The 72,089-nt window shown below is 43.9% G+C and overlaps 1 protein-coding gene across 1 annotated transcript; it reads right to left on the reverse strand.

Annotated features, from left to right (window-relative positions):
• Window positions 1-35,305: 35,305 nt before the first annotated feature.
• MSRB2 (methionine sulfoxide reductase B2) lies at window positions 35,306-56,788 on the reverse strand. Its single transcript, XM_047754743.1, has 5 exons — window positions 56,592-56,788; window positions 49,011-49,111; window positions 43,050-43,126; window positions 36,917-37,064; window positions 35,306-36,054 (listed from the first exon to the last, which is right to left on the reverse strand). Exons 1-5 carry the CDS (start codon window positions 56,707-56,709, stop codon window positions 35,950-35,952), a joined length of 549 nt encoding a protein of 182 aa, XP_047610699.1. The 5' UTR covers window positions 56,710-56,788; the 3' UTR covers window positions 35,306-35,949.
• Window positions 56,789-72,089: the final 15,301 nt, after the last annotated feature.

Consider the following 72,089-nt stretch of genomic DNA (forward strand, 5'->3'; position numbering starts at 1 on the left):
GAAGCCTCCTCTGACATGCGAGCAGTGGCAATGACCGCCACGAGGATTTCCACTTTTTTGCATTTGTTTTTCCTAGTAGTGAGTTAGGGCTGTGAGCTCTGTCTTTGTGGACTCTATTTTCCCGAGTGCCCCACACCTTAAAGCAGGTAACAGCCCCTGGAAGTTCCCCTGGGAGAGGACAGCCTTCAGTTCAGCACATTTAACTGTTCTGGCAGCTGCATCGTGCTGTTTGCTCATATTGAGCTTCTGAAATACTGCAGCCCTGACCCCCTTTCCCTGGGGTCACTGTCAACACCTGTCTCCCCATCCCATATTTGTGCAGAGGGTTTTCAGAGTCTATGAGCTGGATGTTACATGGGGCTACAGTACATTTCATCTTGTTGGTGGGAGCCCATTGTGCTAGCTGCTTATGATTTTTTAACAGCTTAATCGAGGAATAATGAACATACCATACAAGCCACCCATTTCAAGTGTACAACTCAATGGCTTTTAGTATTTTAATATAGTCGCTATATACCATATCCATCACCACAAGTTTGAACAGTTTCATTATCCCCCCAACGTGACCCCACACCCCGTAACTGTCACACCTCTCCCCAGCCTCTCCATCCCCCAGCCCTAGGCGACCACTAGTCTGCTTTCTGTCCTTATCAGTGTTCCTGTTCTGGACACGCCGTGCCATTGGAGTCAGGAGATATGTGGTCTGTGTGACTGGCCTCTTCCTCCTGCCTTAATGTTTGCAAGGTTCATCCATATCGTGGGTATATCGGTTCTTTGTTCCTTTTTTTTTTTAATTCAGAAGTACATTATATAATTATTTTAATTTTTTAAAAATTGACTTGGAGTTCCCAACGTGGTGCAGTGGGTTAAGAATCCAAGCACAGTGGCTCAGGTAGCTTCAGAGGCTTGAGTTTAATGCCTGGCCCAGTACAGTGGGTTCAAGAATCCAACATTGCAGCAGCTGTGGCATAGATTATAGCTGTGGCTTAGATTCAATCCCTAACCTGGGAACTTCCATATGCTGCAGATGTGGTCCTAAAAGAAATTGACTTGTAGTTGACGTACAATATTTTATTAGATTCAGGTGTACAACATAGTGATTTGATATTTTTTGTAATCAACATAGTGATTTGACAATTTTCTATAGTTATGATTAGAAAAATATTTTTTTCAAATAATGCTCCATTATACAAATGCATCACATCAGTTGGTGGATATTTAGGTTGTTTTCACATTCTGACTATTATGACTAGTACTGCTGTGAACATTTATGGGCAAATTTTTTGCGTGAATATTATGTTTTTATTTTTCTTGGGCATACACCTAGGAGCAGAATATGGTGACTTTATGTTTAAACATTGGAGGAACTGCCAGACTGTTTTCCAAAGTAGCTGCACCATTTTCCATTCTTATCAGCAGTGAAGGCAATTTCCAATCACACTGCACCCTCGCCAACACTTGTTATTATCCGTTGTTTTGATTATAGTCATGCTAGTGGGTGTGGCATGCTGCCTGGTGGGTTTGCTTTTCATTTCCCTACTGGCTAATGGTGTTGATCACTTTTCACGTGCTTAACTGGACATTTGTATATCTTTGGAGACATAGCTCTTCGGCTGGTTTGCCAATTTAAAAAACTGGGTTGTCTTTTTATAATCAAGCTCTAGTAGTTCTTTATATCTTCTAGACAAAAGTCCCTTATCAGATATATAATTTGCAAAGATTTCCTCCTCTTCTGTGGTTTTTGTTTCACTTTTTTTGGGGGGGGGGCGGTCTTTTCTAGGTCCACACTCGCGGCACATGGAGGATCCCAGGCTAGGGGTCGAATCAGAGCAGTAGCCGATGGCCTACACCAGAGCCACAGCAACTCAGGATCTGGGATCTGAGTAGCGTCTGCGACCTACAGCACAGCTCACGGCAACGCCAGATCCTTAACCCACTGAGCAAGGCCAGGGATCGAACCCATAACCTCATGGTTCCTAGTTCGATTCACTAACCACTCAGCCATGACAGGAACTCCTCGTTTCACTTTTTTGATGGAGTCCTTGGAAACACAAAAGTTTTAAATTTTGATGTTTTCTTTTGTTTCTTGTGCTCTCAGTGTCATAGCTAAGAAACCATTTCCTAAGGTTATGAATTGTTTAAAAATCCTTCGCTATTATCTGATATATATTTTTTCTCTTTTCTGTACTGGTGTCATCCTCTAACTTAATGAGCAGATAAAGTCTATCCTTATGAAAGTCATAAAATGTTAACTGGCACAGGCGTGGGTCCTGAGTGTGGTGGAGAAAGCTAATTTCCTATTAAGTTTGCTTTCTTCCCATGGTAACAAACTTGCCACCATGTGTATGGCTGCCCTGTGGGACCTCATTGCCCAGCACTTACATGTGTCTTGGTGACTAAATTCTCTCCAAAGACAGGGCCAGTCCCAGCCACACAGAGGACCACAAAGCCCTTGGGAAGGGCAGGGCTCAGGATGGAAGAGTCTGGACTCCTGAAGGACCACATGGAGTTAGCTGCCTGCTGACCCAGAACACTCACCCCAGGCTATTATGGAAGTTGAAAATAAATATTTCTGTCCTTAAGCCATCCTCTTATTACAGCCCCTTAGACCTACCTAAGACATGAGGTAAATTGCAAATTACTCACTCCAGGCTTTCTTTAATTGTGAATTAATTAGCACCCTTAACGTGGAGTCAGTAAGCAGGCACACATCTGAAAGACTGCCCTCCCTCCAATTCCTGGGCACAGTTCTTTCTTTGTTTAAAAATTATTATTATTATTTTTTTAGGGCCGCACCTGTGGCATGTGGACGTTCCCAGGCTAGGGTCGAATCGGAGCTATAGCCACTAACCTACACCACAGCCACAGCAACTCGGGATCTGAGCCATGTCTGCGCCCTACACCACAGCTCATGGTTACGTTGGAGCCTTAACCCACTGAGCGGGACCAGGGATCAAACCTACATCCTCATGGACACTAGTCGGGTTTGTTACCACTGAGCCACGACAGGAACTCCACTTTTTTTTTTAATTATTGTTGATTTATAGTGTTCTGTCAATTTCTGCTATACAGCAAAGTGTCCCAGTTATACGTATATGTACATTCTTTTTCTCATGTTATCCTCCATCATGTTCTATCACAAGTGTTTGGATATAGTGCCCTGTGTTGTACAGCAGGACCTCCTTGCTTATCCATTCTAAATGTAAAAGTTTGCATCTGCTAACTCCAGACTCCCAGTCCACCCCACTCCCTCGCCCTCCCCACTGGCAACCTCAGGTTTGCTGTCCATGCCTGCGAGTCTGTTTCTGTTCTGTAGGTAGGCTCATCTGCACAGTTCTTTACGGTAATGTGGTTGGGGGTCCAGGCTTTGGCATGACTGTCCCAGGGTTCAAACCCCAGTCTCGGCTTAGACCACTCACGACCTTCGGCAAGTTACTTAATCCGTCTCGTCAATCTGAGGTCAGTTTTCTCAACCTTAAAATACAGGTAATGGTAGTACCTGTTATCTATTTCATAGGGCATTTCTGAGGATAAAATGAGTGAACACATATCCAGTCCTTAGAGAGAGCTGGCACAGAGAAGGTACTTGCTTGAGCCTAGCTTTTATTATTTTATGCCTTGTTCATGAGGATATTATTTATTCCATAAAAAATTGATTGACTCCCAGTGTGTACCTTGCACTCTGCTGGGTTCTGGGGATAAATTTTTCTGGAGAAGATTCAGACAAAACTCTTTCCTCAAGAAGTTGACAATTTAATAAGGAAGTCAGATTTAAAATGACTATATGATGGAATTGGAGCTATAATCTGTAACAAAGTGTGTGGGGTCTCAGAAGGACCCGCTCGCCCCTGGCTGTGGGTTGAAAAGGTTTCAGGGTGGGTATCACGAAGGAGGGAGGGTATTTTAAGAGCTTGGCTGAAATTCAGATGCACCATTTCCCCAGATGTTCCTGGCTACGGAATGCCCAGTCACAGCCAATGTCAAGGGGAGGATGCTGTTGACCTTAGGGGACTGTCTTCTTGGGCTCAAGTAGCACAGAAGCAGGAAGGATGTATTTGTCTAGGTGGCTCCTAATGCAGAGCCAATCCTTATCACAGTGTAAGAGGAAAAATCACTGTCTAGTCTCCTTTAAAACAATGCTTGGAGTTCCCTGGTGTCTCGGTGGGTTAAGGATCTGGCGCTGTCATTGCAGCGGCTCAGGTTGTTGCTGTGGCATAGTCCCTGGCCAGGGTACTTCCACATGCTACAGGCACAGCCAACAACCCCCTCCCAACAGATGCTTAAAACATTGCCAGTTGAAAATACATAAAAAGTGATCAACTCAATCGAGTAAATCATTTATACTCATAAACTATTCTCCCATCCTCCAACCCACCAATATACTGGACTGGATTTATGCCTCACTGAGCATCCACCTATTAATTTACCTTTTAAGGCAGAATTTCTGTAATTATTCTACTCTGTGTTAAGAGGGCAGAGAACCCTCACATTGCTAAATACTTCACCACGGTGGTATTATTTGTTTAAAGTCTGTGGGTTGTTAAGTAAGAAAATACAGAAGATACATTTCCAGTGGCATGATTACTTCTGATTTTTAAAAAATGTCATGGGAAAGGGGAGAGACAGGAAAAAAGATGGCTCAAAAGATGTTAGCAAGCTGCTTCCCCAAAGAGGAATCCCAAACCAACCAGGGATAGTTCTAAAGCAGTCATCTGGCTCCCTCTGGTGGACTTTTTCAGAATTACTCATTCCCCCACACAACAAACAGGCTTGTTGGGAAAATGGAAAGATGCAGTGAAACGGTCTACCAGCCCAGACTGTCTGCTGTATGCCAAGGGTGGAGGGAACTGGCTAACGTCCTCAGGTCAGTCTCACCAGAGCAAGAGGTTAATGGAAAAGATAAAACTGTATTCAACTCTGGAGTTCCCCTGTAGTGCAGTGGGTTAAGATCTAGCATTATGGAGAAGGCTGAAGCTTCAGCTCAGATTCAGTCCCTGGAAACTTTCATATGCCATGTGGGTACAGTCAAAAGACAAACACAAAACCGCAACACACTCACACAAACCACACACACACACACACACTGATTCAACTCTACTCCATGCAAAAGGAATATGGCAATTGAGCAATATTTGTACTCAGTTTTCTAGATACTAAACGATCCACATATTCCTGCCTTAGTCTGCAGCAAAAAGCCCATTTAGATTCAATACCTTCTCAGAGTCTTCCCACCCTTCCCCCCCAAAAGTACTCTAGGGACTTGTAAAGATGAATGACGCCCTCTATTGGCGCTAAGTCCTATCTGTGATTTTTTTTTTTCTTCATTTGGAATATCAGAATCTACACCTACACTTAACTGTTTCTGAGCCTTTTCGAGTTCCAGGACCCATGCTCCCTCCTCCTACAATATGAGTTGCACATTTCTAATTGGTTGATAAAAGACATTAAATGTTAAAAATGATCATAATTTGCATTCTGTTTATCATGTGCAGGTCTGTTTATCATGTCCAGTTTGTGAACTGCAGCTGGTCTGTGGGATCCATCACAGGGTGCCAAGGCTCTTGGGGTCCAGGGAGGCTGCCCCCTGGAGCACAAAAGGAGGTTGGGGAAGACTGGGCCCACCCTCTGGGTATTACCTTGTACCAGTGGGGCGCACTGAGCTCCCTCCTCAGCCCCCAGGGCCAGGGGCCGTTTCCTGCCTGCCTTTCTGTGATACTGTATTATTACATGGGACCATTGTGCCTGGAGCTCGTGATGGCCCAGTCATGGGACACTGGGGAGAGGGCTTTGCTCTGGGATGCGTCCAGCTGTCCTCAGATCTTCGCTTCAGTCCACTGACTCATGGCAAACAAGAGGCTAGTTGCTCATGCACACTCATCTTCTCAGCCCCAAGTGTATCGCCTCTAATCTGACTGCAGAGGGAGGAGGGTTCGCATCAGCTCCAGGCGCCCTCATGGGTGACCTCGCCAACCTAGCTCTCAGCCACTCGGTTTTTTAGAAATGGGTTCGATGTAGCTACCATGCACAAGGGCTGGATGCTGTGGGCATGGAAAAGTCAGTAGGACACAGTCCCTGCCCTCAAGGAGTTTCATTCTAGCAGGGGTGCAGAGGACAGGTGGTGCCTTCAAGGCGAAATCTAGTGACCAACACAAGGAGCATGGCACTCGCCATCCTATTATGTTGAAATCATTTGTTTCCACGTCTCTTTCTTTCTTCCTCCCTCCCTTTCTCCCCCTTCCTCCTTCCTCCCTCTTTCTCCTTTTTTTTTTTTTTTTTTTTTTGGCTATGCCTGCATGTGGAAGTTCCTGGGCGGGGGATCAAACCCACGCCACTGCAGTGGCCGGGTCCTTAACCACTTGTACCACAGAGAACTCCCACATGCCTGTTTCTTAAAGAGCCCCAGGGCTTCCTTTCTCCTTCCCTCCCTCCCGTCTTCCCTCCTCCTCCTCCTCTGCTCTCTCTCTTCTCTTCTGTCTGATCAGGCACAGTGCTGCAAACACTGTAATGATCAAACACACACAAGCAAAGTGGGCTGGGTTCGGGGAGACCAGCTCGTATATGCTAGTGGGGGTGGGGGCAGGCGCGAGGTGATGCCTCCTCTTCCAGTGGGTGTTTAGCTGTGATAATGGGTGTCATACTCAGTATTACACAACTATCTCACTTGAGCCCCCTCCCCCCAACCAGGTCACAGACAGCCAACCCAGGCTGCTCTGCTGCCATCCTTGTCCCTGGTTCTTTCTGGTCCCATCCAGCCTAATCTAGGCGATGGGTGGTACTCATCTTGCCTTTTTTTGTTTGGGTTGTTTCCAGTTTGTGACTGCTGTGACTATGGTGCTGCCATGACCTCTTTTTATAGTCTTTTGGTGCAAATAGAGGCTTAGTTGGCAAATTACCCAGGAGTCCGCCTGGTAGGTCATAGAGGTGGGTGTGGGATGCTGCTTGTCTGGTGACCCAGCTGCTGAGTCAGTGACCCCCAAATTCAGAGCTTTGAAACCACCACCAGTTTATTGTATCTGTTTTGTGGGCCGAGAATTCAGGCAGGCTTGGCAGGGTGGTAGGGTCGGCACCACATGGTATGGGCTCTGGGATGGCTTTAGCCACGTGTCCAGTGCACATTGAGTGCTGGGAGGTAGGGACCCTTGGGATCTCAGAGAGGACCCTCTGGCATGGCCACCTCAGGGCGTGGAATGTTTAGGGGCAGTGGTTCCCTACCCCCAACCCCCCTGGGTTGAGTGTTCAAGACCCAGGCAGAACTCCACCAGCTGCTTCCAGGGGGGCCTCAGAAGTCTCATGGCATCACACCTGCCACTGTCACACAAGTCCCCAAGGCTCAGAGTCCCTGGAAGAGGAGTGAGCCTCCACCCCATCTGGAAGAAGGTACAGAAGGCTTGTAGCCCACATGCCTGACTGCACTGAATGATACTTTGGGGAGATTTTTAATACCAATTTTGCCGTAATGAACGAAGACTGTTCACATGTGTCTGGAAGCTTCTTCTCTCCATCTCCAGCTTCCAGACAGAGCTACTTTCACTGCTTCCCCAGATCCTGCCCCAGTCTCTACAGGGAGAAAGAACCTCAGTCAAGTGCATGATCTGTCTCAGCTTCCTCCCCCTCCACAGACATTGGCTGGCCCTTGGCCTCTCCTCCTCCCTCCCACCGCTGCCTCCCACCGGGCGCTGCAGCCTTAAAAAAAAAAAAAGAGGGACCAGAGTGTGTAAAAGGAGTGGGAGAAAGGCCCCGTGGAGAGGGAAGACCTCCAGCCCTGGTTCTCCACCCAACTGCTGGCATCACCCCAGGTGGGAGCCACTGGTCTGCACCTGCGGGGGGCATGGCCAGGATTGAGCAGGCAACAGGTCAGGTGTGCCCCAGCTTCCTCCGGGGGAGATGATACATCGTCTGAGCAGCAGCAAGATGTTCAGGGTCATGCAGGTTCATTGCTGCCTGGCAACTTGCACATCTTAACCATGCCCACCCTCTACCCCAGGAGGACTCTCTGACAGACAATTAGAGCTTCTGATTAATCAGTCAACGGTCTCAGTCACGGATCAGGCTGTTTCTCAGCAGTGAGCAGAAGACACGACCTTTGTACCTCCACCATCTAGGCTTGGCGACAAAGTGCATGAAACCTCAGGTTCACGCCCACCTTGTTGCACCTGGAACAAATCTGCATTCAGAGTGACTGGTGAGCCAGCAAATGCTCTGGACCATCCATGGAAAAGAACTGATGTTTGGACTCCATGGAATGAAGTGCGCTAAAAGGACAGGACTTCTGGTTTATAAATTCTGGACATTCCAGATGTCCAGTCCCCACGCAGCTTGAGGCACCAGAGGACGCTCACCTGTGGCCACCTGCAGATGGTTTCCACAAATCCAACTGACAGCACTTGACTGCCAGCACAGGCCAGGCACTAATCACTCTGAGCCGCATTTTCCCCATCTCGGCAACTCGAACTTGACTGTGCAGATCCATTTTGGTACCAAATTCTATTCAACCGACTTCAATGGTAGGCATCTAATGAATGCTAGATATTCTCGTGTGCCAGACTGTCCTAAAATCATCTGTCACATTGCATCCTCCTTCCAACAACCTTCTGAGGTGGGTCCTATTATTATTATTACACCCAGTTTTACAACCGAGGAAACTGTGGCACAGAGAAGTTAAAGGGCTTTCCTAAGGCTGCACAGCTAGTGAGTGGCACAACCAGGATTCGAATAGTAGCTGGCTTTGGAGGCTGGACTTGAGCCACTTGCTGTACCATGAAATCCTGGAAGGTCACCTTCGGGGCTGGAGCTTCACAGCTGGCAAGTGGGTCCCAGAGGAAAGCTAGGTTTTGTCTGAATCTAAGAAAGCTCATCCCTTCACCACTCTGCTGTGCTAGCTCCCACGTGATGCTTATAAGAGCAAACTCTAGTAAACATCAACATGCAAGGGCAGGGCATTTGTTAAATAGACAGTGGCATGGCTGTGCAAACTAGTACACCTTAAAATTACGTGGGAGAATATTTACTTATGTGGGGAGGTGTTTTTGATATATTAAGTGGAGAAAGCTGTTACAAAACAGTGTGTGGCTTAAATGCACATGCAGTCCTGGAAAGGAGAGGGAAATACAATCCCTAGCTTATTTGTTTGGCAAACATGTCGCCAGGCTGACGGTACTGATGCTGTTGACGGTGTGCGGAAGTGGGAACGCAGATACATGGCTGGAGGGAGTGCATATTGGCAAAACCACTTTGGAAATCAACTGAGCAGTCTCGAAATATTTATATCCTTCAACCCAGCAATTCCAGTTCTAAATACTCCTCTTAAGAAACCCTTGAAGACGTTCACGAGGAAATTTGTACACGGAGTTTCCTGCAGCATTGGTTGTAATAGTAACATGTTGGGAACAACCTAAATTTTAACAGTAGAGGGGTACACAACATGGTATGTTCATGCAAAAGAGTACTACACAGCTGCTTAAACAAATATCAGGGCCACAGATATCAACATGGGGAGATTTAAGACCTGGAGAATGGCAGTAACAGGTTTTAGCTCAGTATACACAGAAATTACCATTTGTGTAAATAACATAAACATATGCACTAGACACACACACATATGTACATTCATCTGTACATCCATCCATCCCTGGAGAAAACATATCAATTGATTTTACTAAAAAGGGGATGTCACATTTATCAGAAACATCTCATTCATAGACACAGACACAGACTCAGACACACAGATACACACCTCCCCCACATACTATTTCCAGATGTTCACATTCATCAATGCTGCTGATGAACAGGACGGGTGTATTTGATAGATTTTTTTTTAATTACCCAATGAATGTATTACATTTGTAGTTCAATGATCATCACAATCCAATTTTATAGGATTTCCATCCCACACCCCCAGAGCATCCCCCACCCTGCAAACTGTCTCCTTTGGAAACCATAAGTTTTTCAAAGTCTGTGAGTCAGTATCTGTTCTGCAAGGAAGTTCATTGTGTCCTTTTTTTAGATTCCACATGTCAGTGATAGAATTTGATGTTGGTGTCTCATTGTCTGACTGACTTCACTTAGCATGATAATTTCTAAGTCCATCCATGTTGCTAAAAATGCCAGTATTTCGTTCCTTTTAATGGCCGAGTAATATTCCATTGTGTATATGTACCACATCTTCTGGATCCACTCCTCTGTTGATGGACATTTAGGTTGTTTCCATGTCTTAGCTATTGCATTGGAGTACGTGTGTCTTTTCGTGTCATGATTTTCTCTGGATAGATGCCCAGGAGGGGGATTCCTGGATCAAATGGGAGTTCTATTTTTAGTTTTCTGAAGAATCTCCATACTGTTTTCCAAAGTGGTTGCACCAATTTACACTCCTACCAACAGGATAACAGGGTTCCTTTTTCTCCACACCCTCTCCAGCACTTATTGTTTGTAGACTTTTTGATGATGGCCACTCTGGCTGGTGTAAGGTAGTACCTCATAGTGGTTTTGATTTGCATTTCTCTAATAATGAGTGATGTTGAATGTCTTTTCATGTGTTTTTTGGCCATCTGTATGTCTTCTTTGGAGAATTGTCTGTGTAGATCTTCTGCCCATTTTTTGATGGGGTTGTTTGCTTTTTTGGTATTGAGCGGTAGGAGGTATTTATAAATTTTGGAGAGTAATCCCTTGTCAGTCGATTCATTTGCAAAGATTTTCTCCCATTTTGTGGGTTGTCTTTTCGTTTTGTTTAGGGCTTCCTTTGCTGTGCAGAAACTTTTAAGTTTAATTAAGTCCCATTTGTTTATTTTTGTTTTTATTGTCATTACTCTAGGAGGTGGATCTGAGAAGATATTGCTGTTGTTTATGTCAGAGAGTGTTTGGCCTGTTTTCCTCCAAGGGTTTTATAGTGTTTGGTCTTATATCTAGGTCTTTAATCCATTTTGAGTTTATTTTTGTGTATGGAGTTAGGGAGTGTTCTAATTTCATTCTTTTCCATGTGGCTGTCCATTTTTCCCAGCACCACTTATTGTACAGGCTGTCATTTCTCCATTGTATGTTCTTGCCTCCTTTGTCATAGATGAGTTGCCTGTAGGTGTGTGGGTTTAATTCTGGGCTTTCTATCCTGTTCCACTGATCTATATTTCTGTCTTTGTGCCAGTACCATACAGTTTTGATGATTGTTGCTTTGTAGTAGTCTGAAGTCAGGGAGCCTGATTCTTCCAGCTCCATTTTTCTTTTTCTTTTTGGCAATTCTGGGTCTTTTGTGCTTCCAAACCAACTTTAAAATATTTTGTTCGAGTTCTGTGAAAAATGTCCTTGGTAATTTGATAGGGATTGTATTGAATCTTTAGATTGCCTTGGGTAGTATAGTCATTTTGTAATATTAACTCTTCCAATCCACCAGCATGGTATGTCTTTCCATCTATTCGTGTCACCTTTGATTTCTTTCATCAGGGTCTTAACAGTTTTCAGTGTCTTTTGTCTCTTTAGGTAGGTTTACTCCTAGGTATTTTATTCTTTTGGATGCAATGGTGAATGGGATTTCTTCCTTAATTTCTCTTTCTGCTCTCTCATTGTTAGTATATAGAAATGCAGCCAATTTCTGTGTATTAATTTTGTATCCTGTGACTTTGCCAAATTCATGGATGAGCTCTAACAGTTTTCTGGTAGAGTCTTTAGGATTCTCTAGATATAGTATCATGTCATCTGCAAATAGGGATAGTTTTACTTCTTCCTTTCCCATATGGATTCCTTTTATTTCTTTTTCTTCTCTGATTGCTGTGGCTAGGACTTCCAAAACTATGTTGAAGAGTAGTGGCGAGAGGGGACATCCTTGTCTTGTTCCTGATCTCAGTGGGAATTCTTTCAGCTTTTTACTATTGAGAATGATGTTAGCTGTGGGTTTGTCATATATGGCTTTTATTATGTTGAGGTAGGTTCCCTCTATGCCCACTTTCTGAAGGGTTTTTATCAGAAATGGGTGTTGGATTTTGTCAAAGGCTTTTTCTGCATCTATTGAGAGGATCATTTGGTTTTTATTCTTCAGTTTGTTAATGTGGTGTATCACACTGATGGATTTTGTGGATATTGAATGATTGATTATTTTATACTTTCTGCATTACATGTTTTTCAACTGCTGTCCTGCCATTTTTATAAAATAAAAATATGTGTTTTCATGGGCGAAGAATGGTCTCAGAACATTAGGGTAGCTGTCTCTGGGTGTTGAGATCATGGTGACCTAGATGTCTTTTTTATATATATATGTATTTTCGGAATTTTCCAAATTTAATGTGTTATTACTTTAAAGGAAATAAAGGCAGTCTATGAATAAATTCTCACCAAATCTAGAAGCAATGTGAGAAAGAAGTTTGGAGCCCCGAGTGAAGTGTTTTCACCCCTATCCTCCATGGAGGCCAGTGTGTCCACCCAGGACTGGGGTGTGAGCTGTTGGAAAGAAAGCGTTCCACCAGCAAGGGAGCAGGGGACAAGCTCCCCACTGCTGACCCTGGGGAGAGGACAACCCTGCTCCAGTGCCTCGCGTCCTGCAGCCAGGCCCCGTGGGTGGTGGGCCAGCAGCTGTGTTCTGTTAGGGCCCCTTTGCGTGTTTTTATGAACTGACGGGTTTTCATGTCTCCAGCTCCCTCTTGCTGCTTCCTGGGTTAGGTTTTATCTTTCAAGTGGCCCTGGAATCCTGTATCTGGATGGATCACAGGGATAGGGCCCAGCTGGGCTGATCACTGCCGCAGGGCAGATTTGGTGCTGATGAAAACAGGCTTCTTGCTTTTGTCGGGTTGGTTCTGCTGTTTCTTCTGGGGAAGTAGTTTCACTGCAGGATCTTCAGTGGAAGATCACTCTGGGACATTTGATCTAGGACATAGATCCAGGAGCGTCCAAGTCCCTCTAGTTCTCCCCTAAATTTTTTTTTATTATTTATCTCTTTAAGGCCTTATCCAAGTAACATCCCTACACATTGCAGTTGGGCGATGTTTCCTGAATCTCTTTAATCTCTCTCTCTGTTTTTCCTTTTCTCTCTCCTCCTTGTGGATTACGTATTGAAGAAATCGTGTTGTTTGTCCTGTGGAGTCCTCCGCAGCCTGGATGTTGTTGATTGAATCCCCTGTGATATTATTTAACATGTGTCTCTATTACCCTGAGTTTCTTTCTTTTTTTTTGCTATTTTAGGGCCGCACCCATGGCATATGGAGGGTCCCAGGCTAGGGGTCGAATTGGAGCTGTAGCTGCCGGCCTACACCACAGCCACAGCAACGAGGGATCTGAGCCACGTTTGCAACCCACACCATAGCTCACGGCAACACTGGATCCTTAACTACCGGGTGAGGCCAGGGATCGAATTTGCATCCTCATGGATCCTAGTCGGGTTTTGTTAACCACTGAGCCATGAAGGGAACTCCCTATTCCCCTGTGTTTCAGTGTTGAATTTCATCAGATCGGGTTGGAAATTTTTGAAACATTACTTCAAATGTCTGCTTTTTGATGGTCCTTACCTAGATCCGTTGGTTTATGAGGGGCTGCAAAATCACGATACAAAGTGATATCTTTCTATTTATTGTCTGGATTCCTTATATATAGAGAAACCTCCCCAAAATTAACGATTTGACTCTCCTAAAGTACAGCTCCTCTAGGAGAGGCAGGATCCAACTTGAGACCCTCCCTCTGTTTCTCAGAACCTTAGTCAGTTAGGGCTGCAGTAACTGACAGGCAGAGATGGGGTGGTTTGTAAACAATGGAAATTGAGTTCTCACAGTTCTGGAGGCTGGGAGATCCAAGGTCAAGGCACCGGCCCTCTTCTCACTGTGTCCTCACATGGTGCAAGGCCAAGGGGGCTCTCTGGGGTCTCTTTGCTAAGGGCACTAATCCCATTCATGAGGGCTCCACCTGCAGGACCTAATCACCTCCCAAGGGCCCTGCCTCCTAATACATCACCTTGGGGATTAGATGTCAAAAGATGAATTTTAGGTTTCAAACATGCAGTGTTTCAATCGGTTTTCAAAGTGATTATTTGGTTACCTAATACCCTCAAAAGTGGACCAATGGACATTTTATTTTTATCGTTTATCACTCATGGTTCCTAGTTGGATTCGTTAGCCACTGAGCCACGACAGGAACTCCCAAGGATTTAAAGGCATTTGAAGTATTGCACTCTATTTTAGATACCATTCTTACTGGTCCTCAGATTGCCCCACCTTTGGTCATGTGAGCCCTTTCAGGCAGGATGCTGAGTGCTTTTGGCATGATCCTAGTTGAGTGGCTGACAGCCTCCTTGCTCTCTGGTTATGACAAGATGCTCCAAGCTCATCTTAACATTTCCTGTCCCAGACCTGGAATCATCCATTCCTTCAAGGATCCCTGGTTCCTTTGAGTGGGAAATAGAGACCACAGATTGCCACCTATCACTGGAATGATCCTTGTTTTCAGGCCTTTTCCTGGATGAAGTTAGGAAATTATTTTTTTTTAAGATAAAATGAGTTTTATATAATTACCTACTTGTCTTTCCAACTCAAACAAAAAACTATAGACTTTTTATGTCACCATATCTATCATCCCCTAGGTTTCTCCTTTCTCCCACACTGAAAATCCCAGTTCCTAATGGGATTCTATCTACCTAATTGCTCATAAGCCAACACTATGATGCTGAAAACGGTTTAATAGTTTTTGTTTGTTTGTTTGTTTGTTTGTCTTTTTGTCTTTTTGTTGTTGTTGTTGTTGCTATTTCTTGGGCCGCTCCCATGGCATATGGAGGTTCCCAGGCTAGGGGTCCAATCGGAGCCATAGCCGCCGGCCTATGCCAGAACCACAGCAACGCGGGATCTGAGCCTCGTCTGCAACCTACACCACAGCTCAGGGCAACGCCGGATCGTTAACCCACTGAGCAAGGGCAGGGACCGAACCCGAAACCTCATGGTTCCTAGTCGGATTCGTTAACCACTGCACCACGACGGGAACTCCTTTTTTTTTTTTTTTTTTTTTTTGTCTTTTGTCTTTTCTAGGGCCGCTGCCACAGCATATGGAGGTTCCCAGGCTAGGGGTCCAATCGGAGCTGTAGCCACTGGCCTGCGCCAGAGCCACAGAGACGCGGGATCCGAGCCTCATCTGCGACCTACACACCACAGCCCACGGCAACACCAGATCCTTAACTCACTGAGCAAGGCCAGGGATCGAACCTGCAACCTCATGGTTCCTAGTCGGATTCGTTTCTGCTAAGCCACGACGGGAACTCCTGTAAATAACTATACTTCAATTAAAAAAAAGAAAAGAAAAAGAAATATTTTGTCTAGATAATATCCTCTTTAGCATTAAAATCACCACAGGTACATGGGCTACATCCTGGCTCTATTAGCCTGTGGCTACAATATTAAGTCTCATTACATTTTTATTTATTTACTTATTTTTTGGTCTTGCCTATGGCATGTCGAAGTTCCCAGGCCAAGGACTGAACCCGTGCCACAGCAGTGACAATGTTAAATTCTTAACTGCTAGACCACTGGGGAACTCCAAGTCTCATTAACTTTTAATGCCAAAATTATAGTAGTTTGAGGTTTCCTAAACATAGCTGAAAGGGGGCATAGCTATCTTTCTGTCTCCCAGTCCCTGTGGGGAGCCTCCAAAGGGGACCTGGAAGGCAGCCACCAGCAGGCGTATCAGCTGCAGTCATCAAGCTGGCTGCTGCCCCAGCCTCTCCCCTGCGATCATGCATCAGTGGTGGCGGCTACGAGGACACTGACCACCCCCTCAACCAGCGACCTGGGAGGTAAGGAGTCAGTGCTAGGAGACCTGAAGAGACTGGCAGAGTGGCTGCCCCCACACTGCGCTAGACTGTCTCCTGACCCCTCCCCTCATCTGTACCCTTCTCCTAAAGTAGCTCCAGAAGACTTCAGTCTGCTTTTGGCCTCTAATCCTTGTCTAGAATCTTATGAAGATTTTCATAAATGGGGTTCCTTCCTTGTGCTGTTCAAACCCCATCCCAAGAGGCCTTCCTCTACTCTACAAGGCAGAGGCTCTCATGCGTAAGGATGAACACCAACAGCACAGGAATGTGGGTTAAAGCATCGTCTACACTGACAGCATCTTGTCAGCCCTGAATGTCTGGTTCCATGGGCACCTCCGTGTGTCTCACAAGCACACAGCAGAATACACAACTAGCTGGCTCTGATTTATAACAGCAAAGCAGGAACAACTTACTGAAGACCAACTTACACCAGTTTAAAAGACAAAATGGGGAGTTCTCGTTGTGGCTCGGCAGAAATGAATCTGACTAGTATCCATGAGAATGCAGGTTTGATCCCTGGCCTTGCTCAGTGGGTTAAGGATCTGGTGTTGCTGTGAGCTGTAGTGTAGGCCTCAGGTGCAACTCGGATCCTGCGTTGCTGTGGCTGTGGCTGTGGTGTAGGCCAGCAGCTGCAGCTCCAATTTGACCCCTGGCCCAGGAACTTTCATATGCTGCAAGTGTGGCCCCCCTGCCCCCCCAAAAAAATCAAAAAGTAAATAAATAAATAAAAGCAAAATAACTGGGAAAGCAGACAAAATTATTGGAAAATAGATTTAAATATAAATCATCCTGGAGTGCATAAAACCTAACAATAAAAAATATTAGTGATTTGAAAGACTCATTTGGATCGGTATTCTTTTGGAGATTTACTTAGAACCCCAAAGAGAAAAATTTAAATTCATGGAAAATATCATCAAGCAGGCAAGAGTAATAAACACAGTGATTTTAAAAAATTAGGAAAAATATGCCGCAATTTGGAAACAGTTTTCTTTAAAAATGCATAAAATTCACAGGACTCAAATGTCATCTCATCCAAACACGCCTACATTTCAAAAAAAAAAAAAAATCATGGTAAGTGAAAAAAAATGCTCAAAATCTCATAATAATGTTGCCAGAATTTGTTTTTACTATTTATTGCTTTTTATTTTACTGCTTTTTTGCAACAACTGGTTGTTCTATGCATAAACTGTCACATATTTGTTTTTGAATGAATCTGAGCCACTTTTATTAAGTGCAAACTGTGGGGGACAGCGGGGGTGTTCGGGGGGTGGTCCTGGGCTCCTGGCAGCTTCCTGTCTATGGCAAAACAACAGGACACTTTGCTCAGACATTCTGGAAACGTTGCTTAACAGACGGAAATCATGGTCTAGTTTTCATCGAAGCCACTGAGGCCACTTTGGAGGAAGTGTGGTCACCGTCTGAATGATCAGGCCACTCAGGGATGGCTGGTCTCCTGCTCTCTGTCCATCCCCAGCCCGACCCGTGCCTGCCTCACCTGGACCCTGTGCCCTTGACCGACCTTCCCACAGACTTGGCCCCTGGCCCAGCTGGAGATTGTTCTTACCAAAGGGGCGGTGAGGGCCGTGCCCCTCCCTGGTTTCCCTGGTAACCACTGAGCCCACCTGACCCGAGTTCCCCCATAACTGGCAATAGCCCCTCCCCCTCCGGAGCCAAGCCTGCGGCCTTGTTCTGCCCGCCCTCTGCCATCCACCACGTACCGTGGGGTGTCGCTCCAGGAGCTGGCTGCGGACCAGACGTGTAAGCTCCCCCATCCACTAAGCCACTGATGTCTCTGTGGCTGACTCCGGGCCTTCTTCGGTCTTAAAGCTGGACAAGCACAGGCCTCATAAGGCCTGCAGGCAGCAGCCCAAGACATCTCTCCTTGGTGACAGGGGGCCCTCAGGCTGTTCTTGCTTGTCCTACCTGCTGTGCCTTGCAGAGGGTCTCTGGCCCCGGGGAGGATCCCCAAGGGAGGAGACCCCAGGGAGGAGCTCTGCCCGTGGCCCTTGTTCCCATCCTGGAGCCGTAGTTGAGCCTAGGGTCCCGGGATGATGCAGGCCGTGGGCTCAGTGGAAATGGTCACCTCAGGGCCTCTCAAAGGGGCGCCTTTTCCATTCCTGACTCAGACCCCAGGCCCAGGCAAGGGTCCACTCCTACTGGGGACGGTTCTTCTCTGTTGCACCTCATCTGGGTGACCTTTCTCGGGGTCCATGCACTGTGCAGGACGTCCCCCCCATTCGTACATCCTCTGGGGGTATCCACAGGGCCAAGGGTGAGGCGAAATTTCAGCATCAGCCGCCTCTCGGGGTCTGAGGGTGAGAGTCTGCTGACCAGTGGGGGCCTCTCCCACCTCATGCATCCTGGCCCTGCTGGTCCCACCCCCAGGCCTCAGTGTTCAGGCTCCAGGAGGGCAGGTGGGGATGAGGGTGCAGACTGGCCACCCGCTTACATGTAACACCACCAAATAGGGAGCATCGCCAGGTTGTCTGCGGGTCTCAGAGACTCCCGGTCTTGGCCACGGCCTTGAGAAGCCTTCAGGTCCTCTCTGCCTGAAGTCGGGATTGTATCTGACCTGTTGTGCGAAGTGAACATCCTGCTTTTCCAAGTGAAAAACCACCCAACCCACTTTCCACCCATGAAGACCGCGGGGCGGGGGATGCTGGTGTGAGGACTTGGGAGCCTTGGGCGTTGCACTAGGATTCAGTCTGTTTAATTGTAAAACGGTAGGAGTTGGACCCAGTGCCTTTTCATCTCCTCTCCGTGGTATTTCATGTGTTAGGAGTCTGTTACTCTGGGAATAGTCCTGAAAGCAGCTCTCTCTCTTTTTTTCCCATAATATCCCATTTTATTGTATTTTTAGTATTTGTGGGGTATGGTATAGTGTTCCTGTTCTTATTAGTAGTACTGGTTATATGTGATTTCTTCTTTTGCCCCTTTCTTGTTTGCCTGTTTCTGTGTCCCTCGAAACATCAAAGAACCTAATGATAGCAATGAGATCACTAGGCAATTTAACTCCTGCCTTGGGCTGTCCTGAATGCACACCATGCCTTGCCTAACCTGTTGATTCTTTTTTTTTTTTTTTCTTTTCTCTGCCACACTTGTGGCCTGTAGATGTTCCCTGGCCTGGGACTGAATCCAAGCAGCAGCTGACACAGCTGTGGCAACGCTTGATCCTTAACAGGATGGCCACAGTAGGAACTCCTGCTTCTTTTCCTAGATTAAAAGACTGAAGAATTAAGCAGTTAAAGAATGACTAGCTCTCTATGCTCGGCAGCCCCCTTAGTAATCCTGTAGGCAGATCACACGGGCAACATATGTGAAGCGTCAGCTAGTCTGCACTCAGTGGAGAATGATGCAGAACCCAACCCCCTGCCTCCATGACTGACTGATTCCCCTTTAAAAATGATCATGACTTCAGAGTTCCCATTGTGGCTCAGTGGGTTAAGCACCCAGTGTTGTCTCTATGAGGATGTGGGTTCAACCCCTGGCCTCAAATAATGGGTCCAGCATTGCCACAAGCTTCAGTGTAGGTTACAGATGCGGCTTGGATCTGGTGTTGCTGTGGCATAAGCCAGCAGCTGCAGCTCTGATTCGACCCCTAGCCTAGGAACCTCCATATGCTGCAGCTGTGGGAAAAAAAAAAAGATCATGGCTGAACAGAATCTTCAGGTTGGTCTCAGGATATGAGTCTGCCTTCTCCCCAGATTGCTGTCTTGTCTGATTACAGCATCTCTCCTTTTTACTGACATTTGCTTCTCGATTATTGGCTTTTGAGCAGCAAGCCGCTGAACCTGAGTTTGGTAAGAACCCTGATGATAGGGCAGGATCTGCAGGCAAAGTGCACTACAGGCTGTGGCTGGGACCAGGGAGGACACAGGGGGCCTGGCCTTCCGCCAGCACTTGCCCTGGCCAAGCTGGGTTCTTATTAGGACGTGAGTTCCCAGCAACAGAGACTGGAGCCGAGTGCCGGTGACGCCCTGGAGCCTGTTGGGAAAAGGTGTCAGGTTCGGGTCTCAAGTTAATGACATGCTAAGAGATTTACAAACACCAAGAGCTTCCTCCCTAGAGTCCAAGAGCTGGGGCGCTGGCGAGAAGGAGGATCCCAGCGACACAGTGCCTGAGACTGAAATCAATCCAAACAACGTGTAGAAAACAGATGCTCGGAATTGCTAATCGTTCTTGCGACCCCTACCAAGATTTTTTTTTTTACGTGTGGCCTAAATGTTCTCCTCACAGGCGCAGTGAAGGAATTATCGTTTATTCAGAGGCTGACATGCTGCTGATTGAAGTACAGAGAAGAGCAATCAAGGTTGGTTTTTTTTTTTTTTCATACAGCTTTTGACATGTACAAAGAAAATTATTTCAAGGGGTACACACTAGAAAGAAACAAACTGTAAATAGTTGCCAGTCAGCTACTCGGATTACTCGGAGTAATTACTCAAACACTCGGATTACTACAAGTATTTTGCCCACTCTCACTCTTACCACCCCTCCCCCATAATCAGCATCTAAAGGCAACAGGAATTATTCTTTTGTTCACGACTGCGGGGGTGGGGGTGTAAAGGGTCAGACTTCATGGCATCTCGTGTTCAGGGACCCTAGGACCTGGGCTTAGATAACCTGACAGCCCCAGACTCCCTCCCTGACACAGGCAGGGAAGGCAGCCTCACAGGAAATGAGCAGAAGCCTTCATCTCTCCTCCCTGCTCCCCAGAACTAGACTCGGGGGCCCTTCAATAGTGAGCTTTAATATGGGAGGTCAGAGAGCAAGGGGACAGGAACTGGGACAGACGTGGACAGCAACCTGCAGGCTGCTCCCTCGCTGAAGCATTCCTCTTTTGCTAGTGTGTTGAGAAAATGGCCTTTTCCTGGAGCCTTGAAGCCCGGGTGGGGTCTCCCAGGACACCTTACAATGTCACTGTTCAGTGTGCTCAGGGAAGAACACTCAAGGCCAAGTCAGTAAAGCAGGAGAGATTTACGAAGCCATCGGAAGCAGATGGGCTGAGCTCAAGATGGTGCAGCTGGAGTTCCCGTTGTGGCGCAGCGGAAACGAACCCGAGTAGGAACCATGAGGTTGCGAGTTCGATCCCTGGCCTCACTCCAATGTATTAAGGATCCAGCATTGCCCTGAGCTCTGGTGGAGGCAGGCAGCTATAGCTCAGATTAGACCCCTAGCCTGGGAACCTTCATATGCCGCAAGTGCGGCCCTGAAAAAGCAACCAAAAAAAACAAACCTGTGAGGAGCTGCCAGGCTTATACAGAATTCAGGGAGTGAATCTACAGTGGGAGTTTATGGCGGGAACTTGTGGCAGGAACAATAAACAGAAGGAGGGGAAGGTTACACAGCGCAGGGGAGGACAGGTAACCTTGGTAGGTGGTTGATCTATGCAGGCAGTTGTCTTCTGCAGGCCATTGTTTCTCACTGATCAACTCCAACAGCCACATTGGTCAGGGGTGGTGGGGGAGAAGTGTGGGGTTCTGTCACCATCCCCCTGGTGACGTATCAGCCAGTGATGACAGACCTGGGAATCTCAAGATCGCTGGTCATATAATGTGTTCAGATCGCCCTGGCGTCCCAGGGGGTGGATGATGCTGATGGTCTATGCGAGGGCAAAGCCCAGCCCTGGTGACCCCTGAGAGACATCCGTGGCCTGTTCCTAAGGACAGGCTTTCCTAACCTCCCCCCGCCCTGACTCCGAGTAACAGTGCGTTCCTACATATATGAAGAATCCCTTCAGATCCATCAACCAGTCTTCAGGCTGAGGTCCACACTTTTTTGAAGCATGAGTGTCTACTGGGTCACACTTTAAACTCAATTTTTGGGCCAAGCCTAAGATTCAGATCGAAGATTCTGGGCAAGATGGACACCCACGTGGCAAGATGTATACACGTGTGGCGATGTGGCCTGTGTCTGCTCCATCCTTTCCTATGTCCAATACGAGCCAACTGACCTATTCAGATCCTTCAGTTGCTCCAGAGGACACTGTAGTTCAGAGGAATACACACAAACCAAAAAGAAAGAACAGCAAGAAGGAGCTCTTTCTCTTAAAAAAAAAAAAAAAAAAAAAAAAAGCAGCTCTGCATCCTTGGCCTCGTAACGTTTTTTATTCTAATCATTTGTTTGCAAGTTTAATCTCTGCCCTTTCCCTGGATGTAGTATTGTTCTGGCTTATCATCTTGGTTGGGGGCGGGCACAGCTTCAGGGCCTTCCACCTGAACCTCCTTAGCACAGCTGTCCTTACTCCACAGCTGGGGCCCTGCCAGCTGGGGTGAGTGTACACCCTGGTGAGGGGTGCGCAGAGCCGGGCAAATGCCACAGACTGGGCCCGCGACTCAGCAATCCCCTGCTGAGTGAAGCCCGGCCAGGCCCATGGGCTCTGTGTACCCCCACTGTGACCAGCGGTGCTTTCGGGTTCCCTAGAATCAGCAACTGCTCAGATCCCAAATCCAAGAGACCCCCAAAGTTGGAAGACCCCCCTCTCTAGTGTACAGTGACTACAGCAAATGGCTCTATGTCCCTTTAGGAAAGATTAGGGAACTTAGTACCACCCCCAGAGACTCCCCAGTTCCTCTCCATTTAAGGCATCACATTGGAAAGAGCAGGCGGCCACTGTACCCTCAGCCCCAGTGTCATCTCCCGACTCCTCTGCAGCCGCACAGTCTCCTCTTTCTGAAGAGCAGTCCTTCCACGTAACCTGTGTGGAGTGCGGGTTCCTCTGCCTGGAACACGAACACTGCCTTCACCTCCAAGAATTCATGGTACCTTCTTAGTGAGGCATCTCCTGACCACCCTATCTAAACCCCTAACCCACCCAACACGCCCTGGCTTCCTTCCAGGCTTAGTTGTTCTGCACGGCACTTAGCACCACCTTCAATTTTACCATATTTAGTAACCGACTCTGTCACCTATCTCCCCTACTAGAATGGATGCCCCAAATGAGGACAGGGCTCAGATCATCTGTGTTGTTGACGGCTGGGTCACCAGTACCTAGAGACGAGCCCAGCATCTAGCAGGTGCCCCTTAAATGTTTGCTAAATGAATGAGCGAATGGATGAGTGATGTGGGCTTAACCACTCCACCCCCAGCCTTTTCTCAATGCTTAGTAAGTCTTGCTTCCTGTTAGCGTCACCCCACCACCCCAACCTGCCTTGAGGATTTCTCTTAGGTCCTGTAGGCCAAGCAATGTAATTTGAAATATGAATGTTTCACACGGGTTTGATTTTTGTTTTGTCCTGAGCTGGGAGGATCTCCAAAGAATCTAATTTTTCATAGTGATCAAAAGCTGAATGACTTCTTAAATATCCTATTGAAATCACTTTGTTAGAAACTGGCTTGGGAGTTCCCATCATGGCTCGGTGGAAACAAACAAACTGCACTAGTATCTGTGAGGATGTGGGTTCATTCCCTGGCCTCGCTTAGTGGGTTAAGGATCCGGCGTTGCCGTGAACTCTGGTATAGGTCATAGACATGGCTTGGATCCCACGTGGCCGTGGCTGTAGTGTAAGCTGGCAGCTGCAGCTCTGATTCAGCCCCTGGACTGGGAACTTCCATATGCCGCAGGTGTGGCTCTAAAAAGCAAAAAAGAAAGGAAGAAAGAAAGAAATTGGTTTAATGTTTTCACATCTATTTTCTGGGATGAAGTTGGTTTATAGATAGATCTTCCTTTGTGTTATCCTCTACCTTTAACGGGATTTTTTTAAGTCTTTTTAAAAATTAAACTATACTTGATTTATAATGTGCCAATTTTTGCTATACAGCAAAGCAACCCAGGCATAGATATATTTTATTAGTTATCTTCCATCACGGTTTATCCCAAGAGACTGGATATAGTTCCCTGTGCTATGTAGTAGGACCTCATTGCTTATCCATTCTAAATGTAATAGTTTGCATCTCCTAACCCCAAATGCCCACTCCATCCCGCTCCCTCCGCCCTCTCATCAACCACAAGCCTGTTCTTGATGGCTGTGAGTTTGTTTCTGTTTTGTAGACAGACTCATTTGTGCCATATTTTAGATTCCACACATAAGCGATATCATATGGTATTTGTCTTTCTGATTTACTCCAGACTTAGTATGATAATCTCTGGTTGCACCCATGTTGCTGCACATGGCATTATTTTGTTCTTTTTATGGCTGAGTAGTATTCACTGTATATATATACCACATCTTCTTAATCCGTTCATCTGTTGATAGACATTTAGGTTGTTTCCATGTCTTGGCTATTGTAAATAGTGCTGCTATGAACATATGGGTACATGTATCTTTTCAAACTGTAGTTTTTAGATATATGCCTAGAAGTAGGATTTTTGGATCATATGATAGTTCTATTTTTAGTTTTCTGAGGAACCTCCATACTTTTCTCCACAGTAGTTGTACTAATTTACATTCCCAACAGTGTAGGAGGGTTTCCTTTTCTCCACACCCTCTTCAGCATTTGTTATTTGTAGACTTATTAATGACAGCCATTCTGACTGGTGTGAGGTGGTACTTCATTGTTGTCTTGATTCGCATTTCTCTAATAGTGATGTTGGGCATTTTTCCATGTGCTTACTGGCCATCCATATGTCTTCTTTGGAGAAATGTCTATTTAGGTCTTCTGCCATTTTTTGATTGGGTTCTTTGATTTTTTAGTTGTTTATATATTTTGGAGATTAGGCCCCTGTCAGCTGCATCATTTGCAACTGTTTTCTCTCATTCTATAAGTTGTCTTTTTGTTTATAAAAGTTTCCTTTGCTATGCAAAACTTGTAAGTTTGATTAGGTCCCATTTTTTAATTTTTGTTTTTATTTCTATTGCTTTTGGGAGACTGACCTAAGAAAACATTGGCATGGTATATGTCAGAGAAGTTTTGCCTATGTTCTCTTCTAGGAATTTTATGGTATCTTGCCTTATGTTTAAATCTTTAAGCTTTTTTGAGTTTATTTTTGTGCATGGTGTGAGGGTGTGTTTAGTCTGATTGATTTACATGCAGCTGTTCAGTTTTGCCAGCACCACTTGCTGAAGAGACTTTTTCTCATTTTATATTCTTGCCTCCTTTGTCAAAGATTAATTGATTGTTAGGTGTCTGGGTTTGTTTCTGGGCTCTCTGTTTTGTTCCACTTCTCTGTATGTCTGTTTTTGTAGCAGTACCACACTGTCTTAGCGTAGCTTTGTAAAATTTCTGAGGTCTGGCAATTATACCTCCTGCTTGGTTTTTGTTCCTCAGGATTGCTTTGGTAATTCTGGGTCCTTTATGGTTCCATATAAATTTTTATGTTTTGTTTTGTTGTCTTTTTAGGGCTGCACCCATGGCATATGGAGGTTCCCAGGCTAAGGGTCTAATCAGATTTACAGCTGCCAGCCTACACCACAGCCACAGTAATGCGGGATCCGAGTCCCATCTTCGACCTACACCACAGCTCACGGCAATGCCAGATCCTTTATCCACTGAGCAAGGCCAGGGATCAAACCTGCAACTTCATGGTTCCTAGTGAGATTTGTTTCTGCTGTACCACGATGGGAACTCCCATATACATTTTTGGATTATTTGTTCTAGTTCTGTGAAAAATGTCATGGGTGATTTGATAGGGATTGCATTAAATCTGTATATTGCTTTGGGTAGTATGGCCATTTTAACAATATTATTTCTTCCAATCTAGGTGTGTGGGATAGCTTTCTGTTTCTTTGAATCCTCTTTAATTTCATTTATTAATGTTTTATAGTTTTCAACATATATGTCTTTCACCTTCTCGGCCAGGTTTATTCCTAGGTACTTAATTTTGGGGGGGTGCGATTTATTTTTTTTATTTTTATGATTTTATTTTTTTCCATTAGTTGATTTACAGTGTTCTGTCAATTTCTACTGTACAAAAAAGTGACCCAGTCATAGATATATACATACATTCTTTTTCTCACATTATCCTCCATCATGTTCTATCGCAAGTGACTAGATATAGTTCCCTGTGCTATACAGCAGGATCTCATTGTTTATCCACCCCAAATGCAAGAGTTTGCATCTATTAACCCCAGACTCCCAGTCCATCCCACTCCTTCCTCCTCCCCCTTGGCAACCACAAGTCTGTTTTCCAAGTCCGTGAGTTTCTTTTCTGTGGAAGGTTTCATTTGTGCCATTTATTAGATTCCAGATATAAGTGATATCATGTGGTATTTGGCTTTCTCTTTCTGACTTACTTCACTTAGTATGAGAATCTCTAGTTCCATCTATGTTGCTGCAATGGGGTGCAATTTTAAAAGGTTTTCTAAAAAATATTCCTTTTCTAATGTTTGTTAGTATACAGGAAGGAAACCATTTTCTGAATGTTAATCTTGTATTCTGCAACTTTGCTGAATTTGTTTATCAGTTCAAGTAGCTTTTGTGTGGAGTTCTTAGGGTTTTCTATGTATGGTATCGTATCTGCATATAGGGAAAAATTTACCTCTTCTTTTCCAATCTGGATACTTTTTTTTTTTTTTTGTCTGATTGCTTTAGCTAGGATTTCCAATATTACGTTGAATAGAAGTGGTGAGAGTGGGCATCCTTATCTTGTTCCAGATTTTCAGCTTTTCTTGTTGAGTATTATATTGGCTGTAGGTTTGTCATAAATGGCTTTTATTATGTTGAGATATGTTCCCTCTATACCCACTTTGGTAAGAGTTATCATGGATGGATGTTGGATTTTGTCAAATGCTTTTTCTGCATCTATTGAGACTATCATGTGGTTTCTGACTTTATTTCTGTTAACGTGGTGTATTACATTGATTTGTGTATGTTGAATCATCCTCGTGAACTTGGATGAATCCCACTTGGTGTGGTATATGATCTTTTTTATGTGTTGTTGGATTCAGTTGGTTAAAATTTTGTTTATTATTTTTGCATCTATATTCATCAAAGATTGGCCTATAATTTTCTTTTTTGGTAGTATCTTTGTCCGGTTTTAGTATTAGGGTGATGGTGGCTTCATAGAATGTCTCTGCAAGTGTTCCTTCTTCTTCAGTCTTTTGAAGAAGTTTTAGAATGCTGGGTATAAGTTCTCCTTTGTATGTTTGGTAGAATTTGCCTGTGAAGTCATCTGGTCCTGGACTTTGGTTTGTAGGGAGTGTTTTCATTACACATGCACTTTCATTTCTAGTAATCAGTCTGTTCAAATGGTCTGTTTCTTCTTGATTTAGTTTTGGTGGGCCGTATGTTTCTAGAAAGTTATCCATTTCTTCTAGGTTGTCAAATTTGTTGGCATATAATTTTTCATAGTATTCTTTTTTTTTTTTTTTGCATTGCTGCAGAATCAATTGATATTTCTCTTTTTTTATTCCTTATTTTTTTTATTTGGGTCCTCTTTCTCTTCTTCTTGCTGAGTCTGGCCAGAGGTTTTTCAACTTTGTTTACTCTTCCAAAGAATCAGCTCTTGGCTTTATTGATTTTTTTTCTATTTTTAATCTCTATTGTATTGATTTCCTCTCTGATCTTTATGATTTCCTTCCTTCTGCTGGCTTAAGGTTTTTGTTTGTTTGTTTGTTTGTTTTTAGGGCCTCACCCATGGCATATGGAAGTTCCCAGGCTAGGGGTCAAATCGGAGCTGTAGACACAGCCCAACGCCAGCCACAGCAATGCTACATCTGAACCACGTCTGCAATTTACACCATGGCAATGCTGGATCCTTAAGCCATTGAGCAAGGGCTGGGATCGAACCCCCAACCTCATGGTTCCTAGTTGGATTCATTTCCACTGCACCACAGAGGGAACTCCCTGACTTAAGGTTTTGTTTCTTTTTTTTCTAATTCTTTCAGGTGGTAGGTTAGGTTGTTGATGTTAGATTTTTCTTCTTTATTGAGGAGAACCTGTACCACTATAAACTTCCCTCTAAGAACTGCTTTTGCGGTATCCCACAGACTTTGTGTGGTTGTGTTTTCATTGTCGTTTGAATATTTTTTAATTTCTTTTTTGATTTCCTTGTTGATGCATTGTGGTTTTTAGTAGCATGTTGTTTAGTCTCCATATAGTCAGTTTTTTCTCATTTCTTTTCCTGTGGTTAATTTCTAGTTTCATGCCATTGTAGTCAGAGAAGTTCCTTGGAATAGCGTCTATACTCGAATTTGTTGAGGTTAGTTTTATGCCCAGTGTGTGGTCTGTCCTAGAGAATGCTCCATGTGCACTTGAAAAGAATATATATTCTGGGTTTTTTTGGATGTGACATCCTGAAAATTTTGGGTTGGGGATCCAGCATTGCCAGGAGCCGTGGTGTAGCTCACAGATGTGGCTCAGATCCTGCATTGCTGCGGCTGTGGCGAAGGTCAGCAGCTGTAGATCTGATTCGACCCCTAGCCTGGGAACTTCCATATGTTGTGGGTGTGGCCCTATAAATAAAAAAAATAAATTAAGTCTGTTCGATTGTGCCATTTAGGATCTCAGTTGCCTTGCTGATTTTCTGTCTAGAGGATCTGTGCATTGATGTGAGTGGGGTGTTAAAGTCTCTTACTATTGTTGTATTCCCATCAATTTCTCCTTTTATATCTGTTAGTGTTTTGTGGTTTTGGATTCTCCTATATTGGGGCATATATATTGATCAGTGTAATATCCTCTTCTTGAAGATCCTTCAAGATCTGTTATTATTAATATTATGTGTCCTTTGCCCTAAGGTATGTCTTTTGTAGGCAGCACATTGTAGCCTCTTGTTGTTGTTTTTGTCTTTTTAGGGCCACACCCACAGCACATGGAGGTTCCCAGGCTAGGGGTTGAATCAGAGCTGTAGCCACTGGCCTACGCCACAGCCACAGCCACAGCCACGCAGGATCCGAGCAACATCTTCGACCTACACCACAGCTCATGGCAATGCCAGACCCTTAACCCACTGAGCAAGGCCCGGAATCAAACCCGCATCCTCATCGTTGCTAACTGGGTTCTTTAACCACTGAGCCACGACAGGAACTCCCATAGGCTCTTGTTTTTTTATCCAGTCTGCCACTCTGTGTCTTTTGATTGGAGCATTCAGTCCATTGACATTTAAGGTAATTATTGATAAATATGTATTTATTGCCACTCTAAACCTTGTTTTCCATTTGATTCTATGTTTCTCCTTTGTTTCTTTTTTTGGTTAGATGATTTCCTTTTATTTTATGCTTGTGTCCTCTTCTTTTTGGTTTTTGTAAATGTATTGTTTGGTTTTGATTTGTGGTTGCCCTGTTTTTCAAGTGTGTTAACCCCTTGCTATATCTGCTTGCTTTAGACTGATAGTCATATAAGCTCAAACACATTATTAAAAAAAAAAAAGACTAGATTTTCTTACTCTCCTTCCCCACATTTTATGATTTTGATGTCCTTTTTTACAACTTCATGTTTATCCTTTTACCGTTCCTTGTGTCTGTTATTGCTTTCACAAGTAGATTTTTTTTCTTTTTGATCTCTATATTGGCTTAAGTGATTACTTTCTATTTGTGGTTTCCTCCATCCTATATCTTCTTTCCTATTTAGAGAAGATCTTTCAATATTTCTTTTAGAATAGGTTTAGTATTGCTGCATTCTTTTAGTTTTTGTTTGAGAAATTCTTTATTTTTCCTTCTATCTTATCTTACTTGATTTTGTCTTTTGGCCTTTCTAGGGCCACGCCCGTGGCACATGGAGGTTCCCAGGCTAGGGGGTCTAATTGGAGCTGTTGCTGCTGGCCTACACCACAGCCACAGCAACATAGGATCCAAGCCATGTCTGCAACCTACACCACAGCTCACAGCAACACCGGATCCTTAACCCACTGAGCGAGGCCAGGGATCGAACCTGAAACCTCATGGTTCCTAGTCGGATTCCTTTCTGCTGCGCCACCATGGGAACTCCTCCTTCTATTTTAAATGATAATCTTTCTGGATAGAATATTCTAGGCTGCAAATTTTTCCCTTTTAGAACTTTGAATATATCTTGCCACTCTCTTCTGGCCTGTAGCGTTTCTATAGAGAAATCAGCTGATAGCCTTATGGGGTTTCCCTTATAATTAACTCTTTGTTTTTCTCTTGCTGCCTTTAAAATCCTCTTCATTGTCTTTAACTTTTGCCATTTTTATTACGATATGCCTTGGTGTAGGTCTATTTGAGTTCAACTTGTTTGGGGCCTTCTTTGCTTCCTGTATCAGGATAGCTGCTTTCCTCTTTAGATTTGGAAAGCCGTAATTTCTTCAAACATATTTTCAATCCCCTTTTCTTTTTCTTCTCCTTCTGGAATCCCTTTTATGCATAGATTGGCATGCTTTATATTATCCCATAGAGCTCTTACATTGCTTTCATGTTTTTACATTTGGTTGTCTGCTATCCAGATTATGTGATTTCCATTATTTTAATTTTCCAAGTCAATTATTTGTTCCTCTGCATTATTCATTCTGCTGTTCAAAGCCTTTAACTCAGCTTTCGTCTCTGCAAATGAATTTTCTAATTTTTCTTGGCTCTTGTTTATAGTTTCTAGTTCCCTTTAAAAGTAACCTGTGTTACTGCTGATATCCATTCTCAATTCCTTCAGTAGTTTCATTACCTCCTTTTTGAACTCGGTGTTTGTTAGACTGCAGAGGCCTGGTTCCTTGTTTGCTCCTTCAGGGGAATTCTCCTGTTCTTTTAACTGGGAATGGTTCCTGCACTTCCTCATTTTGCTTATATTTTTCTTATTCTTTGAGTTTAGGGAAAGTAATTTTCTACTGTAGTCTATGAAGGCTATTTATATGCAGGAGCATCCCTGGGCAGCTTTTGAGGGAGCATTACTTTTTGGCATGGGCTACTTTTGGTTTAGATGCTTGCTGTCTCTTTGCTCATTGTGTGCAAGCTGTTATCCCCTTGAATAGGGTGTGTGCAGGATATGGCCTGTACATGCTTCCAGGGAGTGGGGACAATGGGCAGTGCCTGTAGGTGGTGCCTGGTCAGTGGCAGTGACACTCAGGGAGGGGGTAGTGGTGCCTAGAGCTTTTGGCAAGGGCAAAGGCAGGGCCTGTGTCTTTCTAGGGAGGTGAGGGCAATGGGCGGTACTTGGTTGCAGGGCCCTCCATGGTGGTAGCAACCCCTGAGGTAATTGGGGCTGCAGGCAGTGACTATTCATGGGACTGTTAGTGGTGGTTGGCTGTGCCCACCTCTGGAGTCTGAGATGGCTGTGGAAGTTTGCACCAGCCCCCATAGCCCATGTAGGAGGTGTTCTACTGACTGAGAGCTTGCAGGTGTGCAGGGTAAGAAGTTCCCATGGCGAGCCCACCCCTTCTCCTTTCACCCTCCCCAGCAATGGCATCTTGCCTCTCTGGCAGGCCCAGGCCACCTCTGGCACTCTCTCAGCTGTGGCACAATGCTTCCTAGCCCTCTTCCTCCAAAGCCTGAGTCTCAGTACCCAGCTCCCAACCTGTCTCAGGCTGTGGTGTCCTGGGTGGTGGTACTGATGGTCCATGTGGCTCTCTCTGCTTTGCCCTCCTCAGTCTGGCTGCTGTGCTTTCCTCTGAGGCCTTGAGGATGATCAGGCTGTGAATTCCTTGCCTCTTTCTCAGCTCCTTTTCTGGAATGCTGGTCCCATCCTGACTCTACTATTTTTTTTCTTGTTTTTTTTCCTTTTGTTCTGCCCAGCTGTCGAGGGTTTCTTGCCCTTTTTAGAGGTTTGACGTCTTCTGCCAGCATTCAGTAGATGCTCCATTGAAATCATTCTACATGTAGATCTTTGTTTTTTTTTAAGTATTTGTAGGAGAAGATATGCACTATGCCTTAATCCTCTGCCATCTTGATCCCAGACTCTGTAATTTTTTTATACATAGTGTTACTTCCTAAAAGTCATATAATAAAAGAACTTGTCTGGTCTTTGTCCTGAGTCCTTGATGGACATTCTAAACCCTTAGAAACTCCCAAGTGATGTCTGAATCTTCGTTATTCATGATGAGCCATCATACTATACCTAAGTTTATGCTAAGGAGGTGACTCAGGTGAGGCTGGTCAGGCTGGAAAGACCAACCATGTGATTAGAAGGTTACATCTTTGAGCCACAAGATATCAGCCAGCCTATCCTCCTGACCTCCATGTAGGGAAGGGGGAATGGGAACTGAGTTCAATCATGTGAGCAATGATTTAATCAGTCGTGCTATGTCATGAAACTCCAATAAAAAAATCTGAATCCTGAGGCTTGAGTGAGCCTCCTGGCTGATGTGCCAGGATGGTGGTGCATCTTGATTCCACAGAAAAGGGTGCCAAAGCTCTGGGTTGGCACCTCACCATGTGTCTCTTCACTGACTGGTCTTGATTTGTATCCTTTAGAATAAAACTGTAATAATAAGTACAGATAGCACTTTCCTGAGTTCTGTGAGTCATTCTAGCGAATTATTGAAACCGAGAAGGTTGTAAAAGCATTCTTGGATTTGTAGCCAGTTGATTATAAGTACAGGTGGTTTAGCAACCCCCAAACTTACCACTGGCACAAGGGCAGTCTTGTTGGGGATCATGCCCTAGACCTGTGGAGAGGCTGCTAACTGAATGGTTAGCACCAGAATTGCACTGTAGCACCAAAGTCAATATATCTTTAATGTTTTATTTTTTAACAGTGTGTAATTCAATCTCTTTGCTCTAGTCATTTGATATTCCTTCCAGATCTTAAGATATAATTCAGAACAATTAGGTGATTAATTCTCTGCAGTTATCTAAATGAGTTATGGTTTCAACTTCTGTCTCGCTCTTTTTTTTTTTTTTTTTTTACTTTTTAGGGCCACAGGTGTGGCACATGGAAGTTCCCAGGCTAAGGGTCAAATCAGAGCTATAGCTTTTAGCTTCCACCACAGCTCACAGCAATGCCAGATCCCCAACCCACTGAGCGAGGCCAGGGATTGAACCCACATCCTCATGGATACTAGTCAGATTCGTTTTCACTGTGCCTCAATGAGAATGCTGTCTCTGTCACTTTTTAACACTGTGTATATATGTGCTGATTTGATGGTGAAGGGTAGCCATGAAGTTCCTGGCTATGAAGTTAATCTATAAAGTTGCTAATACAATAGAAAATGACTGAGGTTCTCTTCTGTGACCAAAGAGAAACATTCCTGGAGAGTAGATGAAAACACTTTTCTACTAGGTTGCTGTTATTTCTCATGCATTACGCAGTGCTTCAGTGAAAGAATGCTCATATAGTTAGTACTTGGTTGGAGTGAGAGGCAGAAAGCTGGGTGGACTTGGGCAGCAATCCCCATTTCTATTTTGTAGGAAAAGTCCTTCTTAAATGAAAATATGGTCAGAGTGGAAACGTAACAGATAATTGTGGCAAACATGGGAAAAAGTGCTACAGAGGTGGGCACTGAATAGGGCAAAGGGACCTTTCTGATTAGTCATTATTTTTTGAATGGTCCTTTCCCACCTCTTAGTCCAGGGGATTATATATGAAATGCTATGAGGGCCCAAGAGCCTGGATCATAGTCTCTGACAATTAGAGGAACTTCACAAAGGCCAGTTTCTGGGGGCATAGAAATGTATTCAAGAAAAAAAAAATTAAAAATATGGGGGGGAAATACACTTGTTTTACTCTGAAGTGTTGAAGATGGAGAACTTCAGCAGAGAATTAGAATCCATAAAAAAGAATTTAATTATTCAGTTATTTTAGGACTAATAAAGTATAACACTTAAAAGAATCTTAAAAGAATGGGAAGATACAGAAAAGAGCCTTAGAGATATGTGGGATGCAATAAATGGTCAAAAACTTGTGTAATTCAGAAGAGGAGAGAGAATAGAGGAAAAAAATGCTAGTGAAGAGATAATAGCAGAATTTTCCATAACTGATGAAAGTATCAACTTAATATTCAAAGAGCTCTGTGAACTCCAAGCACAATAAATACAAAGGCAACCACACCAAGATACATTACAAATTGCTGAAAAAAACAAAAAGAGAAAATCATAAAAAAAAAAAAACAGTGGTAGGGGGAGTTCCCATCATGGCTCAGCAGAAACGAATCTGACTAGCATCCATGAGGATGCAGGTTCGATCCCTGGCCTCGCTCTGTGGGTTATTGATCCGACATTGCTATGAGCTGCAGTGTAGGTAACAGACACGGCTCAGATCTGGTACTGCTGTGGCTGTGCTGTAGGCTGGCAGCTGTAGCTCCTATTCTACCCCTAGCCCAGGAACCGCCATATGCTGCAGGTGCAGCCCTAAAAAGACATACACACACACACACACAGTTTTACCTTCAGAGGAGCAACAATAGAACAGACAGCTGATTTCTCAGGAGAAACTGTGGAAGTCATAAAACAATTGAATGAAAGTATAAAATTTCTCCAAATTAGGAGTTCCCATCGTGGTGCAGTGGTTAACGAATCCAACTAGGAACCATGAGGTTGTGGGTTCGATCCCTGGCCTTGCTCAGTGGGTTAAGGATCCGGTGCTGCCATGAGCTAAGGTTTAGGTTGCAGATGCGGCTTGGATCCCGAGTTGCTGTGGCTCTGGCGTAGGCCGGTGGCTACAACTCCAATCCTACCCCTAGCCTGGGAACCTCCATATGCCACGGGAGTGGCCCAAGAAATGGCAAAAAGACAAAAAAAAAAAAAAATTTTTTTCTCCAAATTAAAATGCTATGTCTAGGGAAAAGATTCTTTAAAAGTGAAAGACCAAAAGTTATACATTAAATATGTGCAATTTTTAGCATATCAATTGTACCTCAATAAAGCTTTAAAAAAATGAAAGGAGAATAAATACATTTTCTCACCAATAAAAACTGAGAAGATTCATCATGAGAAATCATTAACTAAAAGAAAAAGTAAAAAGAGTTCCTTGAGTAGAAGAAAAAAAAATCCCACAAGGAAACATGGGATTTCAGAAAGGGCAAAAATGTAGGTAAATATAAGTGAATAGTGACATATAAAGTAATGATTTCTGGGGTTTAAATGTGTGTAAAATTAAGTACATGACAATGGTAACATAAAATATGGGAGGTATTCATGAAGTTAGTATTCTAAAGTTAACATTTTGGAAAAGTAAAAAAAAAAAGTAATATTTTTTTGTATGACTGTAACAAGTTAAGGATGCCTGCCCAGGGTAACTGCTAAAAGAAGAGTTCATAATGCAGAACATGATAATAAAGAGAAAAATGGAATATTTAAGCTTCATTTCTGCCCACAAATTCTCAAAGAAAATGATTTTAAACACTTTGAATAACAAACTATCAAGACTCTCAATTTGTAAAAAGCACCTGAGTTGCTATTAGCATTTGGTGTAACCAGATACTTACTACTATGTGATCTAATTGTTTACTGACATTTGATTTGGTCTTTTTTTTTGTCTTTTTGTCTTTTTGCTATTTCTTTGGGCCGCTCCCGTGGCATTTGGAGATTCCCAGGCTAGGGGTCGAATCGGAGCTGTAGCCACCGGCCTACGCCAGAGCCACAGCAACGCGGGATCCGAGCCGCGTCTGCAACCTACACCACAGCTCACGGCAACGCCGGATCGTTAACCCACTGAGCAAGGGCAGGGACCGAACCCGCAACCTCATGGTTCCTAGTTGGATTTGTTAACCACTGCGCCACGACGGGAACTCCCCTGATTTAGTCGTTTTTAAGAAAGGGCAACTTCCCAGACTTAGACAGAAAGCAAATACAAATTTAAATATTTTATTTGAACATTTTAAAGTTTAACTTTGTAGCCACTTGTATTCATTATCACTAAAGTTTAACAAACGCCCATTGAAAGTTAGTTGCAGGTAGAGAGGTTGGAATTAGAATGTTCAAGACAGTCTAAGGTTTTGGGAAAAATCTCCTGCATCCCGTGGATCCCCACATGTGCCTCCCAAAACGCAGCTCGTCCACAACCTGCCTCCTTATTGCCTTTTCCACACTGGGACTGTGGATCATCCTCATCCCGTATTTTCATTCCTCTTCTCGTTTGACCTCTCATCTATACATGTCTGTGAAACACTTGACTGCAATGGAAAATTCAGCATAGTTTTATAGGAGTTTTTTGGCTTATCCATCAGCCTCCTAATGTCCCCAAAGAGTCATGCCCTCTGGTCCTGGCAAAGCCCACAGAGGTTGATTTAAGGGAAAGGACTGCCCCCCTGTCATTCCGTGAAATTCTAGTCAGAGCCAGAGCCAGGGTGGAGCTGACTCCAGGTAATGAATTAGAGAAGGTGTGCCAGCAAACTTAGCCTAGTTTGGTCATTAAAAAACTAGTCATTTGCATAAATTATGAAAACCAAGTTTGGAAATGAGAGGGTGGCAAGGGAAAGGGACTCCTGGCGATGGTCAGCGTTTCCTTGGTTTGAACTTGAGTGCCACACTGTTGATGCAAAACCTCTGACCGGTAGGCCCAGGTCCATCAGGAAACACATGGCCCAGGTGGGCTTCGCACTGGAAGGAGAGAAGCCTCTGTCATTGCTCAGCTAGGACAAGGCTCTTTATGTAAAACCAGACAGATGAACCTCACATGACCGCCCCACTCCAGTCTTTGACATCAGGATGTGGAAAAAGCCCATCGCGTCAGCATTTGATTATGAAAGGATGCAGAGCCCAGCAGTGGTAAATAGCTTTCTACTTTATCAGTGAGAATGTGAGCAAATGACTTACCTTAGGCCTTCATTTACTCGTGTATAAAATGGGGATGATGATTATACCTACGTGATGGAGTTGTTGTGATGGTTCATGGATACAGTACCTTTAAAGCACTGGCACAGTTTCTGGGTAAATACTCGGTAATCTTGTAGCCAGTGTATTATTATTGTTTTGTTTATCTGCTTACCTCTGGGATCTTACAAAACCAGAATATTTGAGCACCCAAGGATATCAAAATGAATGTCCTGTTTGGATTTAAGCCGCTCTCTCCTCCCAGGCTCACAGGAGGAATGGCACTCTCATGACACCCACAGTGTTGCTCTGCCTGCTGGTGACACACTGCAGAGGAGGAAGGGGGAGGAGAGGGCCAGCCACAGTGGGCCTTCCTGCTGCCTGTCCCTGCTCAACAGAACGTGTAGGGTCAGCTCTTTCAGATCCTTGCACAGCTCCTGCCTTTGCAAGGCAGAGCCAGGAAAGGCTCCTTGTATCTGCAGGCCTAGGGAGATGGGAAAGAGGGACCAGCTGCAGCGCGGGAGAAACCCAAAGTGCTTCTGTGGCAAGAGCACTCCCGTGGCGCAGCACCTGACACGTAAGGACAAGAGAGCTCTCTATGGCGCTTGGGGCAGCATTGGGGGAAACAAAACAAAGCAAAGATACCCACCTGCTTGCAGACAACCTCCGTGCGAGCTGTTCCCAGCGAGGTGTCCACACGTCTCAGGATCCCTGTGTCACTCTCATCAGAGCCAGATGTGCCGTGAGCCTCAGAAAATGAAGGCCATCCAGTGCCGGAGCAGTACTTTTTCTCAGAGCTGTCAGACATTTACAACACCACAGCTGCTAAGACGGCTAACTTACAAAGAGCATCCAGGGCCCCAACTCATTTCCAGGGAGCACAATCCGACTCCCTCATCTTCTGCCAGATCCCAGGGCCAGTTCCATGAAAAAATCCCTTCTAGGAATTCGGCTCACCACACCTCCACTATTAAGGATGCTGCCTGTCAGGTCAAGGATTTCTTGTTCCTTTGATGCTGAAGGCATCCCTCTCACTGTCCAACAAGGACCAAAAACAGAGGCGCTTTGTGAACTGCTGCTTGTTTGGAAACAGATCAAATCCACATGCTCTAATTGTAGCAAAGGGGGAATCAAATGAAATACCAGCAGTCAAAGGAGCACATTGTCGTGAGTTTGGTATATCAGAGAAGCGTGAGGACTGGTGAGAGCCATCTTCAGCAATGGGAACCTTGGGTTCTCTAAATGCAAAGCCTGACTGCCTTTGGGGTTCAAGGACTGCCTTTGGGGTTCAAGGGCTGTCTTTGCCACTTGCAGCCGTGTGAAAATCGAAGGGCTGCTTATCCTCTCCAAGCCTCAGTTTTCGCATCTGTAATATGGGAATAATAATATCTACCTTATGCATATGTACTGAGGGTTTAGATAAGCCTGGGCACTCAGAGTCATCATGGCAGTGACCTTCCTGGGGAAGCCCCACAGGGAAGAATGATGCTGAGGGTGAGGCGGGGACAACAAGCACATCTACTCATCAAAGACCCGCTGAGTGCTCTGAAAGATGAGCTCCCTTAAATCACTCCAGGTAAGCAGATTTTTAAAAGGTGAAGTGGTCGGAGTTCCCGTCGTGGCGCAGTGGTTAACGAATCCGACTAGGAACCATGAGGTTGCGGGTTCGGTCCCTGCCCTTGCTCAGTGGGTTAACCATCCGGCGTTGCCGTGAGCTGTGGTGTAGGTCGAAGACTCGGCTCGGATCCCGCATTGCTGTGGCTCTGGCGTAGGCCGGCGGCTACAGCTCCGATTCAACCCCTAGCCTGGGAACCTCCATATGCCGCGGGAGCGGCCCAAGAAATAGCAACAACAACAACAACAACAACAACAACAACAAAAGACAAAAAAAAAAAAAGGTGAAGTGGCAGGGAAATGGCTTTATCTACGGAAGCGAGACATGAAGTGGACTGTAAACTCAGGAAAAAAACAAACAAACAAAACCACTGAGTGGCGTTCCGGTCTTGGCTCAGCAGAAACGAATCCGACTAGGATCCAGGAGGGTACAGATTCGATCCCTGGCCTCACTCAGTGGGTTAAGGATTCAGTAGTGCCATGAGCTGTGGTGTAGGTTGCAGACAAGGCTCGGATCTGGCACTGCTGTGGCTGTGGTGTAGGCCAGCGGCTGCAGCTCCAATTAGACCCCTAGCCTAGGAACCTTCATATGCGGCAGGTGTGGCCCTAAAAAGACCACAAAACAAAACAAAACAAAACACCTGGGTAAAGAAGGAGAAAAGATGGGAAATAATCAAACCCCCAGACTATGAGCATATTAGGAAGCTCAGCACAAACCCCAGCACTAGAAAGTCTAGTGTAAGACAGTGGTTTTCAAACAGTCTGGTCTTGCCCCGCCCCCGCACTAAACAATTATTTAGGATCTCTGAGAGCTTTTGTTCACTATGTCTATCAATACTTAACAAATTAGAAATTACAAGTGAGAACTTTTAAAAGACTTAGGCAAGAAATTATTTTTTTAAATAATACATTCATTACATGCTAACATAAATAATCTATTTTTATAACAAACAGTTCTATTTTCCAGACTGAAACACTTAGTGAGAAGAGCTGCATTGTTTTATAACTTTGCAAATCTCATTCACGTCTAGCTAAAAAAAAAAAAAAAAAAAGACCACCGCCTCAGGCTGTGTGCTTGTGCATTCAGTCTGCTGCAGTCGTCTTGACTGAAGTGTGGGAGGAGGACATGGTCTGGCACATAAGCAGCTGGAAAAGGGGGCACCTGAAAAGCCCCTGAAAAGATCCCAGGAACATTTGAAGAGATGCAGAGGTAACTCCGAGGCTGGCTTCTGAGCAACTCGGGTATGAATCCAGGCTCTGCCTGTTAGGTCTGTGTGACCTTGGCAAGTTACTTCATCTGGTAAAGCCTCTGTGCCCTCATCTACAGGACAGCAATGGCACTGTTCTCTCACAGGGTTGCTGAGAGGATTCACTGAAGTGCTGTCTACATTCAGTGCCTTTAGCGCGGTGTCAGACACGTGGTACCTAAGTCAGCAGCTACTACTTTTAAACATCATTATTATTCTTAATAACAGATATCCCTGGAATCTGAGCAGCTGTGGGTCCAGTGAGAAGTGGCTGCACATTCACACTGGGTTCTTTGCAACACCTTTCCTTTTCCAAGGGTTCCAAAATATTCATCCGAGCCACCCTGGTCCAGGGAAAAACATGTTCAGTATCTTTTGATCGTAGCTTTTCCACCCGCAACATTATATATAAAGTAGTGATCATTAAAGGAATTTTGATGAAGAATTATGAATATAATACTTTTTTAAATGAATGAATCTAAGACTAATAAAAGGTCATTTAAAACATTATACAGGAAACAATAAACCTTTATTGACGCAGTTAATAGAATCTGGAGATTTGACCAGGCCCATCATATATAATCTAAGAATAGAAACTTAAATATTAAGGCTAATTAGAAACTTCAATGTACGTATTTAAATGATTACAGATTGTAAGGCCTTTCCTTGAAAAACTGAAACAATTCTGGATCTCTTTATTTGTATGCTCTTGGAGGTGTTTCTTTTGTTTAGCTTTGTTAGATACATCTGCCTTGTTTTTAATCTTCATTTCTGGAAATTCCACAGCCTGCAAACCAAAAGCAGAGGCACTTGGTGATAACACCCCTCATGGTAGAAGAATTTCCATTCATTTGAAGGAATGGGAGCACATGAAAGGTTAACAATGTTACGTAGTTACTATAACACACAAAGATGTCAGGGTGTTCTGTAAAAAGGGAAGTAATATTCAGCTCTCAGTTTACTTCTATTCTAAAAAGGTTTAGGACCATGAAACCTGCAATCTCACAGTAGATTTTAATACACACCTCCAGAATCAGTGTTGGGGGGGAAGGAGGAGAATAGAGGAAGCAGGGGAGGGGGCAAAGTCACATAATTCCAAGGTTAACAGAGTGACAGTCTGGAGTCCCCAGGGGAGTGATAACATCCCAAGAGTGCTCTTGACCTGGAAACGCTGGATTTAATGTCTCTGAACTGGGGGCTCAGCAGCCCCCCTAGAACGTGCACATTGGCTCAGCGTGAAGGGAAGTCTGCAGGCAGCAAGGAGCCCAACGGCTAAGAACCAACAGTCCCTCGTCCACTTGATTCCTTAATGGTCCAGCTTTGATTGACTTTTCAGCTCTGACTCTAAACAAGCATCTAAAGGAATGTTTATTTCTTTTTCTTTTTTTTTTGGTCTTTTTTTGCTATTTCTTGGGCTGCTCCCGCAGCATATGGAGGTTCCCAGGCTAGGGGTCGAATCGGAGCTGTAGCCTCTGGCCTATGCCAGAGCCACAGCAACGCGGGATCCGAGCTGCGTCTGCAACCTACACCACAGCTCACGGCAACGCCAGATCATTAACCCACTGAGCAAGGGCAAGGACCGAACCCGCAACCTCATGGTTCCTAGTCGGATTCGTTAACCACTGCGCCACGACGGGAACTCCAGGAATGTTTATTTCTGCCTCTGCTCTCCATTCCTGAGGCTGGAGACTGGGGACAGGAAAGGAGAATGAGGGCTCCAGCAAGAATTCCTATTTCCCGATGGCTACCTACCCTCTTGAATGGGAAGTGCTGTCAGGAATGTAGTCTTCATTTATAGATTCTCACTGATTAAAAGAGATTCTCAAGAGTTCCTCATTATCAGACACATGCATGTATACAGCCCTAAGAAGGATCTGTCTCTAAGAATATATCACTGCTAACATGTACTGGGTGCTTGCTATGTGTCAGGCATTGCTCCTGTACTTCCGTATGTATTAACTCATAACTCAGTTAATTCTCTCAACAACTTAGTAAATTCAGTACTACTCTCACCCTTACTTTACAGGTGGGAAAAGTTGAGGCACAGAGAGGTTAAGAAACTTGCCCAAGGTCACACAGCCAGGATGTATGTCTACAGACTTAACCATTCTACAACATTATCTCACCCATAAACAAATGCATCTTTAACAAAAGTATATTCTGCAACATAAGGGTTATATGAATATACTCTTATTTTCCTCAGTCTCAGATGCAACAGCAACAGGAGAAAAAAAAAATGGAACAAACAAGTCCTTAAGAAACGAAAATGCAAACTGCAACTAAGATGAAATGAATGATTAAAAACAAATAAGGTTGGTAAATTGGCAGGTCAGTAAACCAGCCACTTAGTAAAAAGGGCTTTTGGAGAACTGGCTGGTTTTCTTGTTAGTCTTGGCTGCTTTACTACCTGGGGATGGTCACTCAACTTCCTTAATTTAGACTAGCACTGTGCTAATACAGGAGCTACTGGTCACATGTGGTCTTTTAAGTTTAATTAGTTAAAATTAAATAAAATTCAAAGTTCAGTTTTTCAGCCACACCAGCCACACCTGGAGTACCCAACAGCCACATGTGACCGCTGGCCACCAGAGTGGATGGGGCAGATACAGGACATCTCCCGACAGAGCCTGCGTGGTGAGGTAGGATGTTGGGCACTGGGTTGGAAGAAAGTGTCATCTTCACAGGTGCAGAAGCTGGAACACCAATGAAGTCCAAAAACAAAGACTAAAATGTCGAACATGCTCACGTCTTCTGCCTTCCCAGTTCAAAGATGGAAAGAGAACATCTGGTTACCATAGGCGCAAGGCTGCCCTTTACGCTTTTACAATAGGATTCTTGGCTGAAAGCAGGTTGGCCATCTCAAGGTCCCACTCCTCCCCTTTTAAGAGAATCAAAGGTCAAAGAATCATAGCTCAGAAATATGCATCCATTTTACTGTGTCAAAATTAACCGATGTCTCCCAGCTTTCCCCAGGCCACTGCAGGCTGACTGCCGTGTTAGCTGTCCCCTCACCAGCCACTGACAGAGGGAATGAATCCCGGCAAAGGCCTGCCCTGCTGTGAGCATGAAGGAAGATCAATCCTGACTGTTCCTCATCCTTGCAAGTGGGGTTTGGCTTTCCAAATTCAGCCCCCATTAGCAGCCAGCAGTCCAGGAAAGCCCAGTCTGTGCAAGGCCCAAAGCACATGATGAAGCACTTCCTAATGGAAGATGCACAGAACTGGCTTGATTTATATTTTATTCTAAACCAATTTGGGGTTGAGGCAAAGGAAAGGAAAACATCTTTGAAGTTCTGAAAAACAGGACTTCAAAGATGTTTTCCTTTCTTCTTCATCGAATCTACTTTTTTTTAGACTGTTTCCTGCATGTCTAAACAAAAAAGCCTTTGTTGAGAGATTTCAGATCCTGATTGACTTAAAAGAGGCTTTGAAATCAAGGGACAATTAAATTTACTTTTAGCTATATAGACGAGGGCATGGTATTCACTGCTGTCAAGCACTGCGGGGAATCTATCCTCATAAAATTCTACATTTCCTAAATTAAATTATAAACCCATTTTTTTTTTCCCCTTGGGAGAGAGAGTTTTAATCACATGGCCAACCAAATACCATTATCGTTTAAATTTCTTTAAATACTTTCCCAGGGGGAAAAACAATGCTAATAGCTTTATCTTAAGGTGCCCACCAAGTTTTATTTTTTTTTGCTATTTCTTGGGGATACGGAAAGAAAGAATATCGGCTAAGAAATTAATTGCTCTAAAACACTAGAAATAATCAGGACAGGCAAGACTCGTATATCAACCAGGCCAAATGAGAAGGGCAATTAAAAACAACACAGGTATGTGTTTATCCAAGGCCCCAAAAGACAGAGCTGTGTGAAATTAGAAGCTTACTCTTCTTTGGTACCTCTTGAGCTTCTTACCTGAAGAGTGGGCTGTCACAGCACACACAGTGATACATTCCTGCTTCCTTGTTATTCAGGTAGGTCCCACTGAAAGGCTGACAGTAAAGTCGATACATCATGTTCAGGTTTCTCATAACAGAGGCGGGACATGAAACAGCAGATCTCAATCCAAGATGAGGTCCCCCAAGAAAGGCATATTTGTATTAATTTGACAAAGTGCAAATATTACCAGAGAGAAAATTACAATGTGCCTGGTGAAGCAGTCTGCAGGCTTGTTTACAACCGGCCTTTATTGTGCTAAATATTCAAATTATGACATTAATAATGCTGTGTATTTATGTAGTACCTTTCATCCCAAAACATCAAAGCTCATGAAAAAATGAGAGAACGGGCTTCTGGATTGTGTAAAATCATGGTGTCCATTTCAAAAGAGCTAATACAACAGGAATCTAGTCCACTGTCTGAAACACTTTGAAATCTCCAATTAAAGACAGGATATAGATACATAAAAAGCAAAGCTCACTGCGATTGGGGTTGTGCCTTTAATATGCTTCCTGTGGTGCTGAGGACACTGAATACGTAATAAATGCTAAATAATGAGCTAGATTCTCCTAATGCCTGAGTTACTACTTAGATGAAATTACCATGTTCATTGTGGCTTAAGGAACATAGAGGTTCCGAGAAGATAAGGAGATTTGAGACAATGAGTGAGCCAAGTCTAATTTCTTTTTTAATGTTATTTTGTAAACTGATTTCATTGTTTGGAAAAAAAAAAAAAAGATTATTTTTGGCCCAATTCCTTTCATCATCTCCTCTAAGAAATTTCAAGAAAAAGAAACTCTTGCACAAGCCAAGTGTGAAGATCTGCCAGCACTGTCTGGTGGTGGGCACCGTCTCATGGTATGGCAAAGAAAATGAGGCACAGGACAGGTCGCCCAGTCCCAGAGCTGACTCGGGAAATAAGCAGCCCTCTCTAGACCTCCCACCTCGACAGAGTCACAGGTCCAACAACTCACATTCCCTGAGGTGGGAGTAACAGCACGGTTTCATGGAACTGCGTAACAGACCATTTCAGACGAATTCACTGAGTCGGCCATCTGGGCACACTTGGATGTTTCCCCTCTTTAAAAACCCTGAGCTTGGAGTTCCTGTTGTGGTGCAGCGGAAACGAATCTGACTATCCATGAGGACACAGGTTCGATCCCTGGCCTCACTCAGTGGGTCAAGGATGTTGCCATAACCTGTGGTGGTGTTCGAAGAAGTGGCTCGGATTTGGCGTTGCTGTGGCTACGGTGTAGAGCTGATTCGACCCCTAGCCTGGGAACCTCCATGTGCTGCACCTGCAGCCCTAAAAAGCCAAAAAAAACCCCAAAAAACAAACAAAAAAACCCAACACAACGAAAAACCAAAAAACTCATAAATGAAAAAAAAAATTAAAAAATAAAACCCCTGAGCTTGGTTGAGACATCGGAGAGTAGTGAGCTGGCCTTTTTAGGGCCCGTCCCCTGAATGCTGGTACTGAGGCTGGCACAAAGGGGCATCTGTAAGAAAGAGGAAGTTTCACACCCCTCTCACCTGGGCGATGAGACACACCCGCCAAAGGGCTACCCAGACCTGAAGCTGATGTAGAAAAGCTACTCCCAGGATCTGGACAGTCTGATAATAGTCAAAATATAATTTAGTCACTGCAGGGACACTTGGAGTGACACGGAACTGCTAGCAGAGTAAGTAAAAAAATATATATATGTATAAAAGAATCCTTAGCTGACATATTCTATGAAATGACATTTCTCCTCTGCCTCCTTGCCTGAGGTCTGCACTTTCACCCTTCCTCCCTGATTTTATCCAAGTCCTATCAGTTTTTTTTTAATCATTTTTATTTTCTCCATTATAGTTGGTTTACAGTCAATTTCTACTGTACAGCAAAGTGACCCAGTCACACACATATATACATTCTTTTTCTCACATTATCCTCCATCGTGTTCCATCACAAGTGAATAGATATAGTCCCCAGTGCCATACAGCAGGATCTCATTGCTTATCAACTCCAAATGCAATAGATTCCCAGTCCATCCTACTCCCTTCTCCTCCCTCTTGGCAACCACAAGTGTGTTCTCCAAGTCCATGAGTTTCTTTTCTGTGGAAAGGTTCATTTGTGCCGTATATTAAATTCCAGATATAAGCAATATCATATGGTATTTGTCTTTCTCTTTCTGCAAGTCCTATCACTTATTTAGGGCCAGAGTCAGCTTCGAGTGCACTTGTTCACTCCAGTATTTATTTGAAAATCTAGTGTGTACCCAGTGCTGGACTGGGTGCTAAGGTTGCAGAGATGGAAAAACCAAACCAAACCAAACCAAATCACAGTTCCTACACTTGGAATCTGCTACTGAGTTGGAATGAGACACATGAGCTGACAGCTGGCAGACTGAATGACAGTAGCTCTGATGGAGAGGTTAGCAGGGGGTGAGGGTGGCACTAGTTCCTTTACTACTAAGGGAATTTCCTCGAAGGCTTTCTGTACCAGGTAATGTCTGAGAGGCCTGAGATCAGAGTTTTCTTTCTTTTTTTTTTTTTTCTTTTTAAGGCCACACCAGTGGCATATGGAAGTTCCCAGGTGAGGGGGTCGATCTGAGCTGCAGCTGCCAACCTATACCACAGCCACAGCAATGCTGGGCCGTTAACCCACTGAGTGAGGCCAGGGATCGAACCCGCATCCTCAAAGAGACTGCATCAGGTCCTTAACTTGCTGAGCTACAATAGGAACTCCAGAATTTTCTTTTCCTTTAGCTTTTATCATCATTACTTTTCACTGCATGGCTAATTGGTGTTTACAGAAAAATGCCAAGACACTAAACTGCGTTTTGAAGGAAGAGTAAGAATTAATCAGAGAAGAGGAAGACAGTGTATTTCAGACAGACTGAGCAGCCTTGGCTGGGCCCACATGACAGAACAGGGCAGTAGGATGTCACTGTGCAGGTGGGGAGGACCCACTGCAGTGGCTCTGATGAGACCATGATGAGACCATCCTACTGAAAATGGAAAGCCACTGGAAACTTTTAAACTGGGTGCGCACATGATCAGAGCTGGTTTTTAGCAAGAGCACTTGACATCTACATGAAGAATGGGTCAGAGTGGGGGCAGGAAGACACTGGAGGCAAAGGAGAGTCAAACGGCCACCAGTTCAGGCCTGGATTTAACTGTGGCAGGAGCAGTGGAAATAAAAGACAAGGAGAGATTCAAGAATTATTTAGAAGAGAGAAATGAAATGACTGTACCAGAGGGGCTCAGATTCAGAGACAGAATGACTTCCACGATAACCCCCAATACCCCCCCCCAGATAAGTCCCCTTATACTGAGGACTGAGTATGTGTGTGCCCCCCCAATTCCTGTCTAAGCCCTACCCCCCAGTGTGATGACAGTAGGAGGTGGAGCCTTTGGGAGGTGATTCGGTGCTGAGGGTGAGCCCTCGCGAATGGGACTAGTGCCCTTGAGGAAGAGACATGACAGAGATGGCTGCATTCTCCACTATGTGAGGACACGATCAGCAGGTGGCCATGTGCAAACCAGGAAGAGGGGCCTTATCAGGAACCAAATTGGCTGGCACCTTGACCTTGAATTTCTCAGCCTCCAGAACGGTGAGAAATCTCTGTTGTTGAAACCGGCCAGTGAATGGCATTCTGCTACGGCAGCCGAACTGCCAGAGACTGTCTGGACCAACGCGAGTTCTCCCTTCCTTGATCCTGTCAACACAACACACCACTGGGAACAGCTGACACACTCAAAGGGGATGCTTGGCAGATAATCTCACAAAGAACAATTTACAAAGATAGAGACAGGGCTGATGGAGGCCAGCAAGGGAAGGTGAAGCACCCCTGGGCAGTGACTGAGAACCTGCAACCCTACCAAGCCTGTGGGACACCGAAGGGGACAGGCACCAAGCCCTGCGAGGCCACGGCTGGAGGTGAGGGCTGCTGCAGGAGCCGCCCCCTGCATGGGAGGAACACAGCCCTGGCAGGCCCCTGGCTCCCTGACTCTCTGCCGAGCCTTCTGATATTGCTGGTGTCTCCCAGGGGCCAGGAGCAAGGGAGCTGGTTTGTCTTCCCAGAGCTCAGAGCAGAGAGAAGCATGTGGACAGCAGATCTGGAAGGCCAAGAATGACCTGCATAAAACCTACTTTTTATTGATAATCTGACTTTTAGTTGTTGCTTGGCTGGCTGTAGACCCCTTCATTGTGCTGGCAGAGTGCTCGCAAATTACTGCTGCCCAGTCAAAAGTATGGGCAACAGAATTTTAATTTTGAGTCAGAAAGCTCAGGTGTTTTACTTCTCTTTCCTTAGCCTCCTGGAGCTAACTGAGGCTTATCATTCTGCAGTGTCCTAAAAAGTTAAATGTGGAAACGGATCAACTGAAAGGGATTTATAACATTACTTAAAATAATGGATGATGCTCATTTTGTAAAATGGCCAAATGCACAGAGTATATTACACCATCTGTTTGAGAACCCCATATATTTATTCTCCTAAACAGCTGGCAGCTCATCTCCAGGCTGCCGTCTCCAGCTCCAATCCCTGCCTGGCTCCATCCCTTAGAACAGGCCCCTTAGCACACCCCGGGAATATGCACAACTGCACAGAGCAGCACGTGTGGCTCCCTTGTGCTACGTGCATAATGGCTAATGGAGTCTCTTTCCTGGTGAAGCCTTTACGAAAATCCCACCCGCAGGAAATTTTCGAAAATACCAGTATTTCACGAGAGTCTACCAATTTCTGCTGGCCTGTCTAATGGCTTTAGCATCGGTGGCAAAGTTGAGGGTGAGACCATGATTATGAGGCCACGGGCACACGCACAGCTCCCTGAGTTTTGCCGGTAAATTCAAAGACAGAAGTATTTATTCTATGACTTTCAAAACCACTGTGCTGTGGTCCACTCTGTGGTCTGCTTCACAAATGAAAATAGCTAATGACCTGGTTCAGCAGCCATATTCTAGGGGCCGTATTTGGGCCCAAGGCAGACTGTGTGTTGGGAAGCGCATGCCATAAAAGTACATTACGCTGAGGAACCCCTGAGGGCTGTTCTCCCAGGAAATGAAAGAAAGCTGAGCTGTTGAAGGCGTTTCAATAACGTGTCCACCCCTTGGCCTGCAGTCATCCGACATTCACAAGCGTTTATTTTGTGAGCGCCTACTAGCTGCAGTCACCACGTCACCTGCTAGGGACAATCCAACAACCGGGCAGATGCGAAGAAGGGAAAGTGCTGGTAGAAGTAAACCCAGCGCGGGCTGCGACAAGGCTTCCCTGTGGGAGTGAGATGGGGCTGGAAGCTGAAAGGTAGATCTGAAGGAGGTCGGGGGAGGGAGGGAGAGGGGAGGAGGACACAAGGTGAAAGGGCCTGAAGGGAGAGGGGAGCCCAGGGTCTGAGAGCTGAAAGGAGGGCAGTGATCAAGAGGCAAAGGGGCGGGATTCCAGGACCAGGATGGAGGTAGCGGGTAGGGGCCAGAGTCTCTGGGGCCTTATCAGCCAGTTTTAAACTATTCTCTTTACCTTGAAAGCAGTGGGAAGCCACTAAAGATTTCAAGCAGGGGGTGGCATGGTCAGATCTGTGATTTCAAAAGATCTCTTTGGTGGCCTTGCAAAGAATGGCGAGGCGAGGAGGAAAGACAGCTGTGAGGAAAACAGCTGGAGGCCACTGCACACCAGCCAGGGAGGGTGGGCTGGGGACCAGCCCGGAGGCAAGAGCAGCGGAGAGAAGCAGAGTGATGGGAAGGTCATTTAGGGGGCAGAATGGGAGGACGAGGTGATGGAGGGCGGTGAGTCCAGAGGAAGGTCTCTGGTTGGCACAAGTGGATGGATGCTGACGCCCAGGGAGGGCGTCCTGGAGCAGGTGGCAGCGCACTGGTCCTGTTGTGAGACCTTTTCCAACCTGTCCTCCCCCACCCCCAGCACAGCTATTCAGAAACTGAACAGCAGCGCAGCTCACCGGTTCTGTTCCTTTTTCTCTTGTGACGTGGAATTGCTCTGGAGTCAGCTTCTTTTGCCACTCACTCTTGGAGAGGAACGGCTCACGCTTTGTAAGGGACCCTGTGTTGTGAAATAGGAAATTTTAAAGATTAAAACAGAAAGACACAGTGATCTTTCCTCCCCTGGTCCTTCTCCTAAAGTACACCATCTCCCAGCAGAACGACCCCCTTCCTCCTTCACAGCGACCAGAAAGCTCAGGTATGAAATGCTTTAATTGACTCATGAGTTTAATGAGAAATGAGTAATACGTGGAGAGCCCATTTTCCAGTCCCGTGGGGGCACAGAAGCTAACGAGGCAGCCGAAATATGAAATAATGCAGAATAAATTCTCCTTGGGTCCCTAAGGGGAGAAATTGATCCTTTTTCCATTAATACATTCAGAGGAGTATTTCCTGTCCAGATACAGCTGGGAGTAGCTGAGGGACTGGAGAGAAAAGATCACTGGGTTTTTAAACCCCTCTTCCTTGCTGGTTTATAAAGATATCTCTGATTTTGTCTGTCAAGGGAGGTCTTTATTAAAAATTTGTCTTGGGTGGAAAAAAGGAGAGACTCTTAGAGCACATACTCCTGGAAGGGGACTGAGACCCACCTTAATCTATCATCCTGCTTCGTGGGCTTTGCCCACTTGTTCTCCTTTCTTCTGCTCCCTTCAGCTTCTGTCTTCCTACTTTCATTCCCATGAGTGTAAACAAAGAAACCAGGACCACACTCTCTTTAGCCAAAGGGGGTTAAGAAGTCTAATGTATGTTGTAATAAATAAATATTTTAATCATCCAAAGTTAAGAGTATGAAAGGCTCTTATCTGCACACCTCAACTTACAAAGGAGAAAACAGAGGCCCCGAGGGTTGGTAACTTGACCACAGCACCGAAGATGAAACGTTAAATACCTGTGATGTCACCACTGACATATCAAACATGTCAGAAAATCATATCTGAATTTCATTACGGGTTAGAAAAAAGAAAGTCCTAAATAATTTATCAGCAAGAAAAGACTTGTGGAGTTCCCCTTGTGGCTCAATGGGTTAAGAATCTGACTAGTATCCATGAATTTGTGGGTTCAATCCCTGGCCTTGCTCAGTGGGTTTAGGATCTCATACTGCTGTGAGCTGCGGCCTACGTCACAGATGTGGCTCAGATCTGGCGTGGCTGTGGCTGTGGCATGGGCCGGTAGCTGCAGCTGTTTCGCCCCCTAGCCTGGGAATGTCCATATGCCACAGGTACAGCCCTAAAAAAGAAAAAAAGACTGTGTCTTGGTCACCGGTTAATAATACTGCACAATATGGTATTTTTAGTACTATATTTTTTTGATTGCTTATGGTTGTTTACATTATATTTAAGAATTTTTATCTGTTAAATATATCAGAAGCTATCCTTTCTTAAGACTTTTTATAAGGCCACAGGGATTTCTTTTTTCTTATGGAAATATACCTCTGAAAGGTTCCTATGGAAGTACTTCTCAGTTACACACACATTTTCAGGAACTGATCTCTTGGGGAGTGAAGCAAAATGTATTTATGTGACAACTATTAGTGCCCAGTGACTTTCAGAGTAATCATGCAGAATGCCAAGTAGTGAATGGAGAAGGAATGATAAAATCACCCTTTTGTAATCACTAAAATAATAAATGGATTCAGCAGGAATCATCAGGGGATTCTAAAACCCTTGGGTGAAAAGACCGCTGGAGAATGGAATAATCACTCATTTTCAAAATATGATCTCAAAGATTATTAATTACAAGTAAGAAACTGTACCTTGAAGGTGGAAAATTCTAGAAGCCGCCACCCCAACCAAGTAAGCAAGATTAGCATCGCGGAGAGTGGGGCCAGCTGACATCATGTGCCTCCAGGTGTGACACACAGACATCAGCTCATCACTGCACTGAGCTGGCGCTCAGAGAGCTGCCAGGACTTCTTAGTGACACCAAGGAAGCCTTCATCCTCACCCATCTACTTCTACGTGGTGACACTGGACATTCTCTCTTTCGTGGTATCATCTACTCCCTGGCTTCCATGATGCCAAATTCTCCTGTCTCTCCAGCTTTTCCCTCTCAGCGTCCGTCCTCAGCTCCCCTTCCTTGAGCCTCCTTTGAATACAGGTGTCTGCAGAGGAGTCTGTCCCCTCTAGGCTTTCTTCTGTCATCCCTCCTCACCGCCAGGTGATTTAATCCTTAAAGTACTAGCCACATGACGAGTCTCCTAACCTATTTTTCCTCCATCCTAGATCTCTCTGCTGAGTTCCAGACCCATACAAAATCCACACCTGTGTATCTCCTCCAGGATGTCCCATCTCTGGTCTCAGTTTGCATGCTATCTTCTCCAGGAAACATTCCCTGAGCCCCCCAGTCCCCACCCCCAGGTCTGGGTTGCAAGCTCTTCCTCTGTGTTCTCACGGCCTTCAGTGCCTCTACAATAGACCTGTTTAATCACAACAATTGCAGGTTAATTTGTGTGGATGTCTCATCCACCTTGAAGCTGAAAGTCTGAAAAAGCTGGTCATTGTTCAGTGTATTCCTAGAATATATTAGAGTGCCTTGGCATTTGATAAATATTCATTTCTTCATTCGGTTGGTCCTATTTACAGAGCACCTACTATATACCGACACTATTCTAAATACTGGGGATACAGAGGTAAAGAAAACAGACAAGGAGTTCCCGTGGTGGCACGGTGGTTAACAAATCTGACTGGGAACCATGAGGTTGCAGGTTCCATCCCTGCCCTTGCTCAGTGGGTTAATGATCTGGCGTTGCTGTGAGCTGTGGTGCAGGTTGCAGGCGCGGCTCGGATCCCGAGTTGCTGTGGCTCTGGCGTAGGCCGGTGGCTACAGCTCCGATTCAACCCCTAGCCTGGGAACCTCCATATGCCGCGGGAGCGGCCCAAGAAATAGCAACAACAACAACAACAACAACAACAACAACAACAAAAGACAAAAGACAAAAAAAAAATAAATAATAAATAAAATAGAGTAGTGAGGGAAGGCCTTATTGGGAAGGTGACATTTCAGCAAAGATTTGCAGGAAATGAGCAAACACCATGTGACTATCTCGGAGGCAAGAGGAGCAACAGGCTGGCTGCACCTGGCATGTCTGAAGCACAGCACGGAGGCCAGACTACCGGCTGGAGCTGGCAGGGAAGGCAGTAGACCTGACAGCAAACAGGTAATGGTGGCTAGACCATTTAGGGCCTCAAAGGCTACTGGAAGGCTTTTGTTCTGAGTGAATCTGGAAGACAATGGAAAGTTAGCAGAGGCATGGCATAATCTAACGTATTTTAAAAGGATTAGTGGCAGAGATACTTAAAAAATTGAAGCAGGGTAAAGACTGAAGCAGGGGAACCACGACAGAGGCTACTTTGGTCCGGCTGAGAGGTGGAGACCTGGATCAAGGTGGCAGCAGTAGAGCAGCTGAGAGGTGGTCAGATGCCGGACAGCCTGATGGTCCAGCCGGTGGATCTGCTGATGGGTCAGATGTGGAAGTGAGAGAAAAAAAGGGTCAAGGGACTGTGCAGTTTTTGGGCTCTGGCAGATGGGGAAGACTGCAAGAGGAGTAGGTTTGGAAACTTGGGTTTTTTTTTTTTGTTTTTTGTTTTTGCTTTTGCTTTTTTAGGGTTGCACCATGCAGCATATGGAAGTTCCCAGGCTAGGGGTCTAATTGGAGCTGCAGCTGCCAGTCTACACCACAGCTCATGGCAACACCAGATCCTTAATGCACTGAGCGGGGCCTGGGATCAAACTTGCATCCTCATGGATACTAGTTGGGTTCCTTACTGCTGAGCCACAATGGGAACTCCTAGAAACTTGGTTTTGAATTTAACTTTAAAAATGATTCTGGGAGGAGGAATTGGAGACAGTTCACTCTTAAACTACCAAAGCCTGCTCTTGCTTTTGCCTTCTTTTTTCCCGCCATTTAGGGTGATCCTAAGAGTGACCAGTCCCAGCTTAAGTCACTGTGACACACTGGCTCACGTTGGCACTGGCCATCTTTTGGTGTCTTGCCCTTGGCCGAAGCCTTACAAAATGTAATTATATGCACACATCTGTCAGTTTTTAAAACTGCCTACAATGGAATGCCTTCCACTTCCCTTACACTTCAACACATAGTTCACATCCATTTAAACCAGTTCCAATACCACTTGCTCTTAAAACAATGAAAACACCTTTCTCTGCTGCTAACACAGCCTAAAATGATTTGAAAATGTTTCCACCATTTAGTTGGCATTTAAGTTTGCATTGCTTTGTAAAGCTCTGTTATCATCTTGAGTAGCTATCTAAAGTCGTCAATAGGAGTTCCCGTTATGGCTCAGTGGTTACTGAACTCAACTAGTATCCATGAGGATACACGTTGAATCCCTGGCCTCGCTCAGCGGGTTAAAGATCCGGCGTTGCCATGAGCTGTGGTGTAGGTGAAGCTGCTGCTTGGATCTGGCATTGCTGTGGCTGCAGTGTAGGTCAGCAGCCGTAGCTCCACCTACACCACAGCCACAAGCAATGCCATTGGACCCCTAGCCTGGGAACCTCCATATGCTGTGGGTAAGACCCTAGAAAAAAAAAAAAAGGAAAGAAAAAAAAGACAATTGCTTTGTGGGTAAACTCTACGCAGTTTTGCTACACAGCCATTTAGGTGCATGACACACAACACACAACAAGGTGTCCCTCAGGAATAAGTCAGGTCTTGGCTAGAGAGTAGGATATGGAGTTGGTCTTCTCCTCTCCTGTGTGTGCAGGTGGTTTCTGCCCTTAAGCCACATCCCCTGCACCTCGAGCTGATCCTTTTGGGGCTGCGCATCTTTCAGATCCCGCTGCACTCTTGCTGCCTGCATTACCAAAAAGTGTTCAGCTGCTGCTTTTGCACTAGACAGCTATACAGCTGTACCTGGAGCTATGCTTTGATAGACTCGGGTTCCTTTGGGTTCCCTTCTCTTTGTGCTGTGATTTGCACACGCTTTCTTCTTGGTCATACGTTCCAGGAGGTGTGTCTTGACTTTCTCACCTTTAAGGAAACCCACTCTTGGTCATACGGTCCACCCCTTGGTTACCTCCTTCTGGTTTTGTTAACCTTTCCGGCCAAAGTTGCTTTACTGCCAACTGTCCATGTGAGCCAGCCTCACTGCAATAAATACTGATTGACATAAAGGGAACTTAATAAGAACAGGTATAAAAAGAAGTCCCTGCCCCCTCCAATCTGCGGACTAGTCTTCCCTCCCACCACAGTGAGTGAACTGTTGAACCTTATGCTCAGAATGGTTTCCTAGCAGATGATCTCTAGAAAGAATGTTTCCTGAAATAACACTGTTTTCTCCAGGATACCTCTTACTTTGCTTTTTCAATTTGCTCTTGGTCAGTCTGGATGGCAAAACCATAGGGGCCTTGCCTCTTGCACCTCAGGAATCTCAGCACTGGAGCACAGTGGTCTATCACTTTCAGCATCTTCTCTCTCTTTCTACCTTCCCCAAGTCCACAACATAGGTTAAAGGTTAGCTACACTTTCAGACTTCCCTTGTGACACAGTGGATTAATTATCCAGCATCGTCACTGCAGTAGCACAGGTCACTGGTGATGTGAGTTCAATCCCTGGCCCAGGAACATCCTCATGCACAGGCCCAAAGGGGAAAAAAATGGTAGCTACACTTTATTCATGTAATTATTATTATTATCTTTATTTTCTGGATTTTCTACGGCCGCACTCAGGGCATATGGAGGTTCCCAGGCTAGGGGTCTAATCGGAACCGTAGCTGTTGGCCTATGCTAGGGCCACAACAACTCGGGATATGAGCCGCATCTGCGACTACACCACAGCTCATGGCAATGCTGGATCCTTAACCCACTAAGCAAGGCCAGATATCGAACCCGCAACCTCATGGTTCCTAGTCGGATTCGTTAACCACTGAGCCACAACGGGAATCCTTATTTGTGTAATTAGAATTAATGCTTACTGAGTGCTGGCTAAGTTCCAATATTCTGATAAAACATTTTTTTTTAATTTGCTCTGTACAAGGCTGCTATTATCCTTATCCTTATTTTACAGAGGAAAAAAATAGGTATAAGCTTATCAAGTTCAAGACATGCCCAAAGACATAGGGCCAGTAAGTGAAACTATCCACACTGAAATCCCCTTAGCCACAGAGCTATTACCTACCTGTCATTTTTAGTGGGTGCCCACTAGTTGGCTGAACTGAACTTTAATGGTTCAATTAAATCCTTAAATGATGGACATTTGGGTTCTAGCCAGTTTCTGGTTTTTAAGAGTAGTGGTGTTAAAAACATCTTTGCACAAATAACTTTGTTTTTCTTGTGAATTATTTCCTTAGAATAAAGACTCAGGAGGGGGGTGTCTGAGAGGTCAGCAGTTCCTGTTTGTATTGGTGTCTGGCCAAATTTTAATGTTGCTGAAGCACCCCTCAGATTTCCAGGCAAGTCATAAGGCTGTTTCCATAGCACCAAGTACAAACAAAAACATGAAGGACAAATTTCCACTGAAGCCATCACTCTATAAAGGGGAATGAGCAGAGCTCTAGCCCACACCTGTGATGTCCCCATTACCTGTGGTTCTCAGGAAACCAGCGCTTGGCAAAGAACAAATATCAGACTGGTTGACTACAGACACCAAGGGGTCTGAAGGCCAAGGCCGGAAGTCATGTTGGGTCAGCTTCCACTCCACAAGAGCCAGGGCTTTTATTTATTTACCACTACATTTTGAAAACATCAGGGGATAGAAAGAATTCCACTTGACGGGGTCCATCTTCAGCAGAGATAGGTATCTTTAAACGGCCTCAGCGGACACATGACAGTTGGATTCAGAGATAGGATGCTGGGTAGTCGACCAAAAAGCAAATCGACACGGGGAACTGGATTCCCCTGCAATGTATCTGAAATTCGGGGCCAGCTGACACAGGTCTCCACAGATGACTCCGTCCTAAAGGATGAAATGTAAACGGGCCCCAATCCCACAGAGCAGCAAAAGACATTTTGTAGAAAATACACGCTCTTTTCCCTGTTCCGAACCTCAGCCATTGACTAACAGTATCAGGTTAAAGGGGGAACCGATTACAAGCCCACACGCAACCGTGAGTCCTGGAAACACAGGAACACAGAGCAGAGAGGAAGCAGACCCACGGGAATGCAAAGTCTGCACTGTCTGCTTCTCATTCGCGAGAAGCACCAGACATAACTGGAAGAGGGGGACCGTGCAACAGATCAGGGGCCGTAATAGCAGAGAGCGCGCAGGTCGAGCCGCTGGCCCAACACCGAGGTTCTTCACTGGGAGGTTCCTGATCCGGAGCCTGACATTTAATGCAAAAAGAAAAAAAGTGCACGTTTGAGGAAACGACCGATTATTTTCAAATTCTCACAGGGGTCAGTGAGCCCCCGCCCACGTCCCTTCGGGCTTACAGCTCGCTTCCTCAGCCGGTGGGCGGGCAGGGGCGCCCCAAAGGAGCTTCTCGAGGAAGGAATTGCTAGGTTCAGAACCAGAACTTGGGCCCCCAAGTCCCAGGGAGTGAGGGGAACCCAAAAGCCGGGAGATGGCGGCGGGGACTGCGTCCTACCTGCGTCTCCGGTTCCGACCTTCGGGCTGAGGCCGCCATTGTTGGCACGACCCCACACTGCCCGCAAGAGCACCTCTCGGAAGGGTAAGCCCGGGACTGCGCGGAAGAAGCGCGCCATGACGCTGCTGCGCACGCCGGGACCAGCCCACACCCGAGGCCCAGCCCACACGTCAGGCTCCGCCCACACGTCAGGCTCCGACCCCTCCCCACCCTCACTCAGCCCCTCCTGTCCTCGCTCCCGCCCGCCCCTGTTTTTCTTTTCTTCCCCGCGTTCTTTCCCACCACCTGCACCCCTCTTCCTAACCCCATTAGTGCTCCTGCCCCGACCCGCCCTTCTTGGCCTTCTCCCGCCCACCTTTGCCTATATAGCCACCTGCCTCCCTGCGATCTTCTCCCCCGCCCCGCAACAGCTCTGTGACTCTCTCGCAGCTCCTCCCCTGATCCCTTGCAGCTCCTCCCCTCTTCCCGCCCCACAACACCCCCCCAATAGTTGGTTACTTTTCTAGAATTGTATGTCCTTGAATGGCATAGTCTTGAATATTTTGTCTGGCTTCTTTCTTTCGGAATAGTTATTTTTATACTCCTTCTTGCTCTTGCATGTACCAATTTTTCATTCATTGTTAGTGCTGAGTACTTTTCTGGGTATACCACAGTGTATCTAGTCATCTGTTGATAGATATGTGGTTTGGTCCCAATTTTTCCTTATTAGAAACAAAGCTGCTAGGAACATTTCTGTACAATTCTTTGTATGGGTATGTGCTTTCCTTTTTTTTTTTTTTTTTTTCTTTTGAGGGGTCTCCAACCAGCAGTATAAGAAATTTCCCAGGCTAAGGATGGAATCCGAACTACAGCCAGGTTCTCACCCACTGAGGGAGGCCAGGGATCACACCTGCATCCTCATGGATACTAGTCAGGTTCTTTTATGCTGTGCCATGACAGGAACTCCTGATATGTACTTTCCTTTTGAAAAGGAGCAGGAGGGTATGGTCCTTCCCTCCCATGTTCGCTGCCTGCCTTTTATCTGTAGAAGAACTTTAGCCAAAGAGTAAGTTTAATCAGAGAAGTGAGAAAATACAGAGGCAAAGGAAAGCAAACAGGACGAAACAATAATAGTTTAGTTGGTAAGCAAACTCAAGGACCTTTTTTAGTTTGACCTTCTTAAGATAGTTCCTTTTCAACGGCTATAGACAAAGTTCTGAGCCATGTCCTGTGAGGGATCTTGTAGATACTGAAACCCCAAGCAGGTGGAAGAAGTCAATTGTATGATGACCAGACTGCAGCCATGACATAAACTGCCACAATTCCAAGAACTAGCCTCAAGGAAATGAGCACAAACCCACCTTGGATTTGAGGATGAACTGTGCTTAAAACAATCAAGATGGCACTGATCAGACCAGTGCATGACCAATTTCAAGATATCTATCAGAGCTGACTGCTGTTTCTGCATGTAGCCCCCTCCCTCCAGCTATAAAAGCTCTTGCCCACTAATTGTCATTGGGGGGAAGTCCGCCTTTGGACAAGACCCTCTCACCCCTGCCACCAGGTGCCAGACTCTGAAGCAAAGCAAACTTTCCTTCCCACCAACCTCGCCTCTTTATTGGCTTTAGATTGGTGAGCCAGGTGGAAGCCCACTTTTTGTAACAGGTTTTGGCGCCCACGTGGGGCTGCCGCGCTCTCGCGACATCTGGCTCCCCGGGTTTTCAAGCAGAGCCGCGGCCATGTCAGCGCCAGAATCGACGTGACGTGCCTGCTGCTCCCTGCTCCTGGCTAGCTGGCCCCCAGAGGGGGATTTGGGGGACATTCCTAGCAGCTCCGGAAACCATTTGTTTCAGGGATCCTCCCTGTGTCTCCCCTGCTCAACACTGGCTGGCAACGTATGCATTTCCTCAGTGGAACATAAAGATGCTTCTGGACAAGCTGACGGCTCCAAGACTGAGTAAGTCCACCGGTGTGCACCCAGGCAGCCTTCTCTTTTGAACACAAAATGCTATTTGGGCCTTTTCTAGTTGGTTCTGATGTCTGTTTGCCATTGGGGACTGTTTGTGAGCACTGGTTGTGATTTGGGTATTTTGCTGGTTGGTTCTGATTTGCGTCTACCATTGAGGACCGTTTGTGAGCGCCAATTGCTATTTGGGCATTTTGCCATTTGTTTCTGATGTCTGTCTGCCATTGCAGACTATTTGTGAGCACTATGTGTCATTTGGGTATTTTGGCAGTTGGTTCTGATGTGTATCTACCATGGAGTACTTCTGTGTTGAAGGAGTGTTTGGGACTCTTTATTGGTCATTCTCGGAGGATTTGTGACAGTTCTGTCTTCTGGTGTGTGAATGTGTACTCCCATTTGTGTGACTGGTATTCTTGTTGCCTTTTGCAAAATGAGAAATTCAGGTTCGATTCATTAGAAATATTTTAGTTATGAAACTATGACTAAAGACAAAGATGATTTTTTAAAACACTGTGTGGCCCTAAGTTTTCAAACTCCAGAAAAAAATTAGTTGAGATGAAACTCTTTTGAAATTCCCAAACTGGTTAGTTTTCCATAGCAAGTTAGAGAAAACCAGCTTAATAAAATATTGCTTCAGAATTCTATTCCTGAGAAAATAAAAATACGCCTAAGAGAAAGTTAGAGAAGAGATAGAAGTTAACTCTTATCTTGTCCTTGAAAACAAACACAGCTCTCTTTGCCCTAGACTTCAGCCTTGGGTTAATTAGTAAAACTTCAAGCCACGGGGTGGGGGTGGAGAGAGAAAGGGGGTTTAAGTTTATTAAACACGCATCTTGTACCACATTAAAGAGGAGTAGTGCTACAAGAAAAAAATGTATGTTTTTAGAGGTTATGGAATATGTTCTTAAGTTCACTAGCCAAAAATGCTGGTATAACAGTTCAATTCCTTGTTTCTTGGTCTTGGTTTTTAAGGATTAAAAATTGTAATATGTAAAAATGATAAGGGAAGCATTTCAGTATGTAAAGCAAGTAGGATATATGTTGGTGGGAGAAAATATTAAAAAAATGGGGATATTTTTGTTGAGGAAAATATGATAATTTTTTTCTAGAGTTGGCTGTTTCTAAATGGAATAAATATGAATACAGAAAATGATAAATGGCTTGTAAAAGAGAAACTTGGATTAAAAATTTTTGTACATTTCAGAGTTAAGATTAGATTAAATTTAATTAGGTGAATAAACTTTATTATTAATAGTAAACTGATTCAAGATTGGAATTTGGTTTTCTCTGTTAAGAGAACAAAGGAAGGAGTTCCCGTTGTGGCGCAGCAGAAACGAATCCAACTAGGAACCATGAGGTTGCGTGTTTGATCCCTGGCCTTGCTGTTCAGTGGGTTAAGGACCCAGTGTTGCCGTGAGCTGTGGTGTAGGTCACAGACACGGCTTGGATCTGGCATTGCTGTGGCTTTGGTGTAGGCCAGCAGCTACGGCTCCGATTATGCTGTGAGTGTGGCCCTAAAAAGACGAAAGACAAAACAAAACAAAACAAAAAAAACAGAGGAATATTGCACTGCCTTTGGTAATAGATTGCAAGTTTCTTTTCCTAGCTAACTTTGAGTTTTCCTGGGTCCCCTGAAGCATCTCGGAGAGAAATATTGGTAGGAAATTTCAAAAATTATAATGAAAAGTTATTGCTTCACCCCCAACAATATTTTTGACTCCAATGTTCAGGGTGAAAAAAATAATTGTCTAGTGAAGTTGTTCCAGAGTATAATTACCTATGATATGTATTACTGCTGGCTTTAAGTTTACTGCTACAAGCACGTTACAATGTTTGTTTGACAATTGGGTATAATTGCTCAAATGTATAGCCTGTGAAATGTTTCCCCATCAACATACCTCTGTACCTGGTTGTTATGTCTGATTAGTTTTCCCACAATGTGACTAACTAGACAAATATATAAACAAAAATAGGTCTACCACTGAGGGACATGAATAGACCCAGAGCAGGCAACTGAGCCACTCTGGCAATGTTGGAAAATTATATTGATTATCAGTACTTTCTCTGGAAAGATTTATAATTAAAAGGGAAAAATGGTGGAAGAAATTTTCACATATTGAGGTATGGAGACGTCATTCTGGCTTCTGCATTATTGAGTTTGAACTTTGGACTAACCCAAACAGCCTATTTATGGCCTATTAAACATACAGTGTACATCTGCTTTAATGATTAGAGAAAAAATACATTCAGAAAATAGTACACCAATACGTTTCGATTATTATCCTCATTGTAATATCTCTGCTAATTTTCAAATGTTTGTCCAGGTACCATGACAAGGCAATCAAAGAGAGAGGTAATGTCTTCATAATACACAATATGGATGCTAAGCTTGGAGCTTGGGATTTTTTCCAACGCTGTGTCGATTCCCCAAATTAGGTAAATGAGGTCATCACCCCATTCCCTCAAAGAGCTGGGAAAAATTGCAGCAAAAATGGAAATGAAAACCGAGTTCCTTGGCCACGTTATTGATTCACCTCTCTATCCAAAACTTTATTCCTTTCTTGCTCTGTACCTGTCTCTCCTCAAGACTGAGGTGTATCAAAGAAAAGGGGGGATTGAAACGGAGTAGGACCCTATGGTCCTTCCCTGCCCCCATGACCCTCCACCTGCCTTTTTTCTGTAGAAAAACTTTAGCCAAAAAAAAAAAAAAGCATAATCAGAGAAATGAAAAAATACAGAAGCAAAGGAAAACAATCAAACAGGACAAAACAAGAATAGTTTAGTCTAGAAGCAAAGTCAAGGATCTTTAGTTCCTTTTCTCAAGGGCTATGGATAACATTCTGAGCCATTTCCTGAGAGGGATCTTGTAGAGACTAGAGACTGAAACCTCCACCAGGTGGAAGAAGTTAACTGCACGATGTCCAGACTGTAGCCACGCCATAAGGGGCCACCATTCCAGGACCTAGCCTCAAAGATGTGGGAACAATTGACCTTGGAACTGAGGAGACCTGTGCTTAAAACAATTAGGTGGTGCTGATCAGACCACCCCATGACCAATTTCAAGAAGACTGGCAGAGCTGACTGTGCTGTTTCTTCCTGTAGCCGCCTCCCTGGGGGCATAAAAGCTTTGCCCACTAATTGTCAGTGGGAGGAGTCAGCCTTTGGACAGGAGTCTGCCCCCCACCCCCACCTTCAATTGCTGGCATCCAAAAAAAGGAAACTTTCCTTACTACCAACCTTGCCTCTTCACTGGCTTTAGAACTGTGAGCAGCTGAACCTACTTTCAGTAGCACTTTTCTCTCCAGTAAATACCTGCAAATGGAATGGCTAGGTCATAGTTAAATGTAACTTTTTAAAGCTACCAAAATATTTTCCAAAGTGGTTGTTTCCCCTTCCATTCTGTGCATGACCACCAGCTTTGAAGAGTCCACTCATGCTGCTTTCTTCCAGAAAAACCCTCACAGATACACCCAAATAATGTTTGTTTAATTATCTGAGGATCTGGTGGTTCAGTCAAATTGACATAAAATTAACCATCACAGTCCCAAATTGGAAAAATAAATAGGAAAATAACAGGGGGAGCACTGTAATAACCTATAAACATTTATTATTACAAATGTAAGGAAAATTAATATTATCTGTATGAAAATATGCAGGTCTGATTGGCCAGATGGTTAAAAGATATGAGCAGATGGTTTGCACCAGGGAAAAAACAAATAGTGAACAAACACTTGGGAAAATGTTTAGCTTCTCTAATAATTAAAGAACTGCAAATTAAAAGAGCCCAGTACACTACCTCCTACATATTAAATTAATAATTGATTAAAAAAAACAAAGTTAACAGTGTTTGGGAAACTTGGGTATACTCATACATTGATTGTAGAAATTGTGGCATAATTTTTCTGGAGAGAAACCTAACAACATGTACCAAATATCAAAGAACTCATTATATCCTTCCATATAATGCTCCATGGAGCAAATCCCAAAGAAGGAATTCAATAAAGGGAAATACTTGATTTTTGCAAAGGTGTTTATATCTCTGCTTTTCATGATAATAGAAGCACCCCAAACCATTAACAGGTAGGAAACGGCTAAGTAAATCTTGACATAGTAATACAATGAAACATTGTATAGCCAGTAAAACTTCAAATATGAAGATTATCTGGGTCTCTGGATTTATGGAATGATCTATATGAAATAATGTCAATGAAAAAACGTAGAACATGGGGTTCCCTGATGGTGCACTGGGTTAAGGATGCAGTGTTGTCACTGCAGTGGCTCAGGTTGCTGCTGTGACATAGGTTGGATTCCTGGCTTGGGAATTTCTTCATGCTGCAGGTGCAGCCTCGCCCGCCAAAAAATAAATAAATTAGAAAATGGAAGTATACACAATTCTTGAACACTATTTCAGAAAACATTACTGATAATATTTTGATGTATTTCAATCTTTTTCATACATATTGTAGTTAATATGTTTTAATTACTTCCCTTCTCCCTGAATTAAACTCTGATTTTTTTTTTTTTTTTTTTTTTTGCTTTTTAGGGTCACACCCACAGGATATGGAGGTTCCCAGCCTACGGGTGGAATCAGAGCTTTATCCGCTGGCCTACACCAGAGTCACAGCAATGTAGGATCCCAGCCACGTCTGCAACCTACAGCATAGCTCACTGTAATGCCTAATCCCCGACCCACTGAGCGAGGCCAGGGATCAAACATGCATCCTAATGAATACTAGTCAGATTTATTTCTGCCGCACCACAACGGGAATTCCTGATTTTTTTTTTTTTTTTAATCTTGAAATGCACTCCTTCCCCGATCCCTTGTGCCCAGTTAGGTGATTTGGATAGGATGGATCTACAGCAAGATCCATCAAGCAACTTTAGTCTTTCAGACATTTGGAGTCAAATAATTCTGTGGAGTGTATTGAGGGTGAGGGATAGTTGTGCAATGCATTATATGATGTTTAGTAGCATTTCTGGTCTCTACCCACTAGATGCCAGTAGTTAACATCCAGTTGTGACACTGCCAAATGTCCCCTGCGGGGAACCACTGACAGGATACAGATGACTGTATTCTAAAACAGTTTAACTGCTGTTTAATGTGCTTTAAAATCTGTCAGTATGCCTTTAGCGCTTGATTTTATTATTCAGTATTTTGGTTTTTGAAGATTTATTGCAATAGACAGTCAGATATTAATCTACTTCATTCATTTTGACTGCTGTATAGAATGCATTGTATTGCCAAATCAGAGGATATCTGTTATCCTTCTTAGAAACAGTAGGATGCTTTCATTCTTTGCTTATTGCAAACCACGCTACCGTACTACAAATGAATGACTTGGTACACTCCTATTGTTCATGCAAAATTACTTTAGAGTAGAGATGTAGAAGTGGATATACTGGATCAAAGTGTAATGTACCTTCCTTTTCCTAAGACTTCATCAGTGGCTCTTCAAAGTGGTGGTGTCAGCAATGCGTATTAGTCCTTGTTTCCCCACATCTTCACCAGTCCTTGATGTTATGAGATTTGCTAATTTTTGCCAATATGATGGGTACAAAATGGGATTTCGTTGATTTCTAATTTTCATTTCCCTGATCGTTAATGGGGTTAAGAATCTTTTCAGATGCTTAATAGCCACTAATTCACAATTTTTGTGAATTGTTGAAATTCTTGTCTCTTTTTTTTAGACTGTTTCTGTTTTGTTACAGCCTTATTGGATTTCTTTATTATTATGCAGTTATGGATAACGGTATGGGCTGTAATTATTTTCCCTCGTTACATAATTTTTTTTCTTTTCTTTCTTTCTTTCTTTTTTTTTTTTTTTGCTTTTTAGGGCCACACCTGTGGGATATGGAAATTCACATGCTAGGGGTCTAATTGGATTTGCAGCTGCCAGCCACAGCCACAGCAGCACAGGATCTGAGCCGTGTCTGCAACCTCCACCACAGGTCACAACAACGCTGGATCCTTAATCCTCTGAGCAAGGCCAGGGGTTGAACATGCATCCTCATGGATACTAGTGAGATTTGTAACCCTCTGAGCCACAGTGGGAGCTCTGTCTTTACATGATTTTAATTTTTACTTTGCTAATGATATATTTGTACAGAAGTTTTAATTTTTAAGTATTTAGATTTATCTGCCTTTATAATGTTCTTTTATTGTATGTATGTATATAATTTTCCACAAAGAATACATACTACTATTATCAAAATGTATGTATTCTTTTCCAACTTGCTTTTCTCACTCAGTATTTTGTTTTAAAATTTTACCTGTTGGAGTTCCCGTCCTGGTGCAGTGGTTAACGAATCCGACTAGGAACCATGAGGTTGCGGGTTCGATCCCTGGCCTTGCTCAGTGGGTTAGTGGTGTAGGTCGCAGGCGAGGCTCAGATCCTGCGTTGCTGTGGTTCTGGCGTAGTCTGGCGGCTATAGCTCTGATTAGACCCCTAGCCTGGGAACCTCCATATACCGCGAGAAGCAGCCCTAGAAAAGGCAAAATGACAAAATAAAATAAATAAAATAAAATAATAAAATATTAAAAAAATAAAATTTTACCTGTATGATAAAATTTCTTTTAATGGAATCTTACCAAGATTTCATTTTCTTTTAATGGATCTTACATAATAATGATATTCTCTTATCTTCTAAAGCTTACACTTTTTTATTTTCACATTTAAGGGTTTTGTTTTTTGTTTTTTGTTTTGTTTTTGTCTTTTTAGGGCCGTACCCGTGGTATAAGGAGGTTCCTAGGGTAGGAGTCGAATTGGAGCTGAAGCTGCTGGACTACACCACAGCCACAGCAACAAGGGATCCGAGCCATGTCTGCGACCTACATCATGGCTCACAGCAACGCCAGATCCTTAACCCACTGAGCAAGGCCGCCGATTGAACCCGAACCCTTATGGATACTAGTCAGGTTTGTTACCTGCTGAGCCATGATGAGAACTCCCACATTTAAGTTTTTAGTCCACCTGAAATTAATTTTTGTGTATAGTGTGAGGTATGGATCTAATTTTGTCTTTTTCTAGATGGAGAACCAATTGTCAAGAACCATTTATTAAATGTCCATTTGTTAAACCATTTATTTAAAAGTCTGTTCTGTTCCACTAGCCTATTTGTTTATCCCTGTACCAATATCACACTGTTTCAATACTAAAATTTTATATTAAACTACACTAAATGGCAAATATAAATTTCCCTTCTTCAGAAATGTATTGACTCTTGGCTCTTCGTTCATCCAAATGAAGTATAGGAGCACCTTTCGTATGGAATTGAGTTGCATAAAGATAACTCTCTTGGAGCATTGGTCAGAATTGCATTGAATTTACAAATTAAAGGACAGATAATCGCTATTTTTGATAATGTTTACTAAAGTAATGCAGCTCTCCACTTATAGGTTTAATTTTGTTTTCCTACATTTTATGTTTTATTGATGAAGGAGTTACCCATCTTTTGTTAGCTTTACTCCTAGAAAACTTGTAACTTGGTTGGTATTGAATTTCATGTTCTAATTTCTCATTACTTGATGTTTATGTATTTGAATGCAATTTTGGTACATTGATATTTTTACCCAGTAATTTTGAAAAAATTCTCCACTTACATTCCACAGTTTGTCTTGAAGAGTTTCTTGAATTTTCTATGAAAACAATCTTGGTGTTACATCATCTTTCTTTCCAGTCCTTATATCTTTAACTTCTTATTGTGCCAGCTTGGACTTCCAAAAAATTTAGAACAGATGCATTAAAAGCAGGCACCCTTGTTTTGTTCCTGACGTAAGGAAATGCTTCTAACATTTCTCCAAAATGCACGGTGTTTGTTGTAGATTTTTGGTCATCTTTACTAAGATGTAGATGTTCCCTTCTGTTTCTAGTTTACTAAGAGTTCTTGTCGTGAATGAGTGTTGAATTGTAGTTGTTGGCTTTCCATATCTAGTGAGATGACCACACAGTCTTTCTCTTTCCCTATGTTTTTTTTTTTTTAAACCATTCCGTTTTATTAAATAAAATATACTGATTTCACAAATAATGTACAGGAAACTTCACAATGCACTGTATGATCCTAGATAAAAATACAAAATAATAGAAATCAGAAGCATTCTCATTCTTCAAATACATTGCTCTAAGGATTTTGATTTCTAGGGTTTACACAACAGAGGCGAATTCTGTAGTGAACACGGATGTACATTAGTTTTATAACTCGTAAGCAAAGAGGTAACTATTTTTCTTGCATAACTGTGACAACGTCTTTATTTCAAACATATCAACAGAGATTCATGAGTACTACTGCTTTGATGAAGATACATCAGATTTTGTACGAACTGACATCTTTTTAACATGAAAAAGCAGTTGGAACAGATATTTCAATTGTGGAGTGATCTTGTTACATAATTCCAAAGAATGATTTCCAAAACACTAAAAAATGGTGATTTAAAATCAATCGTACATACCATCTCCATTTAGGTTTTCTTGCACATTTATACGACAGGATCCTTAAACTTTCATGGAGTATTAGATAGAAATATTCCCCACCTAATGTGGAAGGGCTCCTCTTGTCTTTGAAGCCACAACCATCTCTTTCCCTATGTTAATGTAGAGTATTCCTTTAATAGACTTTGTACTAAAGGTAAGCCATCACTGAATCTTGAGATCAACCCAGCTTAGTCATTATGTATTTTTTTTACACAGTTTTAGATGGTTTGTCAATGTTCAATTAAGGATTTCCTCATTTACATTCAAAACTGAGTTGACATTATAATTTTCCATTCTTATGGTGCCATTGCCTGGTTTAAATATCAAACTTGCTAGCCTCACCAAAGGAATCTAGAGGCCTTATATATATTGTTCAGAATCAATCAATGTATCATAATTTTAATGGCTTCGCTATTGTTCATTTCATAATTGACTTACAAATTGAAGAAGGCAATGTATGTATAGTTTGTCAGTAATTTCATTAGTGACGATGGTAAATATTTAATAAAAGCAATTTAAAATAATCTGTTATTTTCCTAATCCATCTGGTTCCGCCCTCACATCACAGAGTTTTTCTTGTCAAATTGGTATGGCTGGCATTTACTTTTTTCATTCAGATTCAGTTACTCCTCCAGAGGACAGATATACTTACTGCTCTGAAGACTGGAATCATTTCAGATGACCTGAGTTGGCCCAGGGAACTTGAGTTTGGCCTTTGACCTCCTGGGCCATCTTCTCTCTAGCCCCCGAGTATGCTAATTCGTTTTTGTCCATTAAAATGTGAAGTCTTTCTCTGCTTTCTGTGCCCCTCTGGGTCTCTACTTTCGAAGGCTAATCTAAATTTGTTTCTGTGTTCTTTTTATTTATTTGATTTATCTACCTACCTATCTTCTGGCCGTGCCCATGGCATGTGGAAGTTCCCAGGCCAGGGACTGAACCCCGGTACCATAGTGGTGACTCAAGCCATGGCAGTGACATTGCCAGATCCTTAACTCACTGCATCGTAAGAGAGCTCCTGTTTCTGTGTTCTTCAAGAGAGTCAGCCCTTAATCTGACACTCTAGCGGGATGCAGAGATGTGAATTCTGAGTCTGAGAAATTTCCCTGTCAGTGCCTCCTTCCACTCATGTTCCTTTTCATGAGCTTTTCTCTTTTTCTGTGCAATACAGTTTCAGGACAGTTTCCACTCGCTTTTTGTCATAGCTTGACAAATACTCAAGCTGGTTCTTGAAACCCTAATAGCGCCCTCCTGTGGCAGAGGAATATTAAAGCACAGAGGAAGAACTAGATTTCCTCCAGCTGCATTTTAATTTCTCTGGGTCAACTGAACAAGACTTTCAGAGGAAACATCCTTTGTACCTTTTTGCACTTTAAGCACCTTCTTCAAAAGCATGGTGGCAAATCTCTGAACATATTTACAGGGGAAGGTGAATCTTCTGTCTCCAGATGGCTTTCCACAAAGCTAATCCCACTTTGTGTTACTGGTGATTGAATTCTCCCCTGAGAAGGAAATTGTATGAGATCCATGAACATTTGATGTATGGATATTTCTAAACAGCCTGACTTGGAAAAGATTAAAACAGCCTTGTATTCCCAATCCCTCAAACCTCCTCACTGGCAGGACCCAGATTTTAATCTGCTCCAGGTGGCTAAACTCAGGAAGGCTTATAGCTCTCAGCATCTTCAATTAATGCCAAGTGTAATCATAGTTGGCAGAGTGCAGGGTGTTCTGGCACATTTCAGGGATGGGCATAGAACTTCTCTGCCAAGTCCTCAGAGTTCTACCTTTTGGATTGCAGTTTTCCTCATCAAAAGCTGCCGTGATTAATGAGCTGCAGGCAGTGTGTAATCCTGTACACTTAAAAATCAGATCATGGAAAAAAGAAAAAGTAAGAGCAAATTATTCCAGATAGCCCCCGGGGTTCTCAACCCTGGAAGCTTTGTGCAGAGCCCTTCTTTTAAGACCTTGGCCATACAGACGGCTGAGGTTGATTGAATTGTGTTACATCGGAGTGTGAGAGGTTGCCCACTGTTCTGCATGAGTGTGGGTACTGGTTTTGATTTGACTCATGAGTTCAGAGGCATTTGGAATTGGCCACATTTAAACCAAAACGAAAGCATCAAAACATTGGATTTGAGAAGTAATCATGACTGGACTTGCCTTTGCCCGCTTGATTGCCTTCCAGTCCCAGGCAAACTGAAGCAAGATGTTTCCAGAGCCCATTATAGGGACACCTCTACAATGCAAGCTGCAGCCCTTTTGATACCACCTTTGGCAAGGCATAAAAGTCCAATTTATGTTCCAGTACTCAAAAGGAAGTTTTACCTCGAAAAATAAACATAGGAGTCGAATGTGTGCTTTTCTTTAATTTGATGGCTATCGTGAGGTTAAAAAAGTGACATTTCCTAAATTCCAATGGAAAAACAAGGAATTCAGAGTTACAGAACAGATGAAGAGGAGACTAGTACTTGTATTTAAGGCCACTTTAGATCTACTACCAAGACGATGGAGTACAAATCACCTCTGGAAACTACAAGAAACTTAAACCTTTTTTTTTTTTTTTTTTATGAGAGCTGCAGCGTTTTTCTCAGGTTCTCTCTTGGGTTTTTTTTTTTGTGTGTGGGGTTTTTAATTTTTTTTTTTGAATTTAATTTTTTTTTTCTTTTTTTGCCACACGAGCAGCTTGTGGAAGTTCTTGGGCCAGGGATTGAACCTGTGTCACACAGCAGTGACCAGAGCCATAATGATGAAGATGGAAGAGGCTTAACCCGCTAGGTCATCAGAGAACTCCTAAACCTACAACTTTTATGATGTTGGTAATATCTTGGCTTTTATGACTAGCAAGAGGTCATAAAAGATCAAGAAAATAGTATTCATGTGTTTGGACCAAAGTAAAAAAACTTAGTTCTCCATTTTGTAAATTACTAAAGTTTGTATTTAAATTAGATTTTATTAGTCATTGTAAAGTGGTGCATTGACTTCATCACACATTGTTTTTAAAAGCTGGAGAAATGGAATTCTAATTCTGCTTTAGCACGTATGACATAAAAGGGTTTGTAATGACTTTGTTTCATGCGACTCCCCACCAGTTGGGAACGATGTAAATCTCCTGCTCCACAGTTTATAGATGGAGATAACAAAGCACGTGGACGTTACCGTGGTGTTGGTGTGATGTGGGTGTTGTGATGTGGTGTTCACGTTACAATAGCAGTGATGGAATTAAATCCGAGGTATTATCTGTAAAGGAAGAATTTGCCTCGATATATGAAACCCGGAGCCCTCCAGGTGTTTGGGCAGAGAAGAACTGTGGAAAGACTGTCTACCAGCCTGAAGACAGAGAGAGTCCATACAAGGGTCTCAGTTTTGTCCCGTTGGTTGTGGCCTTCCCTTTCGTCTTGCTCAGCTGGAAACAACAACAACAAAAGGATGTGCTGGTTCCCCCTTAGCGCAGCCCAGGCAGAGGGCAATTCCGAAAGCACGTGTAAAGGCAAAAGCAGAATCAGAAGGAGACAAAGAGACAATTAAGCCTCCTCTGCCACAGTCTGATTTCACTGTACCCAGATTCCGCTTTCTCCTGCAGCTTCCCTTCCACATAAGCTCTTCCAGTGTGCCCTCTGGAACTCCTTCTGCCATAAACAAACCCTTGCTTTGAGGCTCAGTTTACTTAGGTCTGCGAAACCCATGACCTGGTCCTCAGTCCTGCCATCTATCAAGCTCCAGGTCACTCTCCCACGTTCACTGAGGACATTTGCACCTGGCTCATGGTCTGTCTTTCCAGCTCCACTGCTGGGCGACCTCTGAGTTCAGGCAGAGAACTGCTTCACGTCTGGACTGCAGATCTGTTTGACTCCAAAATTTAATATCTTCCTCTGCGTCCTCAAGGAGGCTGGAACATCAGAAGCACTAAGCTGGGTAGCATCAGTAGAAGGTGATACCCAAAGCTTTTGGTCTCAAGCAGCCAGAGTGGGAATCCCAGTCATAGAATCAGAAACACCTTGATGAATGGGGAAATAGCTCTTAGTCTTAAAATGTATTATCTGAGGCAGAGCAGATTTCCAAGCTTCTTGTTGAAACTGCTAGGAAAGAAAGTCCTAAAAATTTCTCTTGAGTGCAGAATAGTTAATGGGAATTATTAAAAACCCATTCATACTAATTTAATATGCATAAATCATCATAGAGATCCCTATTGATTTTGCATGCTATGTGCTTATGTGATTTAGTGAATATAACAATATTTGTTAAGTCTTTTCCCACTGGAACTGAGCTCCCTCCCAAGAACCATTACACTTGGCTCAGGGCGTTATTTGCTTTTGCTTTCTAATTGCCCCATCTGTTTTTTGTTACTTTTTAAAATGTAAGAGTAGAAAGGTGCTTAGAAGTCATCAGATTTAACCTCTTCCTTTGCGTTTTGGTCAATGAGGTCCAAAGGGGCTGATGTTTTCCCCATTTTCACACACCTCAAGGATCAGAGGCAGATTGGCAGCTTGCATTTTCTAACCTATAGTGCAGATCCTATATGCCTCACTTTGCAAATGAGATTCACCTGTTCTGGTTCCCTCGTCTTAGAGGTAGATCTGATTTTCAGTAAGTTCCCCTCCCCTACAGAGGACTCTGTAGGCAGCCATGGTGGAATAGAAATCACGAAAACGATCGTATCTATTTTTTCTTGAATGTCTTGATGCATTCTAACTTTCTTATTTCTTGATTTATTGCTCTAAAGGCCCATGTTTTAATTGAACATGTTCATTTTTGTTATAATGAATGCATACATTTTATTTAAAGTATCTGTTTTACTGCATAGCTTCACAGCTGAATAAGCAGGCCATTGCAGGCTATTTTCGTTGCATTTTACCTCTCTTCTCTCTACTTACCCAGATCTGTCTGGGCTCTTGGATGACTGAATTGCAAACTAAAAAAGCAGAACATCACACACCATTTCTCTGAAAGCCAAGTTCACACAAACCTGGTAATTATCCACACGGGGTATCATCTATTTTTATGCCTTCATAAATAAATAATCTTCACTTGAATAAAAATCATTTGCTTCTTGATTCCTAGGTATTTACAGTTTTCTAAAAGTTACAT

The sequence above is a fragment of the Phacochoerus africanus genome, chromosome 12 (genome assembly GCF_016906955.1).
Source record: "Phacochoerus africanus isolate WHEZ1 chromosome 12, ROS_Pafr_v1, whole genome shotgun sequence".
Lineage (NCBI taxonomy): Eukaryota > Metazoa > Chordata > Mammalia > Artiodactyla > Suidae > Phacochoerus > Phacochoerus africanus.

What these genes read in the sequence shown, in the direction of transcription:
- MSRB2 (XM_047754743.1), bottom strand. Translation starts at nt 56,709, where the DNA reads ATGGCGCGCTTCTTCCGCGCAGTCCCGGGCTTACCCTTCCGAGAGGTG. An exon ending in GGTCGGAACCGGAGACGCAG is followed by an intron (nt 49,112 to 56,591) that starts GTAGGACGCAGT and finishes TTCACAACACAG; the next exon opens with GGTCCCTTACAAAGCGTGAG. An exon ending in GAGAAAAAGGAACAGAACCG is followed by an intron (nt 43,127 to 49,010) that starts GTGAGCTGCGCT and finishes CTTTACTGTCAG; the next exon opens with CCTTTCAGTGGGACCTACCT.